The 71518-nt window shown below is 39.6% G+C and overlaps 3 protein-coding genes across 5 annotated transcripts in view; 2 read left to right on the top strand and 1 right to left on the bottom strand.

The window, feature by feature from the left end:
* GMFB (glia maturation factor beta) overlaps positions 1–13191 on the top strand; it is a 14623-nt gene extending 1432 nt beyond the window's left edge. Inside the window, 7 exon segments of the mRNA XM_036104547.2 lie at positions 3704–3800; positions 5425–5474; positions 6124–6173; positions 6680–6762; positions 7748–7821; positions 9477–9542; positions 9544–13191. Of these exon segments, the coding sequence (XP_035960440.1) occupies positions 3704–3800; positions 5425–5474; positions 6124–6173; positions 6680–6762; positions 7748–7821; positions 9477–9542; positions 9544–9585 (462 nt within the window). The 3' untranslated portion in view covers positions 9586–13191.
* A 16323-nt stretch (positions 13192–29514) lies between these two features.
* CNIH1 (cornichon family member 1) lies at positions 29515–43727 on the top strand. 2 transcript variants are annotated; one of them, XM_036104545.2, is made up of 6 exons: positions 29515–29744; positions 34671–34739; positions 34982–35029; positions 39095–39207; positions 40430–40573; positions 42820–43727. In XM_036104545.2, the coding sequence occupies exons 1-6, from the start codon at positions 29664–29666 to the stop codon at positions 42845–42847; spliced, it is 483 nt and encodes a 160-aa protein (XP_035960438.1). In that variant the 5' UTR covers positions 29515–29663; the 3' UTR covers positions 42848–43727. The 2 variants fall into 2 exon arrangements, with proteins under 2 accessions (XP_035960438.1, XP_035960439.1); XM_036104546.2 differs by lacking the exon at positions 34982–35029 and having other exon boundaries at positions 29520–29744.
* Positions 43728–48816: 5089 nt separating this feature from the next.
* Positions 48817–63756, bottom strand: CDKN3 (cyclin dependent kinase inhibitor 3). 2 transcript variants are annotated; one of them, XM_036104542.2, is made up of 8 exons: positions 63694–63756; positions 61294–61376; positions 59614–59669; positions 59052–59096; positions 56275–56497; positions 52612–52643; positions 50747–50850; positions 48817–49056 (listed from the first exon to the last, which is right to left on the bottom strand). In XM_036104542.2, the coding sequence occupies exons 1-8, from the start codon at positions 63700–63702 to the stop codon at positions 48970–48972; spliced, it is 639 nt and encodes a 212-aa protein (XP_035960435.1). In that variant the 5' UTR covers positions 63703–63756; the 3' UTR covers positions 48817–48969. The 2 variants fall into 2 exon arrangements, with proteins under 2 accessions (XP_035960435.1, XP_035960436.1); XM_036104543.2 differs by lacking the exon at positions 59052–59096.
* Between the last annotated feature and the right edge of the window lie 7762 nt (positions 63757–71518).

The raw sequence follows: 71518 nt of genomic DNA, 5'->3' as shown, positions 1-71518 counted from the left end.
CTGCTCTTCCTCAGTGTTCTTAACTCAGTGAAAGGTATCATTTAGTGTGTTATGCAAGTGAGAAGCTTCAGGGTCATCTTGATAACCCTTTTTCCTAATTCACCCCTCCAATATCCAATCTGTCACTAGCACGTTTGTAGTGGTTAAGAGAGTGGCTAGAGATCAGACTTCACTAGTTGTGTAACTTTGGGGGGTAAACAATCTCTCTAAGCCTTAGTTTCTTGCAAAATGGGGATAATAGAACAAACTCATCCTAAGGGATTGTTTTAAGGATGAGATGAGATGCATGTAAAGGATATAGCACCATGTTTCTCATAGTGTTTAATACATGTTAACTGTTATTAGCAGTATTTCCCTACTTCTCTTGATCTTCATCAACCTAAGCTACTTTTCGTCTCTCCCTTGTACTAAGCTTGCCAAGTAACTAGTCTTGCTCTATTCATCTTGGCACTCTGCCTGTTTCCTGCATGCAAATCTGGTCACGTTTCCCATCATCACTCTGCTTAAAACCCTTTAGTGACTTCCCTTTGCTTATAGGATAAAGACCAAAATATGACCCACTGGGACCTATGTGGTCCAGCCCCTACCCAAACCTCCTATTATACCATGTTCCTTCTCATTCTTTGTGCTTGAGTCACATTGGCCTTTCATTAACTTAGATGTGCCATGATCCCTTTAATCAAAGGGTCTTTGCATAGGCAGTTTTGGTCCTTCAGATACCCTTTTCAGGCAGATCTTTTGTGACCATGGTGTTCTTCCTTAGTCGTAAGTTCTCATAGCAGCCTGTGTCTCTCCTGCCTAGTTCTTATCACAGGTGCAAACAAGTATGTTTTCTTACCTGATCCTTTTGATGTAGGTCTGTTCCCTATAGACTATATTAGAAGCTCCCTGAGGGCAGGCCCATATTTATTTATTTATTTTATATGATTGTATCCCTAGCAGTTAGCACAGTGGTTACACTCACTAAATGTTCCTTACGTGGATAAACCAATAGGTGAACACTTGTTCACACTCCACTTTACTGTGTGTTAATATTTACCCATACAGAGTTGTTTGCAGGGTGTTATACTCATTCCTAAATGCTTCTACTAATTAAGCAATTAGAATTGACTGAGCCTGAAAGAAGATGTGGTATATATATACAATGGAATATTATGCAGCCATCAAAAGGAATGAGATCTTGCCATTTGCAACGACATGGATGGAACTGGAGAGTATTATGCTGAGCGAAATAAGTCAAACAGAGAAAGACATGTATCATATGACCTCACTGATATGAGGAATTCTTAATCTCAGGAAACAAACTGAGGGTTGCTGGAGTGGGGGGTGGGGTGGGAGGGATGGGGTGACTGGGTGATGGACACTGGGGAGGGTATGTGCTCTGGTAAGCGCTGTGAATTGTGCAAGACTGTTGAATCACAGACCTGTACCTCTGAAACAAATAATGCAATATATGTTAAGAAAGAAAAAAAGAAGAAGAATGTAGCAGGAGGGGAAGAACGAAGGGGGGGGGAAATCGGAGGGGGAGAAGAACCATGAGAGACGATGGACTCTGAAAAACAAACTGAGGGTTCTAGAGGGGAGGGGGGTGGGAGGATGGGTTAGCCTGGTGATGGGTATTGAGGAGGGCACGTTCTGCATGGAGCACTGGGTGTTATGCACAAACAATGAATCATGGAACACTATATCTAAAACTAATGATGTAATGTATGGGGATTAACATAACAATAAAAAAATTAAAAAAAAAAAGAATTGACTGAGCCTGGGTCCCTTTTTTTTTAGGAAGGAATTTTTGGCCTTATTACGGTATTGGGGGGATGAAAATACCCCCCAAAAGAGCTGTATAAATTAAATCACAGTATGTTTTTCACTTGGTTCCTGGTCCTTAGAATGTCAGAATTGCACAAGCAGCTCTGAGTATCAGAGCTGGAAGATAAGACTTTTGTGATAAATTGGTCTTTGCCTAAAGAGGAATCTAAAATATTTATTAGTTTCACTAATGGGTTCTACCTTTGGTTGAAGAGAGAATGAAAATTCTAGTTTTTTGACTCTATATCTTTCTTGAAGATAGAAAAAATAGACTAGGGTTGAATACTACCTTCAGGAAGCTCCATATGACTTAGCATCTCTTTCTCTAAGGAGACTAGGACGCATGTACTTGACTCCTACAGGAGCCTTATTCATTGGATAATAGTTATTGGTGGGATGTCCTTTCTAATTGTAAATAGCATATCCCATGGTATATCATACCTTACATATTACCAGTGTTCTGAATTTAAAGGACAATTTAAAATGGACAGCTATTTCCTGCTTTAACTTATGCTCTCATTTACCCAACATGGGGTCAAAAAACCAGGCTTTTATTAAATTTGTGTTTTAACTTAAAATTGAAAACGTTAATCTTTTTGGGTTATAATGAGACCTGTGTATTTAGCATTGGTCTCAGAACTGTTCTAATTCTCTTGAAGGAGGGGGGATCTTATGTATGAAAAGATCAAAGAATGTGGACCTTGTTTGGTACCTGAGTCAATCGAACCAACTGTTGGGGGAAAAAACAAAACAAAACATTGAGGGGAATTTGAATTCTGTTTGATTATTTGAGATTGGAATTATTGTTAGTTTTTTAAGGTGAGATAATGTTATTGTCCTTATATTCTTAATGGCACATACTGTCATTTTAATAATACATACTAAAATATTTACAGTTGAAATGACTTCAGGTCTTTGCTGTGTGACAGTCCATCGGGCAGTATTGAGAGTGTTGATGCAATAAGATTGGCTGTATGTTGATAATGTTTGAAGCTGAATTATAGGTGCATAGGATTCCACTATACTATTCTTTCCTTTTGTATGTGTTTGAAGTTTTACACATTAAAAAAAAGGAAGAAAAAAAAAGATTTCCATGCTTGTGTTTGCAATCAATAATACATTTGCATTACTAAGAGAAGAGTCCTTTGGTCATTTCCTTGCCACATTTCTGGAGAAGAATCTCTTACATTTTTTCATAATTTGTAAAAGGTTCTTTTAGTTTTTATATTTGTTTCATCTGGTTTTGCTTCCGTAGTTCTTTTTTTTTTTTTTAAGTAATCTCTACACCCAATGTGGGCCTTGAACTCATGACCCCAAGATCAAGAGTTGCATGCTCTACAGACTGAGCCAGGCAGGCATCTTGCTTTCATAATTCTTAATAACTTCTTTTTTTAAATTCCCATAGTCATTTTATTAAGATATAAAATGTTACTGGTCTTCACTCTTGTGGTTTATTTTTCATACTTTATATGTATTTTTTCATAGTTGTGAGATGCAAAAATGAACCAGGGTCTTATTAATTCTAAGTATAATAAAGATTACTTTCCTGCATAGTGCAAAAATATTATACTTCCTAACAGCAGACAGTGATCCTGTAATTTCCTATATTCTTCTCTTCCTCTCTGGTTCTGATGAAATTGCACATTATTGTATCTAGTTCTTTAAGACATTTATTAGCCAAAGAGAAAGTTAAAGTGTAGCCTAGATATAAGATGAACAATTAATGTAGATACAAAGGTTGGTAGATTTAAAAGCTCTTTAAGTATTCATGTGTTTCATGTTAACTCACATAACTGTGACATTTGTAGATGTCAGTGTATGTTTTTAAAGGTATTAAGTTTTATAACTTAAACACATACATGGCATTGAAGTCATGATTTTTTTTCTTTTCTAGAGTGAGTCTTTGGTGGTTTGTGATGTCGCTGAAGATTTAGTGGAAAAGCTGAGAAAGTTTCGTTTTCGCAAAGAAACGAACAATGCTGCCATTATAAGTAAGCTAAACGTGATTGCCTCAGTTACATGGTCTTCGTTGAATTTTATCTTATAGCCACATTGAATAAACTGAGCCATTAGGAAATAATTTGCCTCCTTCTGTTTTAATCTTTCCCCTTGCTTTTATTTATTTATTTATTTTTAAAGATTTTATTTATTTGTCAGAGAGAGAGAGCATGTGCCAGGGCACAAGCAGGGGGAGCGGCAGGCAGAGGGAGACGGAGAAGCAGGCTCCCCCCTGAGCAAGGCTGGGGGTGGGGGCACCTCCATCCCAGGACCCTGGGATCCTGACCTGAGACAAAGGCAGACGCTTAACTGACTGAGCCACCCAGGCGTCCCTTCCCCCTTGTTTTTAGATCATTTTAAAAAATAAGTAACAGCTGTTATCCTAGAACAGAGGTGGAGTGTCCTACCTCTCTCCTCAGCTGCCCTTTACAGCTCTGAAGATGATCTTCTTAGTTACCTGGTCATTGTAGTGACCCATCCAACTCCATCCTTTAACTTCTCAGGAGACTAAAAATTGCCTGGTCATTCAATCTCAGCCAGAAGCTTTTGCCTGCACCTAAAATGGTAGTGTTCAGCATTGTCTTCACAGTGATTTGGGGCCTTATTTCAATTCTAGACTTGAACCCCAGTTTCGTGGAGAGTACTTTTAAGTGTCATTGACTTCTGACAATAGAATGATTTGCATATTGCCTCTCCCACTGTGAACTGTATCTGATGTTATGTAGATTTCTTTTATATTCTTAAGTAATATTTAATATGTGGGTGGTGATTTAGAAAGATGAAGGAAGGGCAAGGGGGTAACAGTGTAGATCTCTATAGACTGCTTAACAGAGAGGCATCTGGCAGATGTGAATTAATGAGGTAGTTACAACTTATAATCAGTTTTGGTTCTATTACAAATAAATACTACAACATAGGCATACAGTTCTTAAAAGTGAAAGTTCATGTCCGTGCCATTTTGCTGCGAAAGGTAAAGCTCTGAGATCTTACCATATCTTACAGAATTTACTATGAAATTAGTGTAAAACTAAAAATGGCCACCTTTCCTGAGTAATGGAAAAGAATAAAGGCATAGATTAAACATATTTCAGTTTGGCTTTGGATTATGTTACATATATTTGAGTATAGATATCACTGCTATTTGGTAATCCACTATCTCATAATAATCCTACTGCATTATGAAATCTTGACTCTGGAGAAGCTGGGAATTGGTGCTTGTTCTATCTTAACCCCTGGTCTGCTTTTCCTCTTGCAGCTCTAACCATGTTACATAGACCAGTCTCATTTACAGTCACCCTTTCAGACCTTATGTAGGAAGTTGCATTTGAGTTACAAAATTCTTCAGACACACAGAAAATGTAAGGAGTTGACATAAAATTCTAAATAAGCAAATTAGGTGATGGGAATTATGGGTAAAAGCCTTTAAATGCTGACTGCTTGAAAAGCACAGCTAGCTAATAGACCGTAACTAAACTGCAAATGAGTTCCTTAATGTTTTAATTTTAGATGCCAGAAAAAGGGCTGAAACTCTGTGGGTTGGGTAGATCAAGGTCACATTGGAATCACAGTTTACAAAAAAAAAAATCACAGTTTACTTACACTATATTTTTATTTTAGTGAAAATTGATAAGGATAAACGCCTGGTGGTACTGGATGAAGAGCTTGAGGTTTGTTTGATCATCTAAGTACATTTTTATAGTTAAGCAATTATTATTGCCTAACAGATGCTATGTTAGTTACATGTACTTTTAAAATGAGTCTAAATAGATGCTCATTATGCATGAAAAGCATGTGCTAATTATTATGTAGCACATTGTCTTGCCGATTGAATCACCTTCTTTAAAACATTACTGAAATCCAGTGTAATAAGTGGTAGAAGTTAAGGCTACATGTCCGGTATAACTTCTAAATTGCTTGGCCAGTAATTAAAAACTAAAATGCTATAACCTAAGGATTTAGTTTGTCAAATTAAGTAACAAATTTAGACTGAAAAGAAATTCACTTTTTTCCCCCTAAATCAGACATTGATGTTTCCTTTGGGGGGTGGCTTTTTATCTTATTCAGTATTCCCTGACAACTGGAACATGAGCATGACTATTTAGTTAATAAATGGAACTAAACTGAGTGGGCTGGAGTGGGCTTTCAGTGGATTAAGGGTTTAGTAATCTCAGGTTATATGCAAGTTAGTAACATAAGATTTATGTTGTGGTATATGGTTATGAATTTATATCTACTAGTAGAATGGGTGCTTGGTATATCTCTTAAGGATTTATGGGTCAGAAAATGCTTAAAAGTTGTTTCTCTTTATGGTTCCAGGGCATTTCACCGGATGAACTTAAAGATGAACTGCCTGAACGACAACCTCGATATCCTTTTCTTAGTGCTTTAAAAAGATTTGTTTTCTTTTGTGGTCAGAATTTTATTTATGAAGTTGGTTTGTTCAATTTTTAAAAGCCATGTATTTTACAAAAATTTCTCCTACACCATGATCACAATCAAAATATGTATGCACATATTGGACTAAGAAAAATGGGAAGTTGACACACTAGTGGGATGAATTACTTCCTTTTTAAAAAATTCCTTTTATTATTATGTGTTTACAGTAAAAATTTAGAAAGAGAAAAAAAATCCATACTAACTCCATACTTTTAATACATTTATTTTTGAGAGATTATATGTTTTTAAACCTTATCTTTGGAGCTCATGTATACTTTTATGGAAAGATAATGTTAATAAAGGTATGGCTCAAATGGAGAGAACAGAAATTTACCACTCACTAGCTCCCCAGGTGTGTATTTTCTTTCAGAACTTTGTTGGTAAGTACTTGTGTCAAATAGAACAGTCATTTTAGTTTCTTTAACTTGAGAAAAACCTTCATTGTATATAGTTATAAATACCAACATGATGATGGAAGAGTTTCATATCCTCTGTGCTTTATTTTCTCCAGTCCTGTTGGTGAGTGAATTTCTTTAAATAGTGCATATTTGGTTCTGATCTAATTAAACCATTTTTATAGGAGACAAATTTTATGCTTGTTTTAAAGATGTAAAGTGTTGAATAACCTAAATAGAGGTATGTGTGCATGTGCACACGAATTCATCCCTAGAAAGAAGTTGCTATAAAGCCTCCCCTCTTAGAACTTGCTTGTTTTCTTAGGATAAATTTCTAGAAGTGTAATTGTTTGGTCAAATCATACATACATTTTAAGGAATTTAAAATGTAGTGACATTTTAAAACACCAACATACATTTTCTTTCTAGGTTTCGTGTATAAGTGCATGAACTTCGTGTATAATCATGATATATATTTGCGTTTATCTTTAAAATAGTACTTAATGATGATATTCCTGTAACCTTAAGAATAGTCCCAGAGTAGCTTACATTGGATATTGAAGTGGCTTATTGTTATTTAAGATATATCCATTATCACCAGAACTCCCAGTACCACTACCATTTAAGCCCACAGTAAACTCTGAACTCTTCTCTAAACTTTACTATTTGTATCATTTACTTAGCACTTAAAATAACTGCAGTTCCTTTTTAACTTAGTATGTAAGCAGCCTGTAACTTTTTTTCAGGGCAGATCTCCCCACACTGATTCATCACCATCCCCAAACCTATATATGTTAGGCGTCCATAAAATCGATCTTGATATTTAATGTCAAAATTAAGATTGTGCTGAAAAGTTCTTAAGTATTTACAAAGTCCTAAAAGATATGCAGGGACCTAGCCACATTTATTTTTGTCAAGCCCCGGGACTTGTTTGTCAGTTAGCCATGGCTCCGTGCAGGCGGTGAAGTGCACCTACACAGTTAGACTGAAGCTTTCTGTAAACCTGATAGCATAAGAAAATCCTACATGTGTCATTTTAGAAGTAAAAAATGAAAACCCATCATTTTTTCAAAATCTAAGTCTCATTTCTATACTGATCTCTTTTCCAGGGTGTAAGCCTGAACAACAGATGATGTATGCTGGGAGTAAGAATAAGCTAGTCCAAACAGCTGAACTAACCAAGGTGATATTTGTGTTTGACTTGCTTGTTGAGACAATATTTTTCCCTCACTATTAGACCATTAGCTAAAGTAATCTGAAGAGTTAAGTATTTTTTATGCAGGTGAAAATTAATTAGAACAGAGCAATAAATTTGGAGAGTTTTACTGTTTGGAAAAAGAATGATAGAAGTCTTTAATCAAAGTGTGTTTTTTGAGTGGAAATTATAAGTTGATTAGAAGAAATCACATTTAAAATATAGGCAGCTTTAGAAAAGCCACTGCCACCATTCAGCCTATTGAGAGTTTCTCATCTTCCATAATGTAGTTTCTAGTAGATAACAGTAAGCATTGGAGCTTCTCAGAGCTCTTTACCATAGGCTAAATGAACCAGATTCTGTGCAGGAATTCCGTATTATGCAGTTAACTGTATATTGTTCCCAAGTCGAAATTGTTAAGAATACTTATTAGCTTTATTAAGCTAGACCATTCTGTTTATATGAGACACTTTCCTTAAGATTTAACATGCCCCCATTGTTTTATGGCATTGTTGAAGTTTAACGGTAAGATGGGTACTTGTTTTCAAACTTTATTTAACTTCACGTATTAGTTTGAGTTGAAAAAAGTATATACTTCTAAGGTTTTGAAATAGAATATTACATCACTAAAACAATATTAAATAACATTTCCTTTCAGGTTTTATTTTAAGGACAGCGTCAGTGTTTTACCCTTAGGTGTTTAACCAGCAGCCCAGGAGATGTCTTTAAGTGCCCTCTGCCTTTTCCCATTAGCTCATGTGATTGTCATTGACACCACCAATTTATAGACGCTACTTTCTCTCATTTGTACCATAGGAACACCCTGGAGTTGCTCTAAGGGGGTCGGGTAATTAGGAGGGAGTTCTGTTAACAGCCTCATTTCCATTCTGATCCCACAGCCCACCATCAAGTACTGGAATTAAGGCATTACAATTTATAAGTTACTGTTACAAATAATCACATCGAATCCTCACCACAACCTTGTGAGGTTGATGATGATATTCCTATTCTGTAGATGGGAGAACTGAGGTTCAGAAGATAAAAGACTTGCCCAGGGTTGCATAATAGTAAATGACAGAGATAGGATTCAAACCTACATTGGCCTCAATCCCATCCTTTCTGCTCTATTATGTTGTTTCTGTATAGAAAGACTTCCTGGGCCTGCGTGTGTACAGATTCTTGCAGAGATCCGTGGCTGAGGACCTGTAGTCCATCCTTTTCAAAACAATCCACAGCTTGTATTTCCTCCAGCTATGGAAGACCAGCATATGTTCTTCCACTTCCTAACTAACTAGACTGATTTTAGTTGTGTGTACTTGGGGTATCTCTTCTAGTGGGTAAGATGTACAGAACTGTTCTTTTAGAATATTCATAGATTTGATTTGTAGATTTGTAGATTCTTTTAGAATATTCGTAGCTTTTAAGAGAGTTTTGGTTTTATGCCATCTTGATTGCTAAACTTTGGTAACTCAGTACCTAGTTAGCACTTAAAAAAAGTAAAGGTATATCTAATTTACAAAGATAAGTTATGACCAACATGAATGAAAGGAAGGAGAACTTGGTATGTAATACTCACATATACAATGTGTTTGATTTTTTTTTTTTGAGAGTGTCAAAGTATGACCTAACGTTTTTTTCTAAAGGTATTTGAAATAAGAAATACCGAAGACCTAACTGAAGAATGGTTACGTGAGAAACTTGGATTTTTCCACTAATGTGAACTTCTGTGTTTCTGAAGTTTTTATGTATTAACCTGACCATACTGGAACCAGACATAAATACTTATGCCTAAAAATGCACTGTTACTTACAGTTTGTTTCCTGCAGTAAAGAAAAACTCTTCATTTGTTCAAAGTTTGAACAAAGGGGAAATCATCTTCATAGTAATGAAACTTTGTAAAGTGTTTCCTTATATTTGTAATTGTTAGGTGGACTACTTCTCTCCAGGGACTTTTTGCACTCTTGTGACTAATTTCTATAACTTACGGTTCAGAATTTGTTACGATTTACAGACACCATTGGAAAGTGGGTATTAGATTGTGATAGACAACAGTTGCCTCCTTTTGACAAATACTGGATATTAGCAGTTTATATATGAAAATAGCATATTATCACTTGTCAAATCTTTAAAATTTGTTTGGGGTAAAAGACTTGAATGACCCGATTTAGAGCCATGAAAAATAATTTACTGTAGTGTAAAGCTGCATTACAAGTACACTTGTCATCAATTCCATACCTTCTTTGGTTTCCTATATCTTTTTAATCAAGTCCAGAAACTTTGTTCATCAGTCATTCATTCTTATGGTCTGGGAATTAGATTTTATAGTAGTTATGACACGTTTTCTTCTTACAGGAAATAGCATCTTAGTCTTGGAAATTGATAGGTTGGAACTAATCAAGGGCTTCATTCCTGGTTGTGTCATAGCTAGATAGTTTTGGATCTAGGTTAATAATACTTTATTTATAAAGCACCTCTTAATGTTGTCCTGTGAACACAAGTTATTTTAAATGTGTTAATACTGTGCCTTTGATTTGTTAGCTTTAAAGTTAGTTTAAGACTTTTACACTGCCAGTATTCCAGATTTGGTGAAATTAATACTTTTGTAAAGGGTCCAAGTAAAACAATTTTCTAATGTGTATATCTGAAATTTGTAATAAAATCAACTTCATATTTTTAAAAATTCCAACTATCTACTTGCATTGGTGAATATATGGCAGTTGAGAGTTATAATTTGGGGTGTATTTATGATTACCTTTGTGCCATAAGAAAAATTACTTATCTTAAAACCTTGGCCAGAGTTAATAACATTAACAAAGTAATAGAAATTGCATCTTATATCCTAAACGTCAGAAGATATTCCCAACTGGACATCCATCTTGTTGGCATCCTTGGCAGAAAGCAAGGATTCTAATATATAGTGTACTTTAAGAACAACATATAAGTGACTCTTTCACATTAATTTGACAAAAGGTCTTGAGACTGTAAAGACTAACCAAATTTGGTGAGTGAATTCTTATATTAAGAATATCTTAGTCATTTCAAAACTAGAAAGGCATTATTTTATGTTGACGTATTTTTCATTTATATATTCTTTGCATTTTTTTTTTGAGGTTTCTGTGCCAACACTAATAAAGAGGTAAAGATAGTTGGAATTTTCACAATATTGAATCTTCTGTGGCCAACACTGTTTGGCTTCACTAATCTAAAAAACAGGAAGCAATAGGAAGTTAGTTGGAGTTGAGGAAGTGCTAGAGTGGACATTTGTTTTGGTTAATGAATGGGAAGGACTCTTTATTCCAATTTCCAGAGAGAGAGAGAGAGAACTTCAAACCCAGGAAGTTTACAAATTCTTTAAACAGCTATTTTGATATTGGAGAATAATGCTTATAATTCTGTGGAAATGCAGATATAACCCAAGTGAATGGGGAGTGTTTTTAATGTTTTTAAATGAAGGAAATGAGATTTCATTTCACCATGTTTGCAGCAATAAGAGAAACTAGTGCTGCAAGAATGTATTTTTTAATGAGGTTCCTTATTTTGTCTTGCATGTTTTAGTTGTTTTGTTTTGTTTTTAAATTTGAAAGTCCTCCATATTGTCAGATGATACTGACTTCCATAAACAGAACTTAGTTCCCCTGTTCTCTAACAGGGACAAAGAGCTGTGATAAATCATGCTTTTTTGAGCTTATTTGACTCCTTATCAATAACATGTATTTTGCAAGACAATAGATTATGATTGGGGAATCAGTAGAACATGTTTTGACTCCCTCTGTCCTATAGGGAGACTTACAAATCCTATGCTCTAGAGTGTTCTCAGACTTTTATATAAATTTCCCTTCCATGTAATCAAATTTTGCATTGCTCTTTTCAAGATATGTTCAGTTTGCTCTCTTTTTCTGCCTTCTCTCAAATAGTAACTCCAGATTGGATAATTCCAGTTTATACATTCCATAGCTTTCTGGTGCAGCCATTCCCGTTCATATCTTAATCTTTCCCTTTTGGCATCAGCTTTTTTCCTGGGAACCCCCTTCATGGTCTTCTAAGTCAGCATTAGTTTTGAAATTGTTGGCCTTGCATGAGTTCTGCATAGCATCTAATGTTGTCACAATAGAGCCAACTAGTAATCCTAGCATGTTTTTAGTACAGTTTTTGTGGCAACATAAATGACATATGAAGAAAAACTGTTCTCAGGTTACTATGCTGAAATTCCAAAATGTCAGAGTTTTGAATAGTCTCCCTTTGTTCTGGTATTGAAGCAATCATGTTAGGAGAAGGGTTGTTAGACCGTTTTTGTTTAATTGACTTCTAAAATAAGTGTTCAAATTGTCTATTTCTAAAAAGTTTACCAAATACCTAGTGCAGTTAAACATACTCTTGTTTAAGAGGGTGTTGCAAAATTTTTTATTACCGTTACTAAATAACCTTTGTAGCAAAATGTCTGTCTGCACTTTTCTCTCCCCTTTTATCTCCTATTTTCAGGAGTCAAATGTAGCCATAAACTGTATCCTGGTCTGACACTTTAACTAAAAATTTCCAGTTAGAGGAATTTATTGCCAAATTAAATTTGGCTGTCTTTATTCCCCACCTATATAGGTAGTTAGGAAGGTATACTTAAAAAAATGTTTGGACTACTTTAAAACCTGAGCAATGTCATTAATCCATAACGTGGACTAGTGATGGATAGATATTTTCATAAGAGTTTAAATGCTGATATTTGGTGGAAGTAGAGAGTAACTTGTATTCTATCAATTCAAATATTCTTAGTACGGTTGCTTTCCCTATTTGTTCAATAGACTGATAATACTGGAATCTGTAGAATTTGAGCCTTTACAACTTATGTGAAGAAGTGTCTCAAACATTTCTGGACAAATCTTATTTTGTATTTCTGGAAGAATGTAAATCTTCTTAGGCCACTTAACACCAATGGCCCCAAGTTGAATATTCTTGCGAAATTTGTTTCTTGTTATGCCATTTGACATTTCAAATCAGTGACCATGTTCCTGTAATATTCAGAACAACTGTGTTAGGGTTGTGATAGAAACTGTGTTTTCTTGCTTTCTGGAATATAGTTCATACACATATATTACTTGAATATTGTTTGAGATCACTAACTCTCCAGGGCAGTTCCCACTGATCTAGATGGTCCAATATAATCTCATTCAGGAGGCTTGAAACATTAATGGTTTAGTCTTGTGAATTTTAACAGTTCCCTGTCATCATTTAACAAACTCAACAACTGCACAACTTCTTAAGCTGTGATTTCAGTCTCTGCTAGTTCATATTGCATGTTTATTTTGGACAGTCTTCTGTTAAGCATGGTGCTTGTACTGGTTTAAATAAAATGTTAACATGAAAGGACTTCTCGCTTCTCATTTTTTTCTCACCTCCTCTCCCTTTTGGAGTTACCCTCACCTGCGTGGCTCAATTGTGGCCTTTGCGTGAGCCACAGTGATTCAGCAGTTTACTTTCTCTGGAAGAACTGAGAGGCAAAATAAACAGGAACCACTTGGCAAAGATAGGATTGGGTGAGGGAGAATGTAACAAGATTATAAACATTTCTCAAACTTGTTCTGAGGCTAGAATGATTTGTTTGTAGTGGCAGAGGGCATTTTCTCAAATGATGAACCCTTGCTCTTAAAGGGAAAACCGTAAGTTAAAGGGGCTGTGTACTTCCCAAGAAATCAAATTGAAGGATCTTTTATTGAATATAGTATGTCACTTTTAAACATCCACTGAAGATCCATCTTGCCTTTGTTTTAGACTATTCTGAATGGTTTGTGTTTCATATTGAATGAATACAAATCACCACTACTTACCTAATTTTTAGAGTCTAACGTACACTTCTTGTGATTGAATAGGTGATAGAAGTCACGATTTGTTCATGGTTTGTGAAAGGAGTAGTTTATTGTCTTCCTGTCTTCAAGAATCTCACAAGGAGAATTGGCCAGAGCTTGGAAACATGTCTTATTTCTCAAATTTGTCCATTTACGTATTCAAAACAGCCAGCTCCTAAATTTTTTCACCTTCATTTTTATTTGGGGGCGGGGGGTGTCCTTTTACTTTCCAGCAGCAAAAAGCATTTCTAACCACTTAATGTCCCAGGGTGGGCCCACTCTCATTTGTATGAGGGCACACCCTGAGTGGATATTGGATCCTTTACAGTAATATTTTTGGCTATGTTGGAGACCCAAGTAGATTAAAGATCTTACTGCTGAGCATCAGGGAGTTTTCACACCGGCTCTTGCTCTTTACTTGAGATCTGTCCCCAGGTAACTGGAAAGCACCCTGCTGAGGTATCCCCCTTCTCCAATTACAGGAAAGAAAAAGCAGAATGCCGAGGTTGCATCCAAAAGCCATGCTGTAGTCCCCAGAGAAAATGTGTGTACGTGTGTGTGTGAGAGAGAGAGCGTGCGTGAGCGTGACGCTCCTTTTCACTACCACGTACAGGATTAAACGCAGATTCTCTTCCTAGAATGTAAGGCCCTCAACATTTTGGCCCACTGCTCACCTGTGGTGGACAGCCAAGCCCCAATGGGCTGCAGCCCTTCATTAGATAGAAATGCCCGAGGCACTGCTCCTTGCCGAAGCCCTTCCGATAGCCATGATTTGTCCCACATGGATGTACTTGCCTGTCAGCCTCTCCCCAGCCTCAATACACACAGGACCTCTCACTTCCAGCACCCCGTGGTTAAACTCAAGAGCCTTGCCTCTAAGACGTTTGCCTGACTGGTACCAAACAATGAGCTGGGCCCATCTCTCCCGGTGCCAGGTACCAAGAGGTACTTTACAATCCAATTCCTGACATTGGAAAGAGGAGCCCGTTCTCTTGAAGTGGCAACTGAGCTTGGAAGAATGCCATTAGATGGAGAAGAGGGAGAGACAATGTCGGCTGGGGCCGCGTAGAAGGAAACAGGCTTGCAGAGTAGCTGAAGCACGCTGAGGAGCCACACTCCCGCCTTTTAGGTTCCTAGGGCCTCCTCTGACCCAGGGCCACTCCTTAGAGTTCCCTTTTTCTGAGGCCTGGTGGGTTGCTTCGCTCTTTCTGGGTTCCTCTCATGGCTACCCCTACCAGAAATTAAGTTAATGTGGACATGTCTGTTTTACTTGCATGCCAGAGAAGCTAGTTCTAGTAGGACCTCTGGTTTCACCTGCCACCATCCCCTACATTCCTATATTTACACCTCAGCCTAACTGGACACCCTTCTTTCATGCAAGCATGCTCTGGGCCTCATCCCTACCAACAGAAACACCTCCCCAGGCTGCTGTGGCCTGTCAAAATCAACAATCTTCAATAATTACCTCAAAAGCCATTTCTACCATGAAGTCGATTGTTTGTTGAACTAAATATAGTTACTAATTTAGGAAAAAACCCACAACACTTCTATTAAACCAATATCATTAGAGAAAAATCAGAAAATACAGACAAGCAAAAGGAAGAAAATGTCTATTCCCCAAGAAATCCATCGTGACATTTTTGGTTATCTGTTTCCCTGTCTCTGGAGGAATTCTCCGGCCGCATAGCTTTTTTAGGCACCCTAAAGAATGATAGAATTACACTCATTTTTTCAGGTAATAAAAATTCCAACCTAGTCGAATGTCAAAACTTCAATATCTTACTTCCTTTAAGGCTCCCTCCCTCATCTCTCTCTTTCCTCCCACTCCACTTACATCAAATCCACGTCAGGCTGGGAACCCACCATGGGGGTGGGGATGGGGTGTGGTCTGTCCCTCATTATCGCCCTCCTGCCTTGCTCCCCCATTCACTAGTTGTCTCTAGGCCCTCTGGGATTGGTGGAGGAGGGCAATGACTCATTAACCTGGTACAAATGTAATCTGGAGTGGGTGCCCTCTGGGCTGTGGCTAATGTCAAGTATCAATTCTTTTTCCTCATGGTATGCTTCTGTGAGTTCCTTGCCAATTTCCACTGGGGATTTTGGCTGGAAGTCCCTTGACATGGGTCATGTCTTCTGTGGCTAGTGGCTTTACAAATGCCCCTCCCAGCTCTTGGCTTCTGGTAGTGAGCTCTGTCCCTGGCACCTCGCTTCTGCAGATTGCATCTTGAGCTGTGTCCCCCGTTCGGCTCCCTTCCTCAGGGTTCATATTGGCCCCCAAGAAGCATGCATCTTTGCCTTGCTGCCATCAGGGAGGGTACAGTTTGCTTCCTCTGCCATCAGGGGCAGCTCTCAGATCTAGCCCCTGCATACTTCTCTGACCCCATTTTCGCCCATTCTCCTGGCGCACTACACCTGAGCCATGCTGGGCTTTTGTTCTTTAAACACGCCAAGCTCGAACGTTCTCACTAGCTGTAGCTTCTTCCTGGGAAGATTGCCCACTCTCCCTTTTCCATACCCACCTCCCAATAGTCGTTTGGCTGGCTCCTTTATTCTGAACTGAGCTTAAATGTTGCCACTCACAGAGGTTTTCCCTGATCATTCATCCTAAGGGTAGCAGCACCTTCACCATCATAACCCATCTGTTCCAATTCTCTGCCTAGCACTGACCACCATCTGATAGTTTTCTAATTTATGTAACTGGTCTGAAGGACTCTCAAAAGTAATCATGTAAAAACAATTTTGGGGTTGTTTTTCAAAACTTGCTACCTCTGTTCCCCATCAAACCTTTCTTTTTTTCCTCTGGCTAAAAGGCTTGCTTGGTGATCTATCTCCATTATAGTTCAGTCGCTTAGGTGTTACAAGTGCCTTTTTCCATCACTAAGATTCAGTTCTGTTCATTTTATTATTTTATTTTATTTTATTATTTTTTTAAAAGATTTTATTTATTTATTTGACAGAGAGAGAGACACAGCGAGAGAGGGAACACAAGCAGGGGGAGTGGGAGAGGGAGAAGCAGGCTTCCTGCAGAGCAGGGAGCCTGATGCGGGGCTCGGTCACAGGACTCTGGGACCATGACCTGAGCTGAAGGCAGACGCTTAACGACTGAGCCACCCAGGCGCCCAGTTCTGTTCATTTTAAAAATTCAGTCTCATATTTGATTCAAACCTCTTCTCTCCCTCAGCACACCCTACACTTATGGTTTTGGGAGGAGCACGAGGGAGCATTTGTCCTCAAGTTCTGCTTTCTTGCAACTGGTGCTTTCCCCCCCTGGTGTTGGGGATGCGAGGGCGGAGACAGAAAAGACGTTAGCTTAGGACTCTAAGCTGCTGGATCGATTTCCTTTTTTGCGCGTGCACACCTTGCTGGTAAGTAGGTTGCTGTTCTTTTGGATGTCATTGCTTCTCTATTGAACACTGACTGGCCATGAGTTCCCAGAGTAGGGCAAGCCTTCAAATGCTGATTCTTCCCTAGAAGTCATCTTCTGCTTCGTAGGGTTTCTTCATGATTACCCTTTCTATAACTTTTGTTTTACTTGAATTAATAATGATCTTTTGTCCCCATTTTCTTAGTTTTCAATGTAGTTATTATTTTTTCCCTAAATACCTTCAATGGATTGCTTAAATGCCTAGCAATTCTTCCAAATGCTTCAACAAAATAAGAAAATCTGCCCGTTCCAAAAGATTTCAAATAGGAGAGTTGAAATTACATATATTTAAGTAATTTGCAGTTAAATAATAATTCCCAGTGAAAGTAAAAAAGAAAATCTATAAGGTTTTCTTTTTTTTTTCCCCCTTCTTGGAGACCTCCTTCCCCACCTTCCGTCCTCCCTCTAAAATCTGTACTGGATGCTCTATAGGCATGAGTGTGTCATCCAGAAGCTTTCCTCGCTTGCTTCTTAGTTGGAGCCCCTTGGTTGGATCCCATGGACTCCCTATTTTGTTAACCCATTTTGCTGAAGCCCATGGTACATGGGAGGAGAGCTTTCGTATTTCTGAAAATATTTTTGCTCCATCCTCACAATTGATCAGTGGTTTGGCGGCTGTACTGGATGTTTTCTGTTTGCCTCTCCAGAATCACTCTCCACCCTTCTCCACCCTGGCTCTGCCCCCCAGGAGGCTGAGCTTGAGGAACGACATCAACTGGCTCCCTTGCCTTCTGGTTTCTGCTTGAGATCAGCCAATCTCTGGGGAGGATGGAGAGGGAAGACAGGTACTTATTCCCTCAATCAGCCCTTTAGGGTCTCGGCAGGTTATGGCCCTCCATTGAAAGTCATTCATCCACTCGATGGGGCACCTGGGTGGCTTAGTTGGTTAAGCAACTGCCTTCGGCTCAGGTCATGATCCCGGAGTCCTGGAATCGAGCCCCGCATCGGGCTCCTGGCTCATCGGGGAGCCTGCTTCTCCCTCTGACCCTCTCCCCTCTCATGCTGTTTCTCTCTCTCTCAAATAAATAAATAAAATCTTTAAAAAAAAAAGAAAGTCATTCATCCACTCGAGACAGTCTTTCTGAATCCTGGTAACCCCCACCTCCCCTCCTTCCTTAGGCTTAGTGATGGAAACAGCAGAGCTTTGAGGACGGAGGTATCTCTTGCTAGCCTGTAATAATAGCCCTTTATCAAAGGACTCAAATTATCTTAATTTAGAGTTCCATCTCTTTCCTGGGTTTAAATTCTAGGATGGAAATGATTTTCCAACAGAATTTTAAGGGCATTGCTCCTCCATCTTCTAGCTGCAGTATGCTGTTAAGAAGTCTGATGCTAGTCTGACTGCAATTTTGTCTTAAGTTTTTCCTTTGGGGTCTTCTCCTTATTTTTGATATTGTGAAATGTCTCTGTGATGTGATTTGGTGTGGATCTGGTTTCATTCATTGTCCTAGATATTTGATGGACTATTTGAATCTGGAAATTCATATTTTTCAGTTCAAGGAAAAATGTTTTCCTATTATTTGGTAACCTTCATATTTTTCCTCTCTCTTCCTAGAACTCTTACTGGTTTGGAGGGTGGACTACTTGCTCTGATTCTCTAATTTTCTTATCTTTTCTATTGTTCATCTCTCTATCTTTTTTTTTTTTGTTCTTTTTCTGGGAGAGTTACCTCAACTTTCTCTTCCACCCCACTTGGTGATTTTAAAATTTCAGTTACATATTTAAAAGCCATACAAGGTTTTTTAGAAGATTTTATTTATTTATTTGAGAGAGAGAGAGCAAGCATAAGCAGGGGGCAGAAGGGCAGAGGGAGAGGGAGAAGCAGGCTCCTGGCTGAGCAGGGAGCCCGATGCGGGCTCGATCCCAGGACCCTGGGATCATGACCTGAGCCGAAGGCAGATGCTTAACTGTTGAGCCACACAGGTGCCCCTAAAAGCCATACAAGTTTTACTAGTAAGATTGAACAGTAAAGCAAGGAAGACAAAATTTCTTCATAGTCCACAAAATATTTTATAAACACTTTATATCTCAACAAAGGACTTTTATCTGGGAATAGGCAGCTAACAGCATTTCTACAAATAAATATTTTCTGAATACATTTAAAAAGAAACTACAGGGGCGGCTGGGTGGCTCAAGTGGTTAAGCCCCGGACTCTTGATTTTGGCTCAGGTCATGATCTCAGGGTTGTGAGATCGAGCCCTGCATAGGGCTTTGCCCTGGGAGTGGAGCCTGCTTGAGATTCTCTTTCTCCCTCTTCCGCTGCCCCTCCCCCACTCTCTCTCTCAAAAAAAGTTAAAAAAAATTTTAAAAAATAATAGAAATTTTAAAAAGTGAGACAACTGTGCATGGTTTAAAAAAAAAAAAAGTGCTACAGCTGACCCAACAACATAGGTATGAAATGTGTGGGTCCATTTATACGTGGATTTTTTTTGATACAGTATAGTACTATAAATGTATTTTCTCTTCCTTATGATTTTCTTAATATTTTCTTTTTATCTAGTTTATTGTAAGAATATGGTATATGAGGGCGCCTGGGTGGCTCAGTTGGTTAAGCGACTGCCTTCGGCTCAGGTCATGATCCTGGAGTCCCGGGATCGAGTCCCGCATCAGGCTCCCTGCTCGGTGGGGAGTCTGCTTCTCCCTCTGACCCTCCTCCCTCTCATGCTCTCTCTCTCATTCTCTCTCTCTCAAATAAATAAATAAAATCTTTAAAAAAAAAAAGAATATGGTATATGATACATATATATCATATATGTTAATTAACTGTTCATGTTACTGGTAACACTGCTGGTCAACAGTAGGCTGTTAGTTAGGTTTTTGGGGGAGCCAAAAGTTATTCGTGGATTTTCTACTGTGCAGGGCGTCTAACCTCCATGTTGTTCAAGGGTCAACTCTGTATTTGTGTATCAAATCATCATGTTGTACACCTTAATCTTACATGTTGTGTATCAATAATATGTCAATAAAACGGGAAAAAAACATTTTAATATATATTAGTTTCATTTCAATCTATTTCCACATATAGAAGACAATTGTATATGGTATGTATCCAATTTCATGAGTAACATAATATGTACATTATTTAAAAAAAACTATTCATAAATGTAGCTTCATAATATTTTTCTGAGCGCTTATATCATGGTTTACTCAATAATTCTCTTGTTGTTGGGTATTTTGGTTGTTTCCAAAATTACTGCTAAAGATATTTTTGTGCAAAAGAATTTTTCCATGCTTTGGATTATTTTTAAGAGGGTTATTATACTGAACTGGACTGCCAGCAGGTACGGACAAGGGAACCATGCCAACAATGAATACTTTTATTTATTTAAAATACTGCCTAATTTGATTTACAAAGTGGTTATCTTTATTTTTAAATTTGCTTTTCCTTGATTACTAGAGAGACCTGAATATTTTCTCATATATTTTGTTAATCACATACAACTGTATATTTTGTGATCCTATCTTTTGTCCATTTATCAGCTGGTTTTTTAGAATTGATTTTAGTGAGTTTTCAATATACTTATTAATCCTTTGTCTTTTTTTTTGCTGGGAATATTTGTTTCCTCATTTATTTATTGTCTTAAAATTTATATTTATTTGTAATGTTGAATTGTTGATTGGGTGGGGTTTTGTGTGTGTGTGTGTGTGTGTGTGTGTGTGATGTAACTCACTGCTTTTTAGTTTAAAAAGTTTCATTTAAAAAGACACCCATGGGGACGCCTGGGTGGCTCAGTTGTTAAGCGTCTGCCTTCGGCTCAGGTCGTGATCCCGGGGTCCTGGGATCGAGCCCCGCATCGGGCTCCCTGCTCTGCAGGAAGCCTGCTTCTCCCTCTCCCACTCCCCCTTCTTGTGTTCCCTCTCTCGCACTCTCTCTCTCTGTCAAATAAATAAATAAAATCTTTAAAAAAAAAAAAAAAAAAGACACCCATGCCCAGAGATTTGACAACACTATGTGTTCTTTTATCATTTTATGGTTAACCTTGGATTGACCTAATTATATAATATAAAGAGAGAATTTAAATTATTAAACATACTTCAACAAAGCTTTTAACATATCTAAAATATTTTTTCCCAATAATTTGGGATGTTTCTTTTAGAAAGTGTTCAATTCTTATATAGAATGTGGTCTTTTTCTGAAATAATTGTTCTACTACATTGTTAATGCTTGTTGATTTTTGTGCCTCAATCATATTTAGAATTATTGCAGGTTTATAAGATGTTTTCAAATCTCAATAAGGCTAATTTCTTTTCATCGTTCTTTATTTTCACATATTTACTTGGCATTTTCATGTATTTATTGTTTAAGGTGAACTTTAAAATAATTTAGTTCCAAATCACATTGGGATGTTGATTACAATCATGGTAATAGAAATTAATTTGGGGAAGAATGACATTTTAAAATAATTTAGTTCCAAATCTCATTGGGATGTTGATTACAATCATGCTAATATAAATTAATTTGGGGGAAAATGACATTTTTTAAACTTCTATCAAGGAAAATCTTTTAGTTACATCTCCTATATTTCTCAGTGAGGTGGTTCAATTTTTTCCATATTGGTAGCACACATTTCTTGTTGAAGTTTCTGTGGATTCATTTTAATCCGTCTCTAGTCATGGGATTGGCTCGTGATAGAGATGATAGATGATGAGAGTACTCAGGATAATGAAGAACCTGGCCCAGGGAAGGCCGTATAGCTGAGCCTCACTGAACTTGGAATATGGCCTGGGAACTAGAAGCACCTTGCTTCAGCTACACAGACTGAATCATCTGGTTTTCATCTCAGATGCAGAAGTTTGTTGATCCTCCACACCAAGGGTAATAAAGGACCTCCCTGCCTCATTCCACTGCTCCTGTGGTTGAACCACCTGGCCATGTACTCTGCTAATGTCATCTCAATTTCACTGCTTTGACTTGCTCAAAACCAATGTGAGTTTCCTTTACCCATGGCCCATGTTAGCCCCTCCTGCCTCATAACCACTCTCACGTTATCAATTCAGATTCAGTTCCCTTTACCTCCCCGAGGGCCTGGGGGGCTATAGTAGCTCGTGGCTACCCCAGCGACCTGCACCGTCCCCATCAGCTTCCATCAACCCTGCCCACACGGTGCCAACAGGCCAGGACGCTGTACCTGCCTCAGGCCTGGCCCGGCTACCATGCAGCCCAGCTTCCGAAGGTGAGAATCCATGTAATGTTGGAGGTGAGAGGTGGAACCTCATGACTGTTCTACTAGGCTGCGGCCCTCTCTGAGAAAGAGAAATGGAGCGCATCCAAAAGAACTGGAGGGAAATAGGTTCTTTAAAAATTAGGAACTTTTTACTTCAAAAAATTATAGAATGTTTCTAATACAAAAATGTGTAAAGGTTTTTAAAGTGTACAATTTTAAGATTAACCACAAAAGAGTATAAAATTCAAAGATTAACAAATGAAAAAAACATACCCGCCCACTTATTACCTGGCCTAATTCCCACACGTAGAAGCAGCCTTGAGACCGGTGCGCGGTGCTTGCTGAATAGCACCTCCATAACACGAGGATTTGCTATGGAATGTCTGCAAAAGTTGGCTCTTTTTTTCATGTTTTCTGAGCCCGTGGCATTGCTAGGCTCCCGGTGTCAGGTTCTGTGATGTCTCAGGATTAATGAGGCGGCTTAGGAAGACGTGAAGAGTAGATGCCAGTAGCAGGCAAGCGGTGCCCATTTGGACTGTTGAGACTGCAGTTTGGATACTTCCCATTCGTGTTTAGGAAAAGAAGCAGTGCCTGTGGTGGGGGCGGGGGGAGCGGTTACCTGACTTCTGCTTAGGCGCGGTTTTGATCTACTCCTAACTTGTGTTATTTATGGTTTTGCCTCACTCTGAGATTCCACGTACTCCTGGGTTCTGCTTACTGCTTTCTCTTTAGTGGCTCCCCACTTGAGGCCTTGCCCACTGTTGCCGAGGGTCTGTATGTATGTCCTGTTCGGAGACAAAGAATCTGTGTGGTCTGCTTGAGGATGTTGTCCTGCTGAGCTACAGCGTTGCCCTGGGGGCTGTCTCCTCCATAGCTAGCTCCTCTCCTTTCCAGTCTGTTCTGACGACAAACTTCCATAAACCTATGCAACTTGAGCACAACTCTGTTTCTTGTCACCCCAGTGAGCCTGAATAACCCACTCACGGATCAAATGGGCAGAATCTCCAATAAAGGAAATTTGAGAAGAGTATGTTCCATAGAGAGAATGAAGTACAGAGGACGTTCAGATTACAATTTCAGGTAATCCAACGTGCAAAGCTCTCAAAGAGAAGGTTAAACACCCACGCTAGTGCTTAAAAGGTGGCTAAATAATGTCTTGAAATAATTGTTGGTGTTTTTCTTTTGTATTCCCTTCTTCTTCCGCACTGTGGAAGTGGCGAGGCCCTTTAGGCTTCCTTGCTTGAGGATTTTTGCTGGCAGGACAGGGAGAAGAAACCATTTGAGGTCAACAGTTCTCCTTGCCTTTTGTGAAAGTCCTAACTGCACTGAAGAGACTCTGCTGGGTGTCCCAGAGAGGGAGGGTGGTGAGTGAGGGCTGTGGGGTTGGGGAGAAAAAGAAGAGTTAGTGCTTAGTCTCCCACATTGGAAAGGGATCAGAGGTCTCTGGGTCTTGCAGGCAGTGGCCCCCTGTGCCCTGCTCTGTGGGCTCTGGGGAGGTGGTGACATGGTAGAGAGGATGACCCCAGGGTGCCTGGAGGGACCAGAGCTTCTAGCCTTGGCAACACTTCTAAGAGCTGTCCGTTCTGCTGCCGTGAGGACATACAATTCCAGAACTCTAGGGTGACACTGGATAATACCTGATACATAATCTTTCACGAATTCAGTGGAAGGGGAATCAGAGTCAGAATTAAGTGATTTAAAAACAGTAAAGGGGGCGCCTGGGTGGCTCAGTCAGTTAAGCATCTGCCTTTGGCTCAGGTCATGATCCTGGAGTCCTGGGATCGAGCCCTGAAGCAGGCTCCCCGTTCAGCGGGGGAGTCTGCTTCTCCTTCTCCCCCCCGCACTGCTTGTGCTCTCTCTCTCAAATAAATAACATCTTTAAAAAAAAAAAAAAAAAACAATAAAGAACAACAACAACAAAAGAACATAGCACCTTCTCTATGACCCAGCAATTTCACTCCTAAATATTTACCTAAAAGAAATGAAAATATGTGTTCACAAACAAGCCTTGTACAAGAATGTATGCAGCAGATTTATCCATAATAACCCCAAACTGGAAATAACCTAGATGTCCATCAATAGGAGGATGAAACACAGATTATGATATATTCATGTGATGGAATGTTACAGAGCAATAAAAAGGAGGTAACTTCTAATACAACAACAACAACACGGGCAAATCTCAGAGACATGCTGAAAGAATCCAGATATGAGAATGCATACTGTATGATTTCAATGCTATGGTACTCTGGAAAAGACACATTTAATCTGTAATGACAGACTCAGTGATGGCTTTGGGCTGGGGATTAGGAAGGGGGACAGTGGAACTTTTTGGGGGTACTGTAAATGTTGAACACACTGATTACGGGTGGTTACCTGAGTGTATAATTTTGTTTAAGATCATAGTGCACTTAAAATGAGTACATTTTATTTTTTGTAAATCATACTTTAATAAAGTTGTTTTTAAAAATGAATGAATTATTGATGCATGCAGCAATGTGGAAGAATCTCAAAGAGAAAAGCGCCAAAACATGCTGAGCCAAACAAGCAAACACAAAGAATGCATATGCTTCTATTCAATGAAACTCAAGAACAGGTGAAACTAATCTATGGTACTGGAAAGCAGAACGGGTTGTTGCCTATGGCGGTGGGTCATGAGGGAATTACGTGGGGTGGTGGCAATGTTCTCTGTCTTGCATGGGGGTGGTTATTACATGGATTTACGCGTGTATTGAAAGTCCTCATACTCTTAAAATCTGTGTTTTTCACCATCTTTAAATTTTACCTTTATGTGATTTTATGAAAAAAAAGACACATAAGAACCATAACAATAAAGACATATTTTGCACACATGAAATTGTCGAGTGAATTGATTCTTCTTGTAAATGGTTGTGTAACAGGTATTTCCAGGGCAAAGGACAAGGTGGATGACACAGCCACCCGATACGGAGAAGCCACATCCTACTGGACAGTCCAATGCCCTCTACAGCATGCAGCTGTAACCTGATGTGTTAGAACTGTGTATAGTGAGGGGCGCCTGGGTGGCTCAGTCGGTTAAGCGTCTGCCTTCGGCTCAGGTCATGATCCCAGGATCCTGGGATCCAGCCCCACATCAGGCTTCCTGCTCCGTGGGGAGCCTGCTCCTCTCTCTCCCTCTGCCTGCCGCTCCCCCTGCTTGTGCTCTCTCTCTATCTCTCTCTCTGTGTCAAATGAATAAATAAAATCTTAAAAAAAAAAGAAATGTGTATAGTGAACAAAAAATAACACCAATAGTCATCAGCTCTGCTCTATACGGAAAGCAATTGGGAGTCAGACCTCACTCTGGAGGGATAGGAGCTGCCTTTTCCCAAAACCTTGGGCTGAGAAGGGCTCCTCCTCTAAGCACATGGCATGGGGACCATGAACCCCGGACAAACCTCAAGCTCCGCCAACAAGAAAGAAGTTGGGTGGCTTTGGGGGCAACCAATACTACCTGCTACACCTCCCATTCTTCCCAGCTCCATAGCTATTCTTTCCAAGGCCCATGTCAATGTCCAGATCCAAGTGCCACACACAACCCCCAGGTGAAATGGCTTTTCCTTCAAATGTGCAAACCTCTTCTGGAAGATGGGGAATTGCTGGCCCACAATTTTCTGTGCTCAGGGTTCTATCCTCTTGGAAGTGCTTCATTACTCAAGGCCAGGGCCCAGATCCTCCCAAAGCGTCATGGGCACCATATGATCTATGTAACTAGGATTACAGTTCACCTACTATTCCACATCTGTGGGAGAGCTCAACTTGGTTAAGTGCAAATTCATGATCGTCTAGGAGCTTTCCCTTTTATGTTACCACCATGTCTTTAAGTTTCCTACTTACCGCTCCCCATGGGGGTGTGTGTGTGGTTTATGAGTTTCCTTGGCCATAGAAAGAGGACTGTCTCCCTGGCATGGGCTGGATGGGGTGCTGAGCAGAGTGGCAAACATGACTACCACTTGGATGATGGATGTGTGAAGATGGCCTGCTGCTTTCTGGCAGTTCTCAACAGACACAGTGAAAAAGAAAGCTGAGCTCGGGGGGAGGCCAGGCTATTCTCTGGAGATTGGCATGGCTGAGCTTGTTAGTGTGGGGGCTTGGAGATATCTTGAGCTCACATTCTCTTAACTGCTCAGCACCTCCCCTCCCCCCTTCCCACTACTGGCTTTCTTTATCTAGTCTAGGGGGCTGGAAATTTCTTTCAGGTGTGTATCTGAACTCTTTGGGTCCCATTCTCAGACTGCATGCTTTGTATTTCTGGGTTTTGTTTTCTAATTCTCCAGTGGCTGACCTGTGCCTAGCCTTTTTGGTTGGGGGCACGGGCAGTGTGGGTGGAGTGGGAGCGAACTGATGGAAAAGACAAGTTGAACAAAGGAAGTCTGAGTGGGAGAAGGGGGGTGCAGGAGAGAGAGAGAGAAAGAGAACATAAGATTAATATTTCTTTGCAATATCATCCAGCCCCAGCCATATATACAAGTAGAAGTAGGAACTTAATTCAGTATGTACTACAAAATTACTCCCACGAGGTGAAAGGGTTGATGGAACTTCCAAAGAATACTGAGAATTGATTGAATGAGGATGGTATAGATTACTCGCTGCTTGTAAGGGTTCTCCAAAATGTCAAGTAAACCCATTATCTTTCTCACCAACTGCCTTGCCTGTAGTTGGTTGATCTAATTAGCCCTTTGCCCTCATTAAAATGGGTGTATTCTTTAACTGATTGCAGTGGTGTAATACTGTCTAAAGCAGTGCGAACAGCACTTTCTGCAATGATGGAAATGTTCTATATCTACATTGTTCACCACAGTAGCCACCAGCCACATGAGGCTATTGAGTGTTTGAAATATGGCTAGTATAACTGAGGAACTGAATTTTTAGTTTTATTTAATTTTATCAATTTAAATTTATTTATTTATTTTAAAGATTTTATTTATTTATTTGACAGAGAGAGAGACAGCGAGAGAGGGAACACAAGCAGGGGGAGTGGGAGAGGGAGAAGCAGGCTCCCCGCGGAGCAAGGAACCTCATGCGGGGCTCAATCCCAGGACTCTGGGATCATGACCTGAGCTGAAGGCAGACACTTAACGACTGAGCCACCCAGGTGCCCCTAATTTTATCAATTTAAATTTAAATAGCCATGTGACTACAGGTCTCCTCTACTAGACAATGCAGGTCTACAATTTACCTATGTGTTCTGGTAAAACATGAAAGGGCTTCATACTGCCCCAGCTTCTGAGCAAATCAGTATTCCACACGATACAGAATGGGTGCTCAATAAACCCTCATTGAAATACCTAAAATGCTACCCTTGAATGAAGTGGAGGGGCTTGGGTTTTATAATATAACAGCAGTTAAGGGTTAAGGGGGGTTGGAGCAGAAAAAATTTCTCTTGCCAAGTCTCTCCATCTCCTCAGGTGAAGTGCAGGACGTCCCTTCCAGAACCAAGGATGTGTTCTTGGGAGGCAGTTCCATTTTGCATAGTAAGGTGCTAGACATAGTTACCAGGTAAGGGAAAGCTACATTTCAAGTGAATCAGGAGAGTAGCTTGTTGCTAAAAGGTGGGAGGACCTGGAGGTTCTTGGTGATGAACCATCACTTCCCAAAGTGTAGACGGAATTTATTTATAAGAACCAGGCTGCATCTCATGGTCTGGCTTAGACAATTCCCCGAAAACTTTTCCCTGACGCCAGGAAACTGCATCTACCCCTCATTAGATGATGAACTCTCTTTGGACAAATATTGCCCAAAATTGTATTTTGCTAAGCTTCTGTGGCCTGTAGGCCTTCCTTTCTCTAACCACTGCATCCAATCAATCAAGTCCTGCTGAGCTTATCTCTCAAATACTATCAAATCTGTTCACTCCTTTCTCTCCTGGTTTTTGTTGTTTTGGTCAGAGCCCAGCTTCTGCTGGAACCATTGCTGAGGGCTCCTTCCTGCTGCTCTTGCACTCCTCTATTCAGGATCATAGTGCACAGTTGGGCAGTTTGCACACTGCACACACAGCCTGCATTCCTGTGCCCTAGTGTGGACTTCGTTTATCTGGAGAGAATACCTTTGTGATTTGCACACGGGTGCCATATAATCTTGGTGGTATAGACCTGCACTGTCTAAGACAGTAGCCACTAGCTACACATGGCTACTTACATTTTAATTAATGAAAATAAGCAAAATTTAACGTTCAATTCCATAATCATACTAGCCACATTGAGAGTGCTCAATAGCCACATGTGGCTAGTGGCTACTGTATTGAACAGTGCAGAAAAAGAAAATTTCCACTATTGCCACAAGTTTTGTTGGACAGCACTGGATAGACTCTGCTTCTAAACCCCTCTCTATACAATTTGCTAGGGTGAATGATCTTTAATGCAAATCTAAATATGTCCCTCTCTTGCTTAAATCCTTCAATGATTTCCACTTCCATCAGCAGCGATCAGTTAGCAGGTGGTGAATCAATTTTGTGGGTCACAACCAGCATAAGAACAAAACCAAGCTTATAAGATACTCTGTGATCTGAACCCCCGCTAACCCCGAACTCTCAAAACTGTTTTGTGCTAGGTTCCGTTAATTTAGAGCTGCTGGTGATTTCACCTGAGACACTGAGCTTTTTTTCCTTCCTTCCTTCCTTCCTTCCTTCCTTCCTTCCTTCCTTCCTTCCTTCCTTCCTTCCTCCCCCCCTCCCTCCCTCCCTCCCTCCCTTCCTTCCTTCCTTCCTTCCTTCCTTCCTTCCTTCCTTCCTCCCTCCCTCCCTCCCTCCCTCCTTCCCTCCTTCTCTCCTTCCTTCCATCTCTGTGTCTTTGCTCAAGCTGAACCCTCTCTTAGGAGTTCTGGTTCTACCTTCTCTTTGCCTGGACTTCTACTCATCACATACGCCTCAGTTTAAGAAACATACTCCAGGAATCCTGCTCTGAACGCTGCAGAACGGGATGGATGCCCTTCTCTGACCTTTCATCACGAGCCGCAGACTTCCGTTAACAGGGTTATAATACCGTAATGATTTATTTAAGTGTTCGTTTCCGGCACTATGCTAAGTTTTTTCGGCGCAAGTACTATGTTTCTCATCTTTGTATCTCAAAGGGGAAGCACAGCGCCTGAAATATACTAGGCGCTCATTCAATAACTATTTGTTCAAAGAATGAACGAGGGAAGGAAAGAAAACTAAATCAATCTGCTGCGCGGACAATGTAGGTGCATCGTAGGCTTCAGCCATCAGAGGGCGCCGGCGCATCTCGGCTGGTGCGCAGGCGCGCAGAGAGGGCGGGCGCCGCGGCGGCGGCGGCAGCAGCGGCGGCGGCGGTCGTGGCTGAGGCCGGGGGAAGTGAATGGTTTTACCCAGAGGGCCCTGCGCCGCCTTTCTCCGCTGGCACCGGCGCCGCTGCCTGCTCCTCCTTCCCGGCCATGGCGTTCACGTTCGCGGCCTTCTGCTACATGCTGGCGCTGCTGCTCACCGCCGCGCTCATCTTCTTCGCCATCTGGCACGTGAGTAGCCGGGGCCGGGGGAAGAAGGGCGAGGAGGCGGCGCAGCTTCTTCTCGCCCAGCGTCTGCGGTCCGGGCGGCGACGGCCCCCGGAGGTCCGCGCGCCGGGGGATGGGGCCGAAGCGGGGCAGGCCGCGCGGCCAGGGCTCTGGGAGCCCTCCGTCTGCGGGCCGGGGGCTGCAGGTCCAGGCTGCGGTGGCCCGATGGATGCGCCCGCTGTGTCCCCTCGCAGGCCACGCGCGCCGCTACTCCTCCCTGGATGGGTGGGGCGGCCGCGGTCCTGCGGGGCCCTGCGGGACAGCGCTTCGCTGGCGTGGATCTTGGCCGGCCCGGGGCTCGGCATCCCCGCATCCCCGCATCCCCGGGGAGGATGTCAAGGGCGCACGGAGGCATGCTGCGTGCTTAGCGGGAATGAAGTTTACCGAATTACTATTATTTAATCACATTGTCTTTCTTTTCGGGTTTCCGCTGGAGTATGGCCCAAATGAGATCGTATAGCCTACTTTAGATGAATTTCCAACTCTATTTTCAGCACTTGTTGGGCGCTCTTCGAGTAGAATGCCCCCCCTTTTTTTTTCAGATTTTGTTTCCTTGTGAACTTTGATGCAGATTGGATTGATCACTTTGTTGACTGCATCTCCGAACTTTTCTCCTAAATCATACTTTGACCGCCAGAGTTTCTCAAGAGACACTCTTCCTAGCCACCTCTGTATTCAGGGTAGCTGGATTTAATGGAGGTAGTTTTAATTTGACTTCGAAAATGCCCACAAATCTTAAACTTCCCTAGGGCAGTTTTTCTTCTTTTTTCTTTCTTTTTTTCTTTTACTCACATCTTGCTGCAGGATAGAAGCACATCCTTACTGGGTACTGTAAGGAACAAGTAAGTTCCTCATGACAGTTCTACAACAGATTTTTAAGGATTCTTGTTTCTCTAGCACAAAATAAGAAGCAGCCTTCTGGAAGTCAGCATTCATTAAAAATGTATCTTATATTTGCTTCTGCCCTCCTCATATTCTTTTAGTGCCTTCTGGAATATCAGTCCTCTTTTGAATGATTGGACATGTTCATTCATGTAAATCTTAAGTCAGGTTTCATCATGCCAATAACAAGGATTTCTTATGGAACATAGCCTGGCAGAGTGATTTAAATGGCAGCAGTGTCTTGTGTAAAAAAAAAAAAACTCTCAGAAGTAGAATACCACAAATTATTCTCTTTTGATAAGGAGTGTGATGATGTTCATAATTATTTTAGAACCTAACTGCTCTATAGTGAGGAATGCTTAGGTAGGCTGTTCAGTAACTGCTCTCTCAAAATACTTGTCAGTAGGAACCAATAAATTAAGAGCACTTTAGGCTCTTTGGTGGAAGAACAATAAATAAAGATAATCTGGAATGCAAACTAGCTCCACATTTCACTGGTGGAAGTGAAATGTGTGGCTCCCTTCCATTTGTAGATACGGATTTAAGTCACTTCCTGCTTGATGGGTAGTCTTTGTTTTTTGAAATGATGAGGATTCTAAGAAAGAAAGCTGTGGAGGGCCTTGTTTACATTTTGAACCAGGTTGTTTGGCTTAAGGAAAATCTGAACTGCATTAAAAATAAAAATGGGTAATTTGGGGTGCCTGGGTGGCTCCATTGGTGAAGCGTATGCCTTCTGCTCAGGTCATGATCCCAGGGTTCTGGGATCCAGTCCGGAATGGGGCTCCCTGCCCAGGGGGGAGTCTGCTTCTCCCTCTGCCCCTTACTCTGCTTATTCTCTCTCTCTCTCCCTCCCTCTCAAATAAATAAATAAAATCTTAAAAAAAATAAATTAAAAAAATGGGTAACTTAGTTTCAGCGTTGAAATGAGAATGTATCGGGTGAAGTGGGTAATTTTAAGTCCTATTATAGAATTTTTAAAAATTCATTTGTACTCCACAGATTAGTGGCGAGCTTTTATCCTTGGGGATTTCGTCGTAGTTCAGAGGATTATGCATCCTTTGGGAACAAATTGAAAATTCTAAAGTATATAATTTTAATTTTTCTATTAACTACATAACCTTCAGTTTATTTTCTTAGGTAGTTTAAGTATCAGAAGACTCACTTGGAAATTTGAAGTAGAAATTCAAAGAATCCTGTTTACATTAATCGTTTTATGGAGGATATTTTTTGTGCTGTTGGTTACATCTGTCTAACTGTACCAATTCATGTGATTGATACTCTGTGGAGAGTAGAGATGGGAGCATAGGTTTGTTTGAACAGAAGTCATTCCCTAAAGCCATGCGTCAAATTTGAATGTATCCTGAATTGCATAGTTTGATACCTTTAGGGATATATCTGTTTTGTTTTTGCACTCTGTTGGAAATTTTGTGAACGTCTTTGTCCAGACGCACAGTCACAAAAGATACAAAAACCAGTAGGTTAATCTTTTCAGAAGAGTTTGAAAACTCCAGCTTATAGCATTTCAAACAGAAGCTCATGCAGTAACATACTCATTAAAATATCCCTTGAAATCACCTGAAGAAAATGTCGTCAAAAGAGTTAGTTTTAAAACATAAGTTTTATACTCGCTATTAAATTGGATCTTGTTATAGGCAAGTAATTTAATTTGCAACGACAGTCCTTATTTTGAACTTTATTACTAAGATGCATTGGGGATATATCACACAGCAAATGTCAGGTATTTGATTAATAATATCTGTTAAGTAATCAGAAATTAGTATCTTCTAGTTGTATGTTTATATTTTTAACTTTTTTTTTTTTAAAGATTTTATTTATTTATTTGACAGAGAGAAATACACCGAGAGAGGGAACACAAGCAGGGGGAGTGGGAGAGGGAGAAGCAGGCCTCCTGCAGAGCAGGGACCCCGATGTGGGGCTCCATCCCAGGATCCTGGGATCATGACCTGAGCCGAAGGCAGATGCTTAACCGACTGAGCCACCCAGGCGCCCTATTTTTAACATTTTTAACATTTATATGTGTTAGGTTTCATTAGCAAAGGCAAACGCCTATTGGTGAGTTCTGTATTCTTTTTAAGCTAGGCTTTCATTCAGTAAATATTGATTGAACATTTAAGTATGTAGCCAGGCCCAGGGACATAGCAGTGAGCACAGCAAAAATCTTTGCTGTCATGGAGTTTACATCTTAATGTCAAATGATTTTCTTCTATTCCTGTTTTAGTTAGAATTTTTATTTGGTCTGGTTGGTGGATTTTGTAAAATTCTAGAAATTAAAAAAAAAAAGAACAACCCATCTTTTTATGAAGTGAAGAACTTTAACAGGGAAATAAACCAGCATAGCAAAAGCTAGAAAGATAGAACTCCATTGATTACCGGTAATATTTTTTTTTTTTTTAAAGATTTTATTTATTTATTTGACAGAGTGAGAGAGCACAAGCAGGGGGAACAGTAGAGGGAGAGGGAGAAGCAGGTTCCCCGCCAAGCAGGGAGCCCGATGCGGGGCTCGATCCCAGGACGCTGGGATCATGACCTGAGCCGAAGGCAGACGCTTAACCATCTGAGCCACCCAGGTGCCCCGATTACCAGTAATATTGAGTAACACGGTCTCACATACAAAGATACTACTCCTAACCCACCAGAGGAAAGGCAGATTGAGTTCTCTTATCTCCTGGATGACCAGTGACAGCAACTAAAATAACTCTCCTATAAACTTGGTGCCTTTGGCTTCTTATTTTGACATCTGAGTTAATACCACAGAGTGGGGTGTTGCCCTTGTTTTGATTTTTAGTACATTTTGACTTTGAAGTTCTGTGTTAAGTGACCCTAAATGTTACAGCCACATTTCTCCAGAGTGTAGACAGAAACATTCTTGTCATATATTTCCTAAGTGGATGAGATCTTTCTCCCCTTATCACATTTATAACTATTTGACTCCTCATACCGTGAGAAGCTGGTCTTACCTGGGTTACCCTTCTTCAGTTTTGTTTGGTGACCTCATGAAACCACCCACAAGTGTAGGGCTATGCATAGGACACAAAAGGAGGTTAGACTGATCACTTTTATCGGGGCCTTGAACAGGGCTGCTCTTGCTTACCTGATGCCTTTAGGTGCATTAGAACAAGATGCCTCTTGGGGCAGAAGAATCAGAAAAATCCTCCCTCCTACACAGACGCGGCCCCTCAGTGCAGAGCCTGGTGTGGAGTCCATGGCGGGGTGCTTGGCAGCAGGAGCACGGGCTGGCTTTGAGCTTCCACCTTGGCCTTTTGTCCCACGCAGGAAGGGTGCTACTCTATGTGGCGGTCCTGGCCATGAAGTTTAATAATCATTTGGTGTTCCTCTGTGCTGAGGCCATTTCTTGTATTTCCCTATTGAAGCAGGACTTTGAAATGTATGTGTTTGGGCACAATGGGAACAAACTGAAGCGCATGAGTCCATCTCTAGTGTCCCACTGAACCGTGTGCCAGGGGCAGGGCATGCACAGATGATTAAAAATACCTCACCGTGAGGGGCACACAAACCTGTACACAGATACCCCAGTGTGAGAAATGCCGTATTGGTAGCACTGTAAAGCCCTGTGCTCTGTGGCTACTAGACAGGCAATCATTTCTGCCCCAGGGAGTCAGGGAAACCTACAGAGAGGAGTTGACATAGGAAGAGGGTTTTTAGGGTGAAAAGTTTTGATAGATAGAAAAGATCATTTCAAGAAGAGAAAATGACTTGAACAGAGGCATTGAAAAATTGAAAATTGAAGATATTTATCACAGTGATACCAGCTCATTTAAATGACATTAGTATAAACATATTCTCAGTTCTTTAAATCTGATTCTGGTTATTTATTAGTACATAGTGAATTTACTATAAATTGGTACATGCAGTATTGGTATACTTTTGCTTTTGTTTTATTAGCTTTATTCAATTGTCATTTGATGATGGGGCAGGTTTGTTGCTGCTTTTTATTAAAGGTCCTAACTGATTTTAATTTTATTTTAGATTATAGCATTTGATGAACTGAAGACTGATTACAAGAATCCTATAGACCAGTGTAATACTCTGAATCCTGTAAGTTATAATATAGGATTTTTCTTTAGATTTTTAAACTGTTTTTGCTTTTAACTTAATTTATTTTGAAAATGGCCAATATTCTCAGTAGCATGATATATTTGTACTTTTTGAAGTAGGCAGAATTTACAAAAATATTCTTTTTCCTGCTTGACTATTCTGACTATTATTAATCTGTGAGTGATCTTGTCAGCTGTCATACTAACATTCTTCCAATCTGCTTTTTACATTGTCGGCCAAAGACAGTTGAAAAGGTCAAAAAGATTAAAAGAGTCAAAATTGCATTAAAGGTGTGTACTGCTTTTTAGTTTAATGTTTTAATGCTACATTCATTTCATGGGGAGGGTTAGGGCATTTGTATTTGTAAAATGTTCTGTTCGGTGTCCTCGTTCATATGCCTGTTGAGGTTTATGATTTCATGAAATTTCGCATTTTATGCAAATGTTTGCTTGCTGGCCCAGTCAAGTAGGGAAAGCTGTTAAATGCTTATGCATTTTTAAAAATGTTAGAGCCATAGGCACTTCTATATTAAATTATTTGGAGCAGTGTTTGAAAGTTAGTTAACATAAAATGACTTTAATAGATGGTAAGAAGATTCTTCTGTTGTGACTTATTGGGAGGTAGTCTGGAAGTGGAGTCTTCAGTACCATGTCTGCTTTTATCTTTGGTTATGTCTATTCTGGAATTAATTATTCACTCTTTCAGCTGATGTTTATTCAGAACCTTCTAGATGATAGCTCTTTCCTTAGGTTCTGGAATCTTGCACTGGTGCTGACCTTTGGACTCACGCTGCCAGAATTTTGTGGACAACAATTTGTATACAAATGTCTACATAGTTATTTCTAATATATATTCACTCTAAATTTCTAAGACAGACTTGTCTTACACTAAGTTCTGAGCTTGGATGGATTTAGTTATAATGTGGCTCCATTGTGCTTAGGGGATTTCACCCTTAAACAATGATTGGAGTGGACTGGTTTTTATAAGAGATGCATTATAAAAGTCTCTGGACTTTTTTGAGGAGAAGGGAGTGTGGCATGTGTTTCATATTAGAACCGGAAGGGTTGCAGTTAAATGAAGTCAAAAATATATATATATATATATTTTTTTTTTTTTTAAAGATTTTATTTATTTATTTATTTGAGAGAGAGAGAGAGAGAGAGAAACAGCATGAGAGGGGATAGGGTCAGAGGGAGAAGCAGGCTCCCTGCCGAGCTGGGAGCCTGATGTGGGACTCGATCCTAGGACTCCGGGATCATGACCTGAGCCGAAGGCAGTCGCTTAACCAACTGAGCCACCCAGGCGCCCAAAAATATATATATATTTATATTTTAGTTTACTCATTTAGGAAGATTCTCCTTTCGTCTGTAGGTTTGATTTTGCCTAATTGGTCAGAAGCTGAAAGGTTTGTAAGAAAGCAGTGGGTATGTCTCCAAACAATACAATACAATAATTCATCTTTAAAAATTACTTAAGATGAGAACTTGTGTAGGCTTTAGTTGTGTAAAACTGTAAGGCACTAGCATGCCAGAGGGATTTTATTTGGAAAAGGGTCTATAAAGCGCGTTTGCTACTTTATCATTGTTTCCTCGATAAATATGAGCGATGGGATAGATTTCTAGTTTGTCTTCAAAGAACTGCTACAGTGAGACTTGATGTAGGTACAATTAAAAGTATTAACTTACTAGCTGTTTCTCTGCTCTTATGAAACAAAATAGGTGACGAATCTGCTTTCTTGTTGGAAAGTAATACTGTTGATTGTAAAATATCTTAACCTACTGTTGAAACTAATTGTTACCAAGAGATTAAGAAACCGAAATTTCTTTTTTTGACAGTTGTTCATTAATAGTATTCTATCTTCTTTGGCTTTTCATTACTTCAAATAACCAAATGAGGATGAGGATGATAAGAGCTGAAATCAGATGAGGGCTTTTCTGGGCACCAGGCTCTGTGCTAAGCATCTTTACTTGGGCTTTTTCATTCAGTGCTCATGACCTGCCTAAAGGGTAGGTATATTGATATTCTCATGAATAGGAGGATAGGCTGAGGCTTAGCGGGGTTGAAGCACTTTACCAACAAGGTCACACAGCTAAGGTAGAACCAGCATTTGAACCCAGACAGCTGGATTTTTACACTCAAGCTTTGGTATTTCCCTAATTTACCGTAAATTTAAGAGGGACTAATTTCATTTTTACATTTAATGTGTGATTTCTGACTCTTCTTCATGGAAGGAAATTCTCACTTAAAAAAGACATGTGCTTGGGACCTCCTAATGCTGCATAGATTGGAAGGAAGTTTTTATATCAGCACATGTTGCGTTTGGATAGGGTGCCGATAATTGGCTTACTAGCAGCGCATCTGACAGTTTTCCCTATTTAAAATTTGTTTTGACAATTCTGCCAAAGTATGGGGGAAGACAAATATTATTTTTTAAAATGTGAACCTTAACTAGAGAATATTATGATTTGCATGTTAAGTACTATCATTTCAGCCATATTTGCATGAGGAATTTTTTTGGCTACTAGCTTTTGTGTAAACATTGGTTCCTAAATGGAATTAATTTTTGTGCCACTTACAGGGAAATTTCACCATTAAACAATGATTGGGGTGGACTGGTTTTTATAAGAGATGCATTATAAAAGTTTCTGGACTTTTTTGAGAAGGGAGTGTGGCATGTGTTTCATATTAGAACTGGAAGGGTTGCAGATTATCTGTAGTCTCACCCTTACTAAAGCATATTGTTTAAGAACAGTAGGTATTGTGCTTTCAAAGTCATTTTCTCCCCATATTTCAGTCTGGAAGTGTAGGATGAAAACGTGGATGATGATTTATATTGTTAGATATCACTTCGCTTTAGAGAGCTGAAATAGACTTATACTGTAAAGAAAAATCCTGTAATTTAAACTAGCATTATAAACAGCTCTAGTGGAACTCCTAATACAATATCTATTTTTCTTGGTTTGTCCTGGTTGCAGTCCTTGTGTTTCAAGGATTTCCTGTGGACAGTTTCTTGTTTTCTTGCAGATGTTTGATTTTGATCTTAATTAAATGGTGTGGCTTAATGGTTCGTGCTATTTACAAGTTTATATACATATGCAGAGTTTATCTTTTGTTATTTATTATATTGCTTAAGTTTGTAGAAGATACTGGTTAGTCATGTAGATTAGTTGGTTTTACTGGGATTTCATTTAAAATATTCATTAAAAAAACTTTGCTTTACAGCTTTGAAATGGAAAAAGTGATTTGGGAGTATTAGAAAGTGGGCTTGAATATGTAGTACAATTGTTATTTCTACAGCAACGGTTTCCTCTCAGGAATGATCTGATGATACTGAGGATTCATATAATTTTACTTTGATCTGATGCAGACATTTGAGAAGCTGGCTTTGCATCTGTGACTTGTAGGAAGTTATTTAGCTGCAACTTGCAATGAAAAGTTTGGGACTTTCATTTAACAGAGTCATTAGGCTGAAGTCTTTAGGATGAAAAAGATAATTAAAGCATGAACTCTTGGTCATCTTATAAAAAGCATTTTGCTTCAAATAATTTTTCTCATTTAGTACCGCCTACAGTCAAAAAAAAAAAATCATTTTGTTTTTGAGCTCTGAGCTTCTCCTGGTCTGCTGTGTCTGTGTAGTTCATTGGAAAGCAGGCTTAAAGAAACAGGAAGGCCATGTAAGAATCAGAGCTCAGGAACCGGGAAAATTCCAATTTTATGGTTCAGAACTGTCTTTTCCCTCCTACATTGCAGAATGCACATCGTTTGCATCTGTGTTCTTTCCCCCCTGACTGTGCTGAGATTATTGGCTTTTGGCTTTCCATTGAAAAATTACTTTTGTGGTAATGTGATGTGTGTTTGCTAAATATTGTTTATATAGCATTCCTAGTTTCTGTTAAAAGCTTTAAAACACTAATGTGTAAAGTTTTCTAAACGAGAGTTTTGTTTTTGTGGATTTTTTTTATATCATGTTGCATGTGATCAGATACCTTATTTTTGTATTTTTATCATTACTGAATGGTGGAAAGAAAAAGTATTCCAAGCGATCAGCAAATAACTGAACCGTCTGGGTGGTAACTTTATATAATTTAACCTGTTACTGTAAGAATTTGAGTTTTAAATTTTAAGTTCTATTTATTCTTTTAGAGCAAGCTATATCATCTGGTCAGTTTGCTTGTAATTCTGCTTTTGGTAAAAAGTTAAATACGGAAACAGACCTCAGTAGCATTGTGTGTGCCCAATTCTAAGAAAACAGTAACTTTTTTTCATTATGGAAACTTGGTTGCCACCTGCCTTCCAAATTAGCATTTGACTTACTGCCAAGGCATTTTGCTAACTGGCTTGTATCTTTCTTCCAGCTTGTACTTCCAGAGTACCTCATCCATGCTTTCTTCTGTGTCATGTTTCTTTGTGCAGCCGAGTGGCTTACGCTGGGTCTCAATATGCCCCTCTTGGCATATCATATTTGGAGGTAATATTTAGATATATTTCTAATACTTTTCCTAATTGTATTTTAATTATACTGTGGTTGATACAGTTATCTTGCATGCTAGTCACCTAAATGAAAACTGAAAATTGGTTGGCATGTATTTTAAAAATCAAGTAGATGAACAAATCACTGCTTCCGTACCTTTTAGGGCGCTTACTTTGTTACTCTTTAAAAGTGTTTTTCAAAAAGTGAGGTTTAATTTACATACAATAATGTGCATAAGTCTGAAGCCCCATCCCTGTCAGTTACCCCTGCACCTCCCTGGGACAGCAGTGACCTCTGTCAACTTGGATTAGTTTTGCCCATCTTTGAACTTCACATAAATCAAAATGTACAGTGTATCTAACTTCTTTCTCCATGTTTATTTTATGAATTTAAATTTGGTTGTTTATAAAATATATTCATATTTCATAACTTTTAAAAGTTATGTCTAATCTATATAATAGAGTTAGAGGTTTTTTTTTTTTAATAGGAATGTTAAAATCCTCATTGCTCTTTTTTTTTTTTTTAAAGATTTTATTTATTTATTTGACACAGAGAGAGCTAGAGAGGGAACACAAGCAGGGGGAGTGGCAGAGGGAGAAGCAGACTCCCCACTGAGCAGGGAGCCCGATGCGGGGCTCGATCCCAGGACCCTGGGACCATGACCTGAGCCGAAGGCAGACGCTTAACGACTGAGCCACCCAGGCGCCCCTCCTCATTGCTCTTGATTTTAGGAAATATACTTAAGTGTTTAGGTGTCAAGTGGTATGACATCTGTAACTGAGTCTGAATTGTTTTGTAAAAAATGTATGCATGTTTGGAGCTAAAACAAAAAAGAGAAGGGTAAAGCTGTGTGGTTAATGTGAGCATTTGGAATATTTTGGTGAAGTGTTCTTGCACCCTTTCTGTAAGCCTAAAATTATGTTAAAAAGTTAAAAGAAAATCTTACTTCCTTTTTACAGTTATTTTTCTTTTTCTTGTATTTATGAAGTTGTTGGGGAGACCAGATAGGACTTGTTTAACTGTCCTGGTCTCATATAGGAGCTCTTGTTTTGAAATTAAGATGATAAGAGGAAAGAACTCCACCCTAGAACTAAAATCACGCTTCCCTGTGTGGACCACCTCTCATTGCAACAAATGTTACTTGAGAAGAAAACCCCTCCTTCCTATCTCAAAGGTTGTCTTCCTTTTTGGAGCGGCTAATCGACTGTGTTTATTACAGGTATATGAGTAGACCAGTGATGAGTGGACCAGGACTCTATGACCCTACGACCATCATGAATGCAGACATTTTAGCGTATTGTCAGAAAGAAGGCTGGTGCAAATTAGCTTTTTACCTTCTAGCATTTTTTTACTACCTATACGGGTAAGTTTAAAAAATAAAATGAATATGTGATTTCATTTTCCTTCTGAAGAAGTTTGCAGGCATTATGGTCTTAACACCTTAAAGTCCACTTGAAGAATAACTCAGTGTCTCGAATGGTGGTGACCGGTGACGGCGCTGTGCACGCGGCAAACGCTTGCACACTGAACAGGAATAAACTGGTACTTGTCAGAGGCAGCCAGCTGCTGTGCAGTCGGCGGCAGAAGGTTTGGGTAGGGGCGCTGCTTCCTAAACTTTCGGACACAGTGCGTCAGTGAAGGATAATCCTCATTCTCCATGGCAAAGTGATGGCCTTGAGAGGATTGCAAAAAAGTGTGAGTTTGCAAAAAACCGTTTGCTTGGCTTCACTGTCTGTCTTGAGATGGTGTTTAATTTTTTGTCATTTTTGACAAACTGTATGCTCTACCCTTTATTTTCTGGCTTGCTGGACCTGAATGGGATGAATGAAAGAAACAGATCTGTCCTATATGATGGTGCAGTTATCGATTCTTCTGCCTTTGTACCCTGATGGACTCATATCATTCCTCTAGGTCAGGGTTTCTCAACCTCAGCACTGTTGACATTTTGGGCTGGATAAATCTTTGTTGTGGGGGCTCGCCTGTGCATTGTGGGATGTGGAGCAGTGTCCTTGGCCTCCCCCCAGTAGACACCAGCAGCACCTCCTCTCCCCCAGTCACCAAAACTAAAAATGTCTTTGGATGGTGCTGAATGCCCCCTGTGGGGCAAAAACCAGCCCTGGTTGAGAACCACCACCCTAGGTGTCCTGTAGATTCTCATTAAAATGAGAAAAGGACCTTCGCAAGTGTGGAATTACATTTCTTTAAGCTACATAAATACACTTTCTCATCTTTTACTGACATATATTCAACCAGAGAAGACATCCCACCTGATTTTCAAACAATGAAGAAGATCGGCTGTATAAGATGGAATTGTGATCATTCAGCTTCTTTCTATTCCCCTCTCCTTTTTGTTACTTGACAACTTGCTAAGTATTAGATGGTAGGTTTATATTCTATTTCTCTTTGTATCATATAAGTTTCTATTATGGAAGACGATGAAGTGCTAGACCAAAATTTATGAAAAAGGTATGTTTATGTTTTTAGAGGTTATAATTGTGAAAATGAGTATCCTTTGGTGCATTTACAGGTGCTCATTTATGAAACAAATAATGAATAAGTCCTGAAAAGTGAAATGCCAGGTGTCATTTTCATTTCCTGCTAACTCTCATTTTTTCAGTTTCTTTAGCAAATGTCTGGCACAGTGCTGGCATATCGCAGGCACCTCAGCTGTACTTGTGGGGGGCACCTGGGGGGCTCAGTCGTTACGTGGCTGACTCTTAGTCTCAGCTCAGGTCTCGATCTCAGCGTCATGAGTTCAAGCCCCACGTTGGGCTCCATGCTAGTGTGGAGCCTACTTAATTAAAAAAAAAAAAAAAAAGACATACTTGTTGAAAGACAGACATGAATCATTGAATAAATGATAAAATTGGAGATGTATAGTTGTGGGAAAATGTTCACCAGGAGATGGTGGCACTAGGTCATTTCATTTCTGCTTTAAATTGTTTATTGAGTTTGCACAACCCTTTGCTTTGTATTTCCATTTAGAGATCTGTGCTTTTGAACTATGCCTTTCCCACATCACTCTGGTAGGATTGCCCTGAATTAAATGGTTATTGTTTTTATTTTGCTCATTTGTGCCCTTTTTCAACCCGTTGCTGTTGTCTAGAGTCTGTTTTCTATTGGGGAAGTTTCTTAATTGACCATTCCCATCTGTAAAATGGGGATAATAATGGTACCCACCTCCTAGGACTGCTTGGAGGATTCAGCGAGGTCATGTACATAAAAGATCTAGTGGAGGGCCTGGCATGAAGTGAGCCCTCCGGAGATGCTCGCTGCTATTATTAGACAACTCCAGGGCAGTGCACTGTTTGGATTGCTTCTCTAAGCTCTGGTCCCTTATTAAGCTTTCAGCTGTGCTGTTCTACTTGCTAAAATTGGAAAAGAAATAGAGAATAACCACAGCACATGCACTGAGCCAAGTCCTACCTTAGGCAGAAGTCCATAAATGCAAATTGAGATCGTACCGTGAACTGGTCATTGGTCTTTTCATTTTCTGTGGTGGCATGATACCATAAACCAGTTTGCTATGTAAAGCAGTCTCAACTTTTTGGTGCATTTAGTTTTTATAGTTAGGAATGTTTGAATTAATAGGCTTTTTCTTCTTTTCAGCATGATCTATGTTTTGGTGAGCTCTTAGAACAACACACAGAAGAATTGGTCCAAAGTGCATGCAAAAAGCCACCAAATGAAGGGATTCTATCCAGCAAGATCCTGTTTCCAAGAGTAGCCTATGGAATCTGATCAGTTACTTTAAAAAATGACTCCTTATTTTTTAAATGTTTCCACATTTTTTGCTTGTGGAAAGACTGTTTTCATATGTTATACTTGGATAAAGAATTTAAATGGAATTACGTATAAATTAATATAAAATGATTACCTCTGGTGTTGACAGGTTTGAACTTGCACTCCTTAAGGAACAGCCATAATCCCTTGAATGATTGCATTAATTATTGACTATCCTTAGTCCATTGGAAGCTTTTGTTATATATAGGAACTTGTAGGGCTCATTTTGGTTTTATTGAAATGCCATCTAATTATAAATTAGCTGTAGATATCAGGTGCTTCTGATGAACTGAAAATATATATCTGACTTGTGGGAAACTTCATGGGTTTCCTCATTTATCATGTATGTGATTATATATGGACAAAATTAGAAGAGTGGGATTTTTTTCCCTCCAACTTGAATATTATCCCTGTATATTGCATGAATGAGAGACTTCCCATATTTCCATCAGAGTAATATACTTGCTTTAATTCTTAAGCATAAGTGAACATGATATAAAAATATATGCTGATTTACTTGTGAAGAATGCATTTAAAGCTATTTTAAATGTGTTTTAATTTGTAAGATATCACTTATAAAGAAATTGGTTATTATACTTAACTGTTCTAATCTGGTGGTAAAGGTATTCTTAAGAATTTGCAAGTACTTTAGATTTTCAAAACTGAATGAGAGAGAACATTGTATAACCGTCCTGCTGTTCCTTTAGTGCAATACAATAAAACTCTGAAATTAACTTATTTTCAGTGCATTGTTTTAAAGACTACAAATAGCTATTTCTTACACTTGCTTAATACATAATAAAGACATATTACTGTCAATTTAAAAAAAAAAATAGTAGAGTATGACATTGTATGTGTGTGTGTTTGTAGTTGTTGTTGTTTTTTTTTTTTTAAATACCATGCCTGCATCTAAAAAGGAATATTTTTAAATGGCTAAGCACATTACCCTCTGTTGTGACTTGACAGGATTCATAAACATCGATGGCACAGCATCATCATTTTTCTTAACCAATTTAAAAAATTATTGTGGCATTTAAAATGTTAAAAAAAATTGTTTTTCCTTTTTGAAACAGCAGGTTTCAAGGAAAAATGACTTGTTAAATTTGAGTTTTTGCTACTGCTTGTAAGGTAGGTAAATTATGGCTTGCATGTTTTGGGAAGAATTCTTGTGCTTTATTTGGAATGAAGTAGTTAAGGCAATTGAAAATAGTGTAAGTGATTCAGAAGTTTCTTAAAAGATCAAAGAAAGAAAACCAGTACCTAGGAATTCCACATAATGCTCAAGGGAGTTTATGGATGAGTTTGTGGAGTTCCTGCTCTAAGAGCTCCTTGAATTAGATGCTGTTGAATTCTCGGCTAGTGAGAAAATGCCTCCCCACCTTTGGGAGAGTAGCTGTTAACATCTTAAGATTGTGTAACAGGGTGAGTGTGCTGAAGAAGAGGATGTAGAACCAGAAGAGTGAGGAGAGCCAGACCATTTCATGAGAGAAGCTTTAAAGACCTTACATTTTATGGTCTGGAGGACACCTCGAGGGATCTGTCTGTTGGGTCAGTTCATGCAGAAAATTATTTATTGACCAGTTGCTAGGCACTGAAGATTCATGCTCAGAGTTTGAGCAGCCATTCAGTTTCTAATCCAGCTAATACTGTCAGCACCCACTCCTCATTTTTCTTTCTGGTTCACAAGTACTTTTGATCATCACAGACCTTGCCAAGTCCAGATAGGTTTCTTGGGCTGTTACTTTAGCATTCCTGTCAAAGTATTTTCACAAGCCTTTGCTGTCTCTTAGCAAGCACTACTTTCTTTTATAAGTTTTAACACATCTTTTAATAATGTATTCCAGAATATTCTCAAAATTCTGCAGGGTTTACCGGCTGCAATTTGTGGAAGCCACGTTCTTATGCTTCAGAAATTAAATATGTAGTCCTTAGCTGATTCCTCAAAGGTGACTGACTGACTGCCAGTGAGCTTTACCCATCTCAGTGGTAGGTTGTTGGTTCCCAGGCATGAAAGCGATTAAAAGATTGAGTACCTGGAAGCTCTCACAATATCTACCCATCTTTACCTTTTCTGGTATTTTAGGAACTTAAATCACTTGCTAGGAGAAAGCAGAAACAAGGTACTTGCATTAGGCAGTATCCTACTGGCTCTTTTCCTTGCTCAGAATCTAATTTGTGGCCCCCGTTAATCTGGTTTGGGCAGCCCTCGTGTTCTGTTATTCCTGCAGCCCAGCTGCGGCATAGTTAGCCTGGGTTCCTGATCCGTCCAGCTTTACCACCCTGCTCCCTGTGCAGTGACAGCTGTTTACTTAGGTATTTTTTTTTTCCTTGTTACAATTACTTCTGCTATTATGTGCTTTGTTTCATCTTGAGGAGTTTTCCAGCTTCCAGAAACCATTAACATACCACACTGTGGTTTGTACCTATACTGACAACTCTTTGTTGCTATGGTATTACAGATTCTCCTGAATTAAAAATCTTATATAATGTAGTCTATTTAGCAGTTATTCTATGGAGTAATAATAGTATATCATGGAATGTGTCCCTTTAGTACTAAGGAGGTGTAGAGGCAGAAGCCTATTAATGACGTTTGATGATTTTCACAATGCTTAACTGGTATTGTCCAGTTGTCCCATGGTTGAGGAGAGTTGGGTGGGTCCCAGGTGATGGACAAAGTGCTAATTTGTTTGAAGTCTGAATTATTTTTCATGGGAAGGGGAAATGATAGGAAATGACCAGACAATCACTTTTGACATGTGTCGAGTATTACGAAAGCGTATGAGAAGCCTCATGGATCACACCATGAACTGCCTGACCTAGCAGTCAAGATCAGATCCCCAGATAATGTTCTTTCACAGAGCAGTGAATTATGTGGCGGTTTGCAGTATGTGTCTCATTTAAAGCCTGTTCAGTATATTTAGGCCTGAGGACCACTCATGCTAATAGCTCTCACAGAGCTCTTCTCTGCTCTCCAAATCAGCATATTTTGAAAATATGTCAGATGTGTGCATAGAAAGGAGATAGAAATGTAGATACACTCTTAACTAGAGAAATATTTTCCTTGCTACAACATTTCTCTTCCAATTATATGTTTATGAACAGTGTTCATGGAATATTGCCATGGTGCAAATAATGACTTCTGACCCCCTGCAGGGGTGTGAGCTTTCATTTTAGGTGTGGCTGCGGCATAGCAGTGTGATGATTTATCCCACCCAATTAAATAATGGTCTGTATTTAAAAGTATTCATCTAGTTTACTTATTTATATATCACTCAACACTCACAAATGTGCATCTCTCAATAATCAGTTGTACGATACAATTGTAAAACAGAAATGTTGACAGCAAAAATATTTTAAAACAACTCTATTCGAAGGGGAAAGATAAAAATATTGATACCTGTCTAGCATTGTTCATAAGAGTATTCATATTCATCCTTTTGGGAAACTACTAATGTTAGTCTCAAATTATTTAAGCTCTTTTGCTGAAACCAAACTCTCATCAGTGGTCAGAGCAGCAGCTAGTGAGTCTCTGGTACCAGTATTATAGCTCAGAAGATGATTCTGAACAAATCTTTAGAGTGCTGCCAAGAGAAAAAATGTGGCTCTGTTTCTGGATATGTTGACTAGCTTTCTTAGAACAATTTCCCTTTGATTAAAATGAAGAGTCCTAAAGCTAAGTATCTAAAAGGAGTAAACAACTCTGCTGCTTGTTCTACTTAGTTTTGGGAAACAGTATTAACCATATAAAGTGACTGATCTATGGGACTGGAGTGAAGGTTTTATTCTATGTTAATTTTACTAATGCACATTGTGGACGTGAAGATGTAGAGAACATCTTCACATGGATAAGTTAATTTTATTGTATGATACGTTTTCTAAACATTTAAATCTCTTTGCTTACCATGTTCACGTAGCCTGGAGAAGAAAAATTTCTTAAATAATAGGTTGATGACTAGGTAGACCCTAAAACTACTAAGAGAAACATAGTAGAATGTAGTTAGCCATCTGTGCTCATGGTTTGTTAAAATCTGAGTTAATCTGATCGGTGCTGTACCACTGTCCAAAGAAGATGCCCTTAAGTAGTCCTACCTTCTTAGAGCTTCATTTATTTTGCTTTTGTATATTAAATAAAAACCGTCTCAAATGTTTCCTTGTATAGTTTATTGTTAATGACTGAGTCTGTGTGTTAATTCAATTTCAGCAGCTAACTCTGGCTTTTGTGTGACCAGGACTCTAGCTTGTCTTTCTGCCTCCTCTCCCCCATTGTTTTGAGGGAGGGCTATCCTATAGGTTAGGTAGAGAAAATACTTTTCCAACAGTGTGAAATTACTTTTTCTTTTTTTTTGAGTAGTGCCATTCCATGTTTCTCTGTTAACGGAATAATTGTTTTCCCTTGATACTTAGTATTAAAGTAGTTAAGCATTTTAAACATGGAAGGCTTAACTAGCATTTGCAGTAAAAATGAGAGAAGCATGGACTTTGAAAGTTCAGTTGATTATTAACGGATTTGGTTAATCCATGCCAATATTTTCCCTCTACTTTCTTAAGTGTTCATGAATAAGCTCTATATTCGTATTAAGAAAAAGCAATGTAAGATTTGGTAATGTCAATTTCAGTGATTTCTTAAAGTTTAATAGAGTACTGTGATTTTTAAATTGTATTTGGTTGTAATACTGAAACCATGAGGAAGGTCAGTCTATTATTGCAGCCCGTACTTATTAAAAAAAATTTTTTTTCTGGCTGTAACTTTTGGCATTTATTATCTTACATAAGAAACTCCTAGTTTAAATATTCAGATACTGGTGGGATTTGTGGTTATCCCATCTTCCTTAGTAGTCTTATAAAATCTTAAATTCCTGAAGTAATATATATATAAAAGTGTTAAAATACTGATTGTATCTTATGGAACGTACTTGGTCTCTGGTCTGAAGATCCCGAACAGCACTAGTAATTGTTTTAAAGTATTCCCCAGTGAAATTAAAGTAGCTCATCAGCAGCAAGAAGAGTGTGAAACAAAAGGGAACTTTTGGCAATTACATGGTGATTCAGAAACGAAGTTTTGATGTGGTGAAATTTACTTTGTCTTGTGTGGAAGTACCTATGACCCATGGTTCACATTTGTGATTGCCAGCAGCCAAGGGACTACTTACTGTATGTAGCACTGAGGCCACCGATGCCTGTGAAACATCCTTGTGCACACTGCCGACTGCTCAACATCACAGTTAGAGACAAAAAGACATATTCAGTAGCAAAGGGTGAGGTGAAGGAGTGAGAGAATTGGAGACTTAATCTGTGGATAAGTGCTTTCTCACATAAATGTGAAAGAGGGATTAAATTCATTCCATGTAGTCCCTAGGGTAAAAAAAACGAATGCTCTAAAAACAGAGCAGCTGTCTGACCCAGGGAATGCCTCTTATCTGAAAATGTTCCAGCAAGTGCTGGCCAAACACCTGTTGGAGATGACCCAGTATTGGGTGGGAGGTGACCAGACGAATCGTAGGATCTCTCACACTTCTGTATGTCTATGAAGTAGAAAAAACCATGGGAGAAAATGTGGGAGGAATAGAGGATGAAAGTTATTTGATTTTAGCTTGGGTACTCAAACCAATTTTTATACTTATTAGTATGTCATATTCTACCTGGTAGTTACAAATAGTAAAATGAGGTAAACGTATGGTAAATAATAAAAATAGGCAAATATTTTTCCATATGTTTGTTTCAGCATTACTTCCAGGTAAAATATTCCAGAGAAGTCAGTGCCTTTCTAAAAAGGAAAATTGTATGGCAATTTTTCGATCTTCTGTAAGAGATGAGAGACACAACTTGAGATTTGTCAATAAAAGCTTTAGGAATATTCTGCACATACACATTTACATTCAGGTTGGTAACACTAGTTAAGTTTCATTTCAATACAAATTATGTTAATAGCTCTTAAATTTCAGACATGGTCATATATATGTTATTTGAAATTCTTTTTTATCTAGATACAGATCTTGATAATGAATCTCTTGATGATAGATGTGCAGCTAGTTTGTCCCGAAACTCATGAAGATAATTATATTGCTGAAAAAAGTAAAGATATATTGAAATATATTGTAGAAAACTAGTTAGCAGAGTAGTCACAATACTAGTAGGAATCAAAAAATAATTGCTAAGAACAGTTCTACATCCTTTTGGGCAAGGAAGTGTTTGCATTGTGAGTTTTACCTTTCAATAAAGCTGCATATAGTGTGAAAAAACTATTGCTTTAAAAATCAGAAGGTAGCATGCAATACACCTGAATGTTTTATAAATCTGTAAAATCCTTTCTCCCTTTACTGGCATTTACTGGAGCAAATTAAAATTAAAAATAATACATGAAGGCATTCTTTTTTGCTAATGTATTTTCCTCTGGGGGTTAAGTAGGGAGGAGAGGGTACATTCTATAGCAATTAACAATGGTAGAGTCAAGAAAATCTATTTCTTAGTTTATGGAAGCCCTAGATCTCTGCTTCTTGTGATGATATAATCCATTTGGAACAATGTTCACAGTAGTCAATATTAAAAAAAAAAAATCACTAATCTTAACAGATAAGTGAAATAAAGCTTTAAATAATTTATTTGGAGTTTTAATAGTTTCCCAGAGGATTTTCTTATTCTGCCAATAATCTCATTTTTTATCATTATTGGGAAGTGGAAATTGCATACTACTGGCTATCAGCACAGGGATGGGAAAGCCTGTCCGCTACAGAGCGCTGAGGTGATCAACTGACAGTCCGTATAACATGGGCTTAATGCTTTCCAGGGTTAAAGATGTAAAACACACACACTCGGATATGTTTGACCATTTGGTTTTGTTTCAGAGAGAGGCCTGAAAACATCTTGAATTTGAAGAATCATTTGGTTTTAAGAGATAAGAAGGGGAATTCTCTGTTTTCAGAACCTGTACAGTGAGGTGGATCCTGTATGGATTGTTTTGAATGACCTGATTTAAGTCCTGAGAATCAGACTGCTTGGTGAATTTGTCAGTTACTGTAACAATTCACAGTCATGGCCCTTGGGTAGACCCCTGACCCTGGGAAGATGGACTCAAGCCCAGGAAGCTGCTGAAGGCCAGGACTCTCGTGCCTGATGCTCTGATTTAGTCCTAATGCTGAGACCGGGTACTTGGGAAAGGAAGGCAAATTGGCTTTACAAATCTAGAAATAAAGTGAAATTTGCAGAATCTTTCAGAACATTAATACATAATAATATCCTTGGGGCACTGCTACTGCAGAGATTTTTAAGTGTTAAGGGGAAAGTAAATGGTGAAGTTTTCACCTTAGTTATCCATGGCAAAGGATAATTAGCATTGCTTTGCGGGTTTTTTTGTATTACAGTCATTCATCTGTCTTTGTTAACTGTTTTGGTGATATGATAGGATCATCATTAGATCTTTCTGGCCAAGAAACTACCAAATTTATAGGAATCCTCTCATTTGGAAAATTCGGAAAATTTTTCTAAATGAGACGATTCATTCTGAGAACTGAATGGGCAAAAACTGAACAGTAGTAGATCCTGCAAGAATAAACTGGAAAGTTCAGATGTTTCATGATTTTGTTTGAAACACTGTGGGCTTTTTCAGACATCCAGGTTATATTTAAACATAAATTTTGAGCAGGTGATCTATGAGTAACAGAATGCTTTGGGTTTTCATTGCCCTCTTGATGACGGATTCCACGTGTCTGCAACTGCCCCTAACCCGCGAGTGCACAGGAGCGGGCAGCCTCCTTACCTTGATCGTCTGTATGGCTCCAGACCCTCGCAGGTCTCTCAGGCTGTCGATGGCTTGCTGTGGTGAAACCGTGTCAGACAGGTAGAGGAGGAGACAGGCGGCTACTAATGGACACGTTAGGAAAACAGTATATTATTAAATAATTAATGATAGGGTAGAGCATTGCATTTTTAATTAGACTTCCGCTGGTGCAGAAGATGGAGTTTAGTGTCATTGTGCAAAATAAATTAAAAGACTTTCAGTATGTGTTTTTGACAGTTAAATTATGATTTTAAATGACTGTGGTCGAATTGAAGTTTAAACTGGCTTCGTTCTTTATTGAGTTCTATTTAATATACCATATGATTCATTCATTTAAAGTGCACAATTCAGTGGATTTTAGTGTATTCACAGATAAGTGCAGCCATCACCGCGGTCCATTTTAGAACATTTTCATCCCCTCAAAAAGAAACCCTGTCCCCTCTTTTCATCATCCCCCTGCCCCCGTCACCCCTGCCCTAAGCAACCACTAATCTACTTTCTATGGATTTGCCTAATGTAGATATTTTATATAAATGCAATCATATGTGGGCTTTTGTGACTGGCTTCTTAGCATAATGTGTTGAAGATAAATCTGCTCAAAATTTATGTTTAAATATAACCTGGATGTCTGAAAAAGTTCACAGTGTTTCAAACAAAATAATGAAACATCTGAACTTTCCAGTTTACTCTTGCAGGGTCTACTATGGTGGCATGTCCCTGTTTCATTCCTTTTTATGGATGAATACTATTCCATTGTATGGATGTACATTTTGTTTATACATCCACTGTCAGTTGATGGGCATTTAGGTTGGTCCCATTTTTGGTTGTTGTGAATAATGCTGCTATAAATGTTCGTGTACAGGTTTTCATGTAGACATGTTTTCATTTGTTTTGGGCATATACCCAGCAGTGGAATTGCTGGGACCCATGGTGACTCTAGGCTTAACTGAGGAAGTAATGCCAGACTGTTGTCCAAAGCAGCTGCACCATTTCATGTTCTCTCCCGCCATGTATGAGAGTTCCAGTTTCTCCACATCCCAACACATTTTTTTCCCACCTTTTGGATAATAGGCATCCTAATGGATATTGAGTGGTATCTCATTGTGGTTTTGATTTGCATTTCTGTGATGACTAATGATGTTAGGCATCTTTTCACGTCCTTAATGGTCATCTGTATATTTTTGTTTGGAGAAATATCTATTCAGATCGTTTGCCCATTTTTTAATTGAGTTGTCTTTTTATTATTGAGTTGTAAGAGTTCTTTGTATATTCTAGGTCAGTCCCTTATCAGATATATGCTTTGTAAATATTTTTTCCCATTCTGAGATGTCTTTCCATTTTGATAATGTCCTTAGAAGCATAAACGTTTTTAATTGTGATACCGTCCAACATTAAAAGGAATAACTATTACTCTAGTATGCCATTTTGTTAACTATCTTTTTTCCTAACACATTTTTTCAAAGGTGAACAGTAATTGCATGAAGTAATTAACTTTGGTTTTCATACTTATGATGGATATTATTTAGAATTTACTGTCAGTATCATAACACCTGCATAGGGAAAACATTAGAAAACAAAACAAAACACAAGAATGCAGGTGCTAAGACTTGTAGATTATGTTTTGCAGAATCCTTCTAAACAGTGTTGAAAATACCTCCCATTCACACTCTAGCTTTCTAGAGAATACCAAATTAAGGGCCTTAAATAATTCTTTAGGTCTTAGCAGATTTATATTGTGTTTTGTCTCATTTTAATACAAAGTGAGCATATGGCCCAGAAACAGGATACTTTTGCCTACTTCGAGGATAAAAAAAAAGACAGAATAATGAAAACACATTTCTTACCAAGACAAGATCTCCCGAGTCCTCCATAACAGCTGAAAGGGAAGCACAGTTTTGAATAGTGTACATTTTCCTTCCACCCCACCAATTAGAACTAAAGACTTGCTCTTTCTGCCTTCTCTTTCTAAATCTAATAGTGCCTACTAGCACAGTGCCTGGCACACAGAGGTTAATAAGTATTTTTAAATTAATCAAGAGCAAAGTGTGCTTATTTATTTGTTGGGAGGCATTCTGAACACCTCTAACGGTCAATGTAGGCAGGGCTTTTTATCGACATTTTAAACATCAGGATCCACATCTGAGAAATGGAACATGTTACTAAATAGAAATCAGACTATTTTGACCAACTGCCGGTTTATTTTCCTCTGTCTAAACAAAACCTTGGTTATGGAACAAGTCCGTATGATGACTCTTCATTTATCTAAAAAGAGTACAGAGGTGGTGTGTTACAGAGGTTTAGAGCCTGGTTCTAGAGCCCCACTGTCTGGGGCTGAATGGTAAGGCTGTCATTATGACATGTGTGAACGTAAGCAAGCGATTTCACCTCTCTGGGCCTCAGCCCTTTCTTTCACCTAAAAAATGGTGACAGCCACAGTACCTGCATCATAGTTAGGACTGAATGAGGTAACTCGCATTTGTAAAGAGCTTGCAACAGAGCTTGGCATAGAGTAGGAAGTAAATGAATGTTAGCTGCTAGAGTCTAGCCTTGTGAAGAAATCAGCAGTTCTGCATAACTGGGTTTTCCAGAAAAAAATCATGATTAAACCTCCAAGCAACAAAACCATTCATTCTAATTACTTTCAAGGATGCTTTAAAAAATGCATTACACAATTCCTAACTTTCTTAGAGGGTTTATTGAACCTGATGGGGTGCCGACGACTTCTCTGGAACATGAATGAGCGTGGGGTACTGTAGATGAAGCTGGGAGAGGATGTGAGCCATAGGGTCTTACTGCGCTTGCGTACTCGTGCTGTTAGCCTGGGCTCCTTGAGGGTGGGGAGCGGGCCTCGCAGTGCGTGTTCTGTATTTATAGTGTTTGGTACGCAGTGGGTGTTAGGGGTTGAATTGTATCCTCATAAAGGTGTGTTGAAGTCCTAATCCTGGTACTAAGAATGTGACCTTATCTAGAAATAGGATCTTTGCAGATGTAATCAAGTTAAGATGAGGTTACAGGGGTGGGCTCTAATCCAGTATGACTGGTATCCTTTTTTTTTTTTTTAAGATTTTTTATTTGTTAATTTGAGAGAGATTGAGAGAGCACGAGCAGTGGAGAGAGGCAGAGGGAGAAGCAGGCTCCCTGTTGAGCAGGGAACCCAATGAGGGGCTCGATCCCAGGACCCCAGGATCATGACCTGAGCTGAAGGCAGATGCTTAACTGAGCCACCCAGGTGCCCTGACTGGTGTCCTTATAAGAGGAAATACCCCAAGAAGACACAGCAACACTGAGAGAATCATGTGACGATGGAGGCAGAGATTGGAGTGATGCAGCTGTGAGCCAAGGAATGTCAAGGAGTGACGGCCACCACCAGAAGCTAGGAAGAGGCAAGGAAGGATTCTACCAGAGTCTCAGAGGGAATATGGTCCTGTTGACACATTGATTTTGGACTTCTAGCTTCAGAACTGGGGGAGAGCAAGTTTCTGTTGTTCTAAGCTACCCACTTTGTAGTACTTTGTTACAACAGCCCTAGGAAACAGCAGAGTACAGTAGGCAAGCAGTGTCTGCTGATTTTATAAAGGAACAAAAATGCACAGGGAGAATCAATGGGACAGTGCTAGCAAACAACAAGATGGTGGAAAAAATTTTACCAGACCCAGTTTCTGAGGGATAAACTCTAGAGCCGTCTAGCAATGGGAGCACTCAAAGATGGCAGAACGGATAGAAAATAAGTCACTGTAGGACACCTTTGAAAGCTCTAGGACGATGAAAATTTCCAGTCATCAGATGCTTTATTTTATGGGAGCCAGAAGCATTCAACATATGCAAACATCTTTCCATCCTGTTTGTATTCTGTTCAAACACCAGACAGCATTTGGTGTGCTAGAACCTGCTCAAGTAGAATTCGTTAAATTTCACTAATCTGAGCTAGATTGATCTCTGGAAACTTTTCAGTAGAGGCTGTTTTTTCAAAGATGTATTTAAAAAAAAAATCTCAGAACTGATTTGAAAAATGGGTCCCCAAATTGGAAAATATTTTTCACGAGCCACATGAAATTATCTAATGCTATTTTACCTTAGACTTGTTAGAAAATTACTTAGTATAGGCAACTTATTCTAAAAGTTTGCTTTTATAATTAGTAAAGCAATTAGTAATTGCTTACAGTTACAGATTATGCTTTTCTCTAGAGAAAGGCTGGAAACTGTAGAATGTAGGATTGTTTCTAGTTCTCTGTACATTAGAGTTTAGTTCAGCCATGAAGAGTGTGTGTCCCCAAAGCCCCGTGCACTACTTGGTTTGCCTTCAGAATGGGAACAGTTGGCACGAGGCCCCCCAGCTCTAGGTCTAAGGAGAGAAGCTGGCTGGGCTTGCCCTTTCCCTAGGTGCGCTGAGCCTACCTGCTTATTTGGTATCATCTGCATACTTTCTAGTTCAAATCAGTGACTTTAGGGCTTTTGAGGTATCAAGCTATTTGATACTCTATCTTGTTCCAGAAAGGATTAAGCAATTTATTAGGATACAGAACGTACGAGAAGCACAGAGAAGGACTAGTTTGTTCCCTGTGGCTGGCTCTCCTCTGCAGTGTGTCTCCCTTCTGGCAAAGCATCTACTGTATTACCCCAGCACCACTTCTCATCTTTGTATCGCTACTGTCTACTGCTGATTGTCACTCCCTTTTTCCTTTCTCCAAGCTACTTTTCTCCTCTCTCCTCCTTTTTTTTCCGCCTTAGCTCATTTTATTTCGTTTTAAATTTCCATACCAGCAGCTTGTGCGTAGCCATTGACAAACAATGAGAGTCCCTCTTTCATTCTGGTGGCAAATTCATATCATCAAATATAATTTTCCAGTCATACTTTTAAGATTGCTCATTGTTTATGAATGATTTCTTTGCTAAGTTTTTAAAAAACTGACTTTTCAAAAAAGATTTTTTATTTATTCATTTGAGAGAGAGAGAGCACAAGTGGAGGGGAAGATCAGAGGGAGAGGGAGAAGTAGATTCCCCGCTGAGTAGGGAGCCTGACTTGGGGCTCGATCCCAGGGCCCCGGGATCATGACATGAGCTGAAGGCAGACGCTTAACGAACTGAGCCACCCAGGCGCCCCTCAAACTGACTTTTTTTTGCTGTTAGAAGCAACTAAGCAACTGAAAGGCTGACCAATGAGTAAGGGTATCATAAGAATGATGCCCCACCTTTTTTGGGAGGAAGAGGGTCCCAAAATTATAAGTAAAGTTCTAAGACAAAAGGAAAGAATAACAAGCCTGTAAACCTGTTCTAAAAATTTCCAAATCTACTCATTTATTGTCCTTACTCTTCAAAAGTAATAATGGCAGATATCTGAGTGCTTGCCCTGTAGCAGACATTGTGCTAGTACTTTTCATGCCTCATCTCCTTTTAATCCTTGCACCAAACTAGAAGGTAGGTAATAAGTGAATAAAGATGCAATAATTAGAAAAATCATTCTGACTGGAGCATTTCTCATGTCATTTATGGAGAAAAGAAAAACGTACTGTATTAAGGTTTTTCGGTTATTTTTAAGGCAGATTGCAAGCTCCTCCATTATTTCGCAGCAGCTGGCTATGTCAGGAGTCCCTCCGTCTGGGATTGGATGATGATGAGTGATGATTGCATACTGATGGTAGAGGTCCAAAAGGTTTGGGACTCTGTATTTTGACAGTTCCCCTCTGGTGCAGAAAACAAATATGTCTTGTATACCATAGCTCTTTAGTTCTTCTGCCAATAAACCAAGATACAGATACACATGTACAAAATATTACAAATTTAAATTCAGTCAAGACAGAGGATGTGGTGTTAAATTTCTTAAGCCAAACTAAGTAAATAACACAATAATCTATAAATTTGAAATACTGATAAGCTAAAACAATATTGATCTCTCTTCAAAGTAGGGTAAAAATCAAGTCACTAAGCACAAAATAGGAATTAGAAACACCTGAACCAAAAGGTGATTAAAATTAATCACCTTAATAATAAAATTATACTATAATATAATAATCATAATTATATAATAGCACTATAATATGATAATAGCATTATAATAGAATGATTATAATATTACCATATTATAATTATATAATATTTATAATATTATTATGATTAATGACTTAATAATTCAAAATGCTTTTAACTGAAATTTAAGATGAGTCAACTATATTGCTGTTCTTGAAAAAAAATCTTTTTTCAATAAGGCTTTAAAAATAAATTTTAAAACATCTAATATTTCAAAATAAACTCTTGTGAAGAAACGATAGCATATTTTTTTCTCATTTTCTTCTCACAAAATCCGTGTTTGCTACTTTCCTCCCTCTGCTGTTTTGTTTTACCCTAAGCCCTGTATATAAAATCTCCTGCATGCCCATGGTGCTCATGTTCTCCTTTATATTTGTACTGTGTCTTGCCATCATGCATTTAATTTTATGGACTAGGTCTCTAGGAAATAAAACGTTAACTGTGTTAGAATTAGGTGACTTAGCTAATTTCACTATAATGAATATGAACCAAGCAATAGTACTATTGGCCATTCTATACACTGGAACATCCTTATGGCAATATTCACTATAGAGTCTTACATTCAAAATGAGTAATTCTGGCTGATCTCAGCCTCCTCTCTCTCCCTGCCTCCTAAATTGAGGGACATTTAACTAAGCACCTTTTATCACGAACCTCCAGATTTGTACTTGAAATGTGGCTAGTCCAAATTGAGATGTATTGTAAGTGTAAAATACATATCTGATCTCAAAGATTAAGTACAAAAACCCGCATCTCATTAATGATTTGTTTTATGCTTAAAACCATTGAAATGATACCAATTAGGCTATGTTAGGTTAAATAAGATATATCAAGTTAATTTCATCTTTTTTTACTTTTTTAGTATGGCAGCTAGAAAATGTAAAATTAAATACATAGCTTCTATTTGTGGCTCCCGTCATATTTCTGTTGGACAGTGCTGCTTTAGATAATACTATTATTTTTTTGTACTTCTAAAAGGATTAAAACCGAAGTCCACATACTTAACCACTTTTAAGAGTAGGTAATTTTCTCTCTGCCTCTTGCACACAGTGGATAATTTCTATTATACAGTGGTTTTCAAACTTTCCTAGAAAGGACTCTGAGGAGGGAACCACAGGGGCTGATGCAGGGAGATTCTAGGTCTCTCCCATCAGATTGTCATCTTTTATACATTGGATTCCATTTAAGATCTCACTGAAAACAAAAGGTTTAGTAAAATACTAGAAACCCCTTTTATAGAAGATACTAAATGAATAGGGCTTTACAAAATGTGTAAGATTGGTTCTTGAACCAGTGATTTTCATTATAGTTTGCTTATGACCTAAATGTTCTCCAGATGAAAACTTCCTAGCATGGCATGTACCTCTAAATCAGAGAATCTTTACAAATAATGCAAGAGTCAACTAATTAGCCTCTGTAAGTCTTTTTTGGTAGGTAAAGAATAAATTAGAGAAAGCAAATTAATAAATTGATATTCCAAAACAACCAGGAAAAAATTTTAAGATTTCAAAAATTTATACTGGTCAGACTCAAGATGTGTGTGTGTATATGTGTGTGTGTGTGTGTGTGTATGTGAGGGTGTGTGTGTATTTATTTATATTTATTTTGGTGTATTATAAGGACATTAGTAGGATTACTAGCCTTGAGATATTCCAGGCCAACCAGGATAAATTTTGAAAATCCAAGTTTTTTAGTACCATGCAATATGTAAATTCCAAAGTGGGGTGGGTTAGTAGGATATTTATGGGGTTATTAGACTCGAGGCTACAGTATAGGCAACATCCTTGAGCCTGTGAAGATCAGACCCTACTGCATCTTTCCCACTTAGATGCTCTCTAAATTTTCTATCCAGCATGGACAATTTCACTACTACCTCTGGGTTCTCAGCTCAGGCTTAATTTCTACTATCATAATCAAGTCTGTAAAGGACAGTATGTTCAAAGATCTGGGCAGTGAAATGGCAGTTTTCTACTTACATACTTTCTTCCCTCCAACTTATACAATTTAAACTCAAATGCAATATGTGGAACTACAACAATCAGTGAAAAGCAATTCTATGTTTAGTAAATGAGGAGTTAGTTCTCTGTGCCCTTTGCAAATACCTCTTCGCGTATTAGAATAAGTCTACAGTTTGAAACTATGAAGTAACACACATTTATTTGGTATATGAGCACAGACTAACGTTCATTCTTTTTGACAAAGAGATTTTCAGTGTTATTAGGAAAAAATTATTAATATGGTTGTTTCATGTTATACCTACCTGTATCTTTTTGGATATTTCTTCTAACATTTTTAAATTTACAACCTATAAGCAGTAATAAGGCAAGTGAAAAAGTCAGTTTTTGGTCACATATAACAAATATATTTAAACACATACAAAGCTACTTTACAAGGTCATACTTATATGATCATTTTTATGTTTCAATTTCAATTTGAGTGTGGATTTCAATTTCGTATATTCTTGGGAATATAATTGCAGGGACTCATAGACCCCAGCTGAAGGAACTCCTAATCCAAAGAGTCTTTATTCTTTGTCCTTTCTGTAACAAGTACCTGCCTGTTGCCCTCAGCCTCACCTTGTACCCCAGTGTTGAAGTCTTATTAAGATAGGTAAATCAGAAATGCAGAACTGTGAATGGGTCTGGAAGGGTTGAAGAGTGATCTCTGTTCTTTTAGCTAGAGCCCACATGAGGGCTTCCAAAAGTGAGCTCCCTAGGCTGATGATCTATGAAATTCTCTTCTTGCTCAGTACAGTGATGTATTAGCTGATAAACAGATTATCTTAAGAATATCAATAGGAAGCCACCTGCAGTGTTACCTACCTGGAAGAGCACATAAACCAAGAAACTGAGAACAATTCACTGGTGACAGGGGTAGCCTGAAAAGAATAAAACTTTAAGTTTAGTTCAGTTTTTATAAAGTTATAAATGGAAATTCAATTTAAGAAATGTGTGCTTGGCACTGAACAAGGGTGTTTTAAAGTTTTACCATAGTCACAAAACAAAAATGCGTATGCAAATATCAATATGTTATTCACAAAAAGGCCCAGAAAGACTGGAAGTTTTAAAACAGGGACTTATCATTTGCTTTGTCACAATTTAATTCTTTTTCTTTTTTTTAAAGATTTATTTATTTATTTGAGAGAGAGTAAGAGAGAGCACACGCAAGAGGGGGGTAGGGAGAGGGACAAGCAGATTCCTGTTGAGTGCAGAGCCCAATGCAGGGCTCACAGGGCTCAGGCTCACAGGGCTCGGGCTCACAGGGCTTGATCTTAACAACCCTGAGATCATGACCTGAGCTGAAATCAAGAGTAGGATGCTTAACCCAGGAACCCCTGTCACAATTTAATTCTTAAAAATGGTGAGTTAATTTAAACTTAACTTAAAAATAATAATGCCTAGATTGCCTATGGCTAGTATAAAGCATACTTAAGTTACCCTGTGGTATGTTATCTGAGGTATTTTGTATTAGTAATCTTGGGGAGTTAGCTAGAAAATGACCTTCTGATGATTTCATCCCCAGCATTCAGTCTATTGAATTACTATTTTAAGATTTCTTTATAGGACTTCCTTAAACAGATACAATTTCATATGATAAAAACTGCAGGTCATTCTTTGTTGTAATGGATTTTGGTTAAAATAAAATAATTTCAAGAAATCATATTCCCAGTTTGCAGTACTCAGGGACAAAGCAGGTAAAGGCTAACCCGGTCTTTAAGACAGAAGATGAGTTTAGAGGAAAACAGAGGGCATTGTATAAATATCATGTGACTTGGAAAATTAGATGAGTTTTTGAGTTTTAAAGGGGATATAAGGGGTAATGAAAGATAATTGCTATTTGATGGCAGAACAAAAGGAACTTTAGGGATAACACACTCTTTTTCTCTTCCTATACTTGGAAATGGTGTTTTCTCAAATAGAGAGATTATTACATTTACAGGGATGAGAGAAAGCACTGATTGTTGTAGAGATTCTAGTGTAACAATAAGTCACTGCCAAGATTTGGAAGTTGATTCTATATAGAAACATTTGTTTTTGCTCTTGTATCTATGGTAACATGACTTTTATCTTAAGCAGGGTCTGCTAATAGATGCATTATTGTGGCAAATAGTTCTAGGATTTGACTAAATGATAAACAATTAAATATCTCATCCTATGTTTGGTATATTATTCTTTTGTCATAAAAGAATAAGTAGGTCTTGGTACTAAATAGGAGATTTTCTGATCCTATCTCAGCTCCTTAGTTACTTGTTTCTACTATGGTTTTCCGAATGCATAAAGAATGACTTTCTCCTCTGCCCATCCCCCACCCAAAAGAAAAGCCTATTCTATCATAGATAGTAAATAAATCATGGAGTTAGAGGATCCCTTAAAGATTAGAATAACACAATCAGCAGAAGAGAATCACTAAATATTTTCAATATGTGGACTACATTATCTACATGGATTATGATGTACACATCAAATAATTTAGCTCATCATTGATCAGAAGTGTTAACATACCATGATATCTGAATTGGAGTCTGTTCATCTTCAATAGGCTCTTCGTCTGATGAGTCAAACTCACTTGTTTGCAATGAACTAGGCTTCAAAAGAAATCAGTTATGTTAAATAACTGTAAAGAAGAATATGTACATATAAGCTGATCCTTGCTTAAACACACACTGAATACCTATTTGCAATTTATTCAATCTGGAATATCAGAATGATCAGGGATATCAATAATAAATTATTGATTTTACCATCCTATTAATAATTGCAGTGCTCTGTAGTGGAAAGAGAATTGGATTGGGAACTAACCAGGATTCTGGTTTTGTTTCTGCCACTTACTGTATAATTTCGGAGAAGCAACTTCAGCTTATTCTGGGTTTCAGTTTTCTACAACTATAAAGTGAGGAGATCTATTCATTAATTCACAAACATTTCTTAAACACATTCATTTGCCAAGCTCTGGAGATGCAAAGATCCATAAAATAAATAGTTCCGGTAGAGTTGGAGAGATATGTGCATAGATTATAAAAGAAAGTTGTAAATGCTAAAACGGAAACATAAACTATGCACTTTATTAGTTTTTAAAGATTTTATTTTTTTATTTGACGGAGAGAGAGAGAGAGCACAAGCAGGGGGAACGGCAGGCAGAGGGAGAAGGAGAAGCAGATTCCCCGCTGGGCAAGGTGATTATGACCTAAGCCCAAGACAGATGCTTAACCAACTGAGCCACCCAGGTGCCCCTAAACTATGCATTTTAGAGCAGAGAAGGGAGTGACTGCTTACAGAGTGGGAGAAAACTTCAGAGTGGATATATTAGCTGGGTTTTGAAGGATGAGAGGAAGTTTTTGGCAGATGAGGAAGAAGTTAAGGCAATAAAGGCAAAAGGAGAAAGGGCTTGTTTTCAGGAACTGTGACATCAGAGCAGAGGCGATGAAGCCAGATAAGTAGTTTTAACTACCCCATTTCTCAAAAAATAACCCCAATACGGCCTAGTAGTTTGGTTGATGGGGGGTGGACAGGTAGAATAACATGCCCTCAACTTTGTGAATCACTGGACTAGAGAGATCAAAATGGACTTTGTGTAATGATCTAAGGAGTTGGAACTCAATCCTGTAGGCATAATTTCTACATGAGACACATTAGTTTTATAGGACCAATAAAAAACACACCTTTCTTCTTATTTCCAAGTTGGAACCACCTGAGAGATAAAACAGTGGAGAGGCAAATGGAGATCAATATGTTAGTTTTATTACTGAGTGTCAAAGGGAGGATGTGGCTTTAAAGCTGTGGTCAAGTGGGCCTGCCAATTCTTCACTCCAGAATTGGACTTATCCACCCAGTCATGGGAGCAACGGACAACCCAGTGCAGAGAGAAGGGAAGAAAGGGTTCAGCTATTTTGTTCAGCTCCTCCCAAACTGGGGGATCAGATCTCTCACTCTGTCCCTTCTGGGAACAAGTGGAAAAAGAGGCCAGGAGTGAAGGACAGCTGATGCTCCTACACATGGAAACATGGGGATTAGCAAGTGTAACCAGCTAATGTTCTTTCCAGTTCTGAAGCTATATTCTATAATGGTCTTGTTCCTTACTACAAGATCACATTACACAGCCATTTAGGCTATGGATATGAGTTGCTTTGGATCTCTTTGTGTTATTATTATCAACTCAAATGAAAGGCCTTTAATATTCAATAGGTTGTCAACCCTGGTGGTAGGTGATTGAGTCAGGTGGGGCCTCAGCTCCTTGCGTCTGTTTTTCCTTTCTCCTTAAAGCAGTTTTGACGACTCAAGATTTTCAGAGTGATTGTGGCTCCTTCATTCAGGCTCTCCCAGCCAGGTTAACAAATCCTAACAGAGTTGGACGTTTCCGCTCCCCCAGGCCCAGGGATTCTGAACCCCAGAAAGGGATGCAGTGCCAGTTGGCCCCGGGGGATGGTGACGCGCCCACAAACAGGGGTGGGCAGAGGTCTTTCGTGAAGTTTTCCCCATCTGCGGTGAGGACCGCTCACCAGGGGTGCGCGGGGCATCCCCGGACATCCTGCGGGGCTGGGTATTAGGCAGACTGATACACTGAGACATCTTAGCTCTCCATGTCTCAGTTTCTTGCGCAAAACCGGATTCAGCCCTCTCTCGCAGGGCTGTCGTGAGGCTTAGGAGCCTCCGCAGGCGGCAGTTCCCAGTCTGTGCACAACAGGTGCACAGCCAATGTCCGTCGTCCCCACGTCTGCCACCGACCCTGTTCCTTCTCAGTCATCGCTCTCCCCGGTCCAGGGAAGCGCCACCTCCCCGACCCAGGACGGTTACAGTGCAAGTCAGGTCGCGAACGCGCCTGGGCTGTCCCCAGGCCCAAGAACTGGCCTCAGGGCCGCTTCCGTCCCCTGTGGCATCGCTCGTCCAAGCCTCGGCCCGACTCACCGGCTTCATCGCTGGCCGCCCCGCGTCGGGACCTGCTGCCGCCTCCCTCCAGCAGCACCGGCGTCTCAGCCACCGCCCCGCGCCGAGCCCGCCCCTTCGCTCAGCTCATTGGTACATCCTTCTGTGAGGCGGAGCGCGGCGTTTTCTAGGAACCAATCAGACCCTCTCCCTGTTTCTTCCTCCGCCCCCGAGTGCCCCGGCTCGGCCTTTAACTGCTCATTGGTTTCTAGGGGGCCTTTGAAAGACGCGCGGCTGGAGGGCCCTACTGAACGTTGATTGGCTGGGAGGGCGCCCTCCTCCCGCCAGTGGGGAGCGGGGAGAGGGCGGGAAGCGGGAGCGGAGAAAGCGTCTGAGCGCAGCCCCAACACTTTGGGGACGCTGGAAAGCCTTACTTTCTCATGACAGGATTCCCGAGTGGTACCAGGGTAGGGAATTTTGTTTCTTAAATTAAAAAAATTTTAAGGACATAGGGGGAGCACTGTCCTGGAGCATCTTAGGAAAACGCTCCATACCCCATAGACTTTATACTTATGGTCATATCTAGTCATATAAATAGGATGGACACGACTAAAAATCCAAAATATAAACATAACTTGTATGTTTGGTATTTTAGGTTCTTTACCATTCTAGGATCTGGACAAGGTTAGGTTGTAGATTCACATTCCTGTTCACTAAATATGAATGCAGTGGTATTGTATGAAGAAAGGAAGATAAGTCTCCAGATGATTTTAAGTGCTAGTGTTTTTACATAATTGGCTATAATCTTGAAAAGCTGTGTTTGATTATCCTCTCCCCCATTCTCCCGTCCCCATTTAGCTGGCCACGGAGAAGGAAGTCATCGGGAGCAATATTACCTGCACATCTGCAGAATATATGGAAATTTCAGCTCCCTGACTCATGTTGTGAAAACCAGTGGGCATAGAGCGAATAGGAGGAATTCTTTAGTAAAGAAGATAGCATAGTTTGACTTGGAGTCTGTATGAACCAGGGTTCTCCAGAGAAACAGAACCAAGAGGATATAGACACAAAGACATTTATTTTAAGGAAGTGGCTCTCCCAATTGTGAAAGTTTGGCAAGTCCACAAAGTCTGACAGGGGAGTCTAAGGGACTGGAGACTGAGGAAGGAGTTGCAGTTGAAGTTCAAAGGCAGTCTGCTTTAGAACCAGGACTAGCAGATTTTGCAGATGAAGTCCAAAGGCAGATTGCTGTGGAATGCCCTCTTGCCTTTTGTTCTATTCAAACCTTCAGCTGATTGAATGGGGCCCACCCACATTATAGAGGGCAGTCTGCTTCACTCAGAGTCCACCAATTTAAATATTAATCTCATCCCAAAGCACCTTCATAGAAACATCCAAAATAATGTTTGACCAAATATCTGGGTGCAATAGCCCAGCCAAGCTGATACATAAAACTAGCCATCATAGACATGTTGGACTTGATTGATTGATACATTCATTCAGAAAATATTTATTGAGCACCACTTGTGTCCTAGGTACTATTCAAGATGCTGGGAGTGAACTGGAATGAATTAACCAATATCTCTGTCTTTATGGGGCTCACATGCTATAGGTGAAGAGAGTTAGGTAGTGATATGTGCTGTGAAGAAAAATTAAAATAAGTAGAGACTGATGAAGATGCTATTCTAGATAGAAAAGTCAAGGAAGGCATCTTTGAGAAGATGTCATTTGAGACATCCAAATGAAAAGAGAGTGAACCATTTGAGTATTTAGAGGAAGAGTTTTCAGTCTGTCTAAAAAGGCAGGTGCAAAGGCCCTGAGGTAGGAATGTGTTAGGTATGTTCCAGAAACAGCAAGGAGGCCAGTTTGGGAGAAACTGAATGAGGCAGAGAGTGGTAGGAAATAAAGCAGGGACTTGTGGCTTAAGAGCTTCTTTTCTAAAGGATTCAAGAAAGGGTCCAAAGAAAGATTGGGGCCTGGGCTCTGGGTATGTCCTCTCTGGTGGATATTCAATACTCTCTCATTCTCTAAGTCTCACCTTCTTTCCCCTTCTCCCTATGTTGTCTTCACAGATCTCTTTAATCTTCAGCATCAGGGGTCTCTTCCATTTCCTCAGAACATACCTTCCTCCTCAGAATGGATGAAGTCCCAGCTCCATGGAGTATTGTACAGTTTCTGCCTCCTCTGGCCTCAGCTGGATGTGAACACAGAATTAACCTGTTCTGGCCTTTGCTGATTCTGCAGAGTGGGGAGGATGAGCTCTAGTCTCATGGTAGGAAGGGGGTGGGAGGCTGGGTGTCACCTGGGAGCATTTCAACTTTTGTTTGTTCTCTCCATCCTCAGGGCTGCATCTAGGCTTTGTCTTTGCCTAAAGACAAACACATCTCACTTCTATGATGTAGTTTTTTGTTTGTTTGTTTGTTTTTGTCTAGTCCCAGGGTTGGCAATCTGTGGCCAATGGACCCATTCCCACAGGCCTGTTTTTGTAAAGTTTTATTGGCATACAGCTACATTCAGTTGTGTAAGTATTGTCTGTGGTTGCCTTTGCACAACAGAGCTGAGTACCTACAACAGGGGCTGTATGGCCTGCCGAGCCTAAGATATTTATTGTCTGGCCCTTTACAGAAAATGTAAGATATTTACTGCCTGGCCCATTACAGAAATGTTTGCCCAACTCCTGGTATGTAGTCTTTGAGAGAAGTGTATGTTTCTTCTAACAACATGATTTTAAGCCCACTTCTCGCAAAATAAGAGTCCCTGCCTTATTATGCAGAAAGATGTTCTCTGCTTGGCGTGGTCCCTTTGTTAGGGAGGGTCCCACATAAACTGACAAGGTCTTTGGCTGAGCTGTCTGGTTAAATGGCATCATAGTAACCTGGTTTCTGTCAAATCCCCAAGATTCTCCCCTGAAAGGAGGAGTGGGGGCTTAGGTTCAGCCTGCCACACCTGTAGTTCTCAGTTAATTTTTTGGTGTGTGTGACTTCATGGCTGTTAACAGAAATGTATGTGGTCAAAACAATGTGGAAGATTTATTCAAACTGCCAGAGGGAAAAGTGTTAACACATGTTCATAGACAGATGAGTATTTTGAGAGATGCTCAAAGAGAAATGAAATATGGTTGCTATCAGTAGTCGCCCTTGGATGTATGTTTTACAACTAGATCCGTATTTTAAAATATTTTAATGTTAATACTAATGGATTTGACATGTGTGTTAGGGGAGAGAACGATGGAACCTTAGAGTTGAATGCCACTTGAGAGAACATACTTCCTCATTCTTGATATGCCAAGTATAAGAATTTCTCCTGTGATGATGACCGTCAGTACAGTATATGACATGGCAGTACGCATATGTTGTCTTCCCATTGCTTTTCCCTTTGGAGAGTTGCCCCTTTTTCATTTCATGTGTTCTTGTTGAGCAGGTGGTTGAGACTGACCCATAAATGTACCTTATTCTTTTGGTCACAGTTATTGCTCCAGGGAAGGCTCATGACGCGACTGGAGCGTCCTTTCTTGTTTTGTGTGCTTTGGTTGTCGGTGCTCTTATTTTCTTCTTTACCTTCCTTAGGCTTCTGTTTTACCCCAGAATGATGCTGAGTTCTAATTTGCACTGGATAGTTGGAGTAGATTATAAAATCTATTTAAAATATTATTTAAAATTTAAAATGCTCTTGTATTTTATAATTGGAATGGATATCACAGTTTCACTCATCTCACATGCTCTTCTGCAATGTGACTTTGCCATGCTCCAGCATAAGGTAGCACATAATACTCCTCCTCTTAAATATGGCTGAACTTAATGACTAGTTTGATGAATAGTGACAAATGATAAGCTCAAAAAAGCGCCCAGATCAAGAGATGGAACATTACCAGCTCCTTTGGACTTGTGACAGTATTGATTAATTTCACTTGCTTGTGAATTGTATACAAATGGAATATTTTATGTCTGGCTTTTTTGGTTCAACCTGATGTTTGTGAGATTCATTCATGCTGTTGTGTGTGGTTGTACCTGTTCATTCTCACTGTATGAATACACTACAATTTATTTTTCCAATCCACTGTTGGCAGATATTGGTGAGTTGCCAGTGCTGGGCTATTATGAGAAATGCTGTCATAAACATTCTTGTCCATGTCTTTTGGTAACTCATATACGAGGAGTGTTGCTGTTGGGCATATACGAGGAGTGGAAGTACATTTGTTCATTCTTAGTCTATAGTGCCAAACAGTTTTCCAAAGAGGTTATACCTATTCACACTCCCACTGGCGCTGTGTCAGAATTCTAGCTCGACATCTTTGCCAACATTTGGTATTGCCTGTCTTTTTCATTTTAGCCATGGGGTGAGTGAGTCATTTTATTTCAAAGCAGTATCTAATTTCAAATCGTTGAATTTTTGGAAAATTTTTCTGTATTATGTGTTAATTACTTGGTATACATATTTTTCTGTATTACTTTAGAAATGTACATATCACTGCAACATATATATTTTGAGGGTACGAGCCTATGTTAGACTATGAAACTACCGATATGAACTGAGTGGCTCCAAATTAAGAAGGTTCTCAAATTTAGACAACATCAATGAGCTCCTTATGTTGTGGTGGGAGAAATATTAATATTAATGCAGCCCCTCCATATTCCTCATGATAGTTCAGTGAGTCCTCACAGATGACCCTCCATATGCTCTGAGATATAAGAGTAAAGCACCCACTGTCTTTGGCTCTCCTGCTCTCGCTTGCTAGGGTAATGTGTCTGCTCACTGCCCAGGCCTGGAGCAACTGCCGTGCTGGCACCCACCAAAGGGGCTGTGACTAATCACTACCGTCCCACCTGACTATCACGCCAACAGCACCTTCTCTGTCGCTGCCGCTGAAATTGCTGATGCAGGATTTCACTAACCCTTGCATCTTCATGTTCTATGGCAATTTTAATGAAACAGCTCTTTTTAATTTCACTGGCTTTTTTTTTTTTTTAAGATTTTATTTATTTATTTGACAGAGAGAGACACAGCGAGAGAGGGAACACAAGCAGGGGGAGCGGGAGAGGGAGAAACAAGCTTCCCGCTGAGCAGGGAGCTGCTGCGGGACTCGATCCCAGGACCCTGGGATCATGACCCGAGCCAAAGGAAGGCAGGCGCTTAACGACTGAGCCACCCTGGCGCCCCTTCACTGGCTTTTTTAAAAGCCACGGTCACAAGATGTTGGGTGTGGCCAACACTGGGCGGACCTGGGAATCATCCCTCCCCTCTGGCCCTGTCTTAATGTCATGGAGCCCAATTTGTGTCCTTGGTCTGTTCCTTTAGGATGAATTACTTCCCAGGAGTTCTCTGGTCTCTCCCTGTCACCAGTCCTGGTAGGATTATCTCACCCTCTGCCAGGTGTGCCCGGGCATGTCTGAGTCCTGAGTGCTTGGTTTCCAGCTGGGGTGACCGCACGTCTGGGTCGGCCTGGGTTAGTCCTGGCTTAGGACTGTTGTACTGGCATAGGTATTAACAGCTCTCTCTTTTATTTTCACAAGTTTCCGGGTTTGGGCGGTAAATTATATGGTCACCCTCTCTCCAGCCATCTTTAGGGAAGTCTTTCGGAGGCCAAGCAGAATCAACAGCACATTTTAGAGCAGTCAAGACAGAGACTATATAGAAGAGGATTCTGAAGCCCGGAAAGGCTAGTGTTGACAGTGCAGTGACCTGCCTCGCCCCCTGCCCCTGCTCTCCCTGTCAGCCCGGCGGCTGGTTGCCGCTTGGCTCCACCTACCGGCGGTCTCTGTTCTGGTCCCAGATGCTTTCTTCTTTGCACAGAGCTGGAGCAGAGTGCTCTGAAACTCAGTTGGAAGTTAATACTTGGGGCGGTGGGCCCACCCAGCGTGCCCTCGTGTGCCCACATTTCCTAATCGGACTTCTGCTGTGTTCCTCAGACAGTTTCTCTTTTGTTCATATTTTAGTTCTGAACAGGGCCCTGGTGATCTCTTGCCATCTCCTCCATCCCATGGAATGCCCTGGAACTGGACTCTGGCTCCTGACCTTCAGTCACGTGGGTCCTGCTGTCCTCTGCCAGCTTTTCCCACGGTCCTACCCTGTGTTCGTCCTCTTCCCCCAAGCTGTGCGCTCTGCTCTTTGTAACCTCTTGTCACGCTCGCATGCTAGCTTCCCCCGAGGAAGGCAGGTACTCTAGCAGAAAGGGCAAGGTCATTGAAATCAAAAGACCTGGATTCAAGCCTTAGTTCTGCAATTACCTACGCAACCTTGGAACAATCACCCAGTCACCTAACCTGAGTTAGAATCTCCTCATCTGTAGCCTATGAAATGAAATTGCTGCTTGAAAATTGACGTCTGGGCTCAGAGAATTTCCCATTGAGTTTGGTATACATCAGTTATCTGGTGTTTACCAGATAACTGGATCAGTCTTTGGGAAAATCAGCTTTCTGCACTTGAGGAATCAAGGCTCTACATAAAAGAAGCTGGGGAAGAGAACCTGGAACAGCCAACTTGATTTCCCATCTTCATGTTAGGAGAACGTCTGGTCAGCTCCTATTCACCTACCTCAAAATTGCTTCAAGCCCAGAAAGGCCTTGAGTCAGACAGCTTCTCACAGGCAAGGGCGACTAGAACTTTTCCCCATCTCATCTCATTGGTTTTGGGGAAACTACTCTGAGAAACTTGTCAGGAAGGGAGAAGAGCCTGATACTCTCAAATCTCTGTCTTTCAGTAATACTTAGGTTCCTTTTCAATACAATCTAAAATAAGGAGAAAGCGTTATTTTCATCACTTTATACTGAAGTGAATTCAGAATGAGTTGGAAACATGTATGTTATAAGCATCCATATTAATGATCTAAAATATAAAACAGAAATTGGCAAGGCCGATCAGATAATAGTTCTGTTCTTCCTGGAAGGGAAGGTGGCAGTGGAGAGAAGTAGTTTCAGTAAACATCTCTCTTCTGCGCAGAAATCCCCAGGGTAGGACGCAGATCTGATTAAATGAGTCAGGCTTACATTTATTACGGTATATTACAAACATTTTTCGGCATTCAGAAGTGACTGGTGTCTCCGTGGATTTGGCCAGTTCCTGGCAATTATGCACTTGGCTGCTAGTATAAACCAGCATGCCAAATGCCTGGAATGACGATCCACGTCTGAGTGGCTTTCAGTCTGGGAAGCATGTTGTTCAAACACCGTGTTCCTTCCCAAGGTGGCCAAATCCTGGTTACAGTTCTGTCCTTTAAATCTGTTTATCCTGAAACTTGACCAGAAAGGATATGGCCACATCCCTTGCCCCTTTCAGCTTCCGCAGCGCACACCTGGGGGACCTTGCGTGGGTTTTACAGGATCTGTCTGCTGTACGCCTAGTGCCTTAATCAGAAAATCACATTTGGAACATAATGTGTCAGATGGATTATTAGAAAACACTAATTCTTTTAGAGACTGTGAAGTCTGGAGGCCTGGCCCAATTCCCAAACGAAGTAATAACATTCTTTTTTGAAATGTCCTTCCAGTTTTATTTGAATGAGTATTAACCAACCTGTCCTCCATGGTACCTGATTCATAGTTGTTCTTTGTGCTTCAGCCTTTTATTAGGAGGGGACACTGTTGCTTGGCATGGTCTATATAGCAGTGGAAGCTGGTGGAAAAAAACCCAAACACTTTTCAGGAATGTGAGCAAGGACTCTCTTGGCATATATGGAGAGGACTAGAATATGTATTCTATGAGGCAAGAATTTTTGTCTTTTTTGTTAATCATTGTTAATGGTATCTAGACCTACATCTGGCTCATAATAGCCACTTAGTAAATATTTGTTGAATGAATAATGATTGAATATATAATTGATTATAAGCCCAACCTCTTCTTAATTGCACAGTAAATATCATATTGTCCATTT

Source organism: Halichoerus grypus, chromosome 8 (assembly GCF_964656455.1).
Source record: "Halichoerus grypus chromosome 8, mHalGry1.hap1.1, whole genome shotgun sequence".
In the NCBI taxonomy this organism is placed as follows: domain Eukaryota; kingdom Metazoa; phylum Chordata; class Mammalia; order Carnivora; family Phocidae; genus Halichoerus; species Halichoerus grypus.
This window is presented reverse-complemented; position numbering and strand designations above follow the sequence as displayed.

Coding starts and splice junctions, on each gene's coding strand:
- CDKN3 (XM_036104542.2), bottom strand. Junction 56,498..59,051: donor AAATATCCAAAAAGATACAG/GTAGGTATAACA, acceptor GTTTATTGGCAG/AAGAACTAAAGAGCTATGGT. Junction 50,851..52,611: donor ACTCGGGAGATCTTGTCTTG/GTAAGAAATGTG, acceptor CGTGTCCATTAG/TAGCCGCCTGTCTCCTCCTC.
- CNIH1 (XM_036104545.2), top strand. CDS start 29,664: ATGGCGTTCACGTTCGCGGCCTTCTGCTACATGCTGGCGCTGCTGCTC. Junction 29,745..34,670: donor TCTTCTTCGCCATCTGGCAC/GTGAGTAGCCGG, acceptor ATTTTATTTTAG/ATTATAGCATTTGATGAACT. Junction 34,740..34,981: donor AGTGTAATACTCTGAATCCT/GTAAGTTATAAT, acceptor TGTCGGCCAAAG/ACAGTTGAAAAGGTCAAAAA.